At 42.9% G+C, this 72,089-nt stretch overlaps 2 protein-coding genes across 11 annotated transcripts; both read left to right on the forward strand.

Moving 5' to 3' along the window:
• The first annotated feature begins 3,861 nt into the window (after positions 1–3,861).
• Positions 3,862–28,539, forward strand: brdt (bromodomain, testis-specific). 10 transcript variants are annotated; one of them, XM_071345938.1, is made up of 21 exons: positions 3,862–4,550; positions 9,485–9,784; positions 10,929–11,066; positions 11,186–11,330; positions 11,514–11,644; positions 14,698–15,063; positions 15,204–15,332; positions 15,477–15,710; positions 15,805–15,992; positions 16,178–16,476; positions 16,613–16,732; positions 18,928–19,059; positions 20,239–20,294; positions 24,096–24,258; positions 24,644–25,027; positions 25,327–25,400; positions 25,707–25,827; positions 25,950–26,050; positions 26,188–26,378; positions 26,560–26,824; positions 26,942–28,539. In XM_071345938.1, exons 2-21 carry the CDS (start codon positions 9,584–9,586, stop codon positions 27,008–27,010), a joined length of 3,507 nt encoding a protein of 1,168 aa, XP_071202039.1. In that variant the 5' UTR covers positions 3,862–4,550; positions 9,485–9,583; the 3' UTR covers positions 27,011–28,539. The 10 variants fall into 10 exon arrangements, with proteins under 10 accessions (XP_071202039.1, XP_071202041.1, XP_071202044.1 ...); XM_071345940.1 differs by having other exon boundaries at positions 25,710–25,827; XM_071345943.1 differs by having other exon boundaries at positions 24,851–25,027.
• Positions 28,540–31,026: 2,487 nt separating this feature from the next.
• On the forward strand, positions 31,027–41,884 carry LOC139541366 (epoxide hydrolase 4-like). Its single transcript, XM_071345952.1, has 7 exons — positions 31,027–31,490; positions 32,639–32,724; positions 36,323–36,480; positions 37,352–37,480; positions 38,675–38,778; positions 39,395–39,543; positions 40,625–41,884. The coding sequence occupies exons 1-7, from the start codon at positions 31,248–31,250 to the stop codon at positions 40,863–40,865; spliced, it is 1,110 nt and encodes a 369-aa protein (XP_071202053.1). The 5' UTR covers positions 31,027–31,247; the 3' UTR covers positions 40,866–41,884.
• Positions 41,885–72,089: the final 30,205 nt, after the last annotated feature.

The following is a 72,089-nucleotide window of genomic DNA, read 5'->3' on the forward strand; positions in this document are numbered from 1 at the left end:
TATATGTAAAAATGACTTTGACTAACCTGTATCCCCGCACATTGACTTGGTACTGGTACACCTGGTATATAGCCTCGTTAATGTTATTTTATTGTGTTACTTTAAATTACATTTTTTCTTTTCATTTATTTAGTAAAAATGTTCTTAACTTATTCTTGAACTGCATTGTTGGTTAAGGGCTTGTAAGTATTTTAGGGTAAGGTCTACACCTTTTGTATTCGTTGCAAGTGACAAATAAAATGTTATTCGATTTTTGATGACTCCTTTGACGGGTGCTCTACTCCGAAGCTCAAAACACAAAACTTACGTTGTCCAGATTCTTTTCAGGCCGACTGCAATCTTCCTCTGCTCTTCAGAAATATAATTAATCAAAATAATACCACTCCTGGTCACTCTGACAGACTGCACTTTTCCAAACGCATACTTAACAATTTTTGACACCTCAAACGGGTTTCCCACATATGCATCCTTACTCAACAAACGCATACCAACGAGAAGTTATTCATTATCATTTACACGTATGCTCCACTCCAATTTTAGACAATTTATTTTTTGTTCCAGTTTTTGATATTACTGTTGTCCATTCAGAACATTAGTCTTCACAAAATGTACTTGACACGCTGCTTAATTCGAGCACAGCATCCACTTCCGCCATCTTCCCCCTCATCACTGTCTCCCGGCAGAATCAGAGGCTTCGCTCCTCGATTACCTCTGACCCTTTTCATAAAGATGTGAGGAGAGGACAGAGGAGAGGAGGCGAGCAAAACCAATTGAGATTCTCCCCATATGTTTGGCATATAATGAATTACAAGGAGCTGGAATGATAGCACAAACAGACTGGCACTCAGGCTTACCATATCCCTCCTACCATGACAGAACAGTATTAGAGAAGTTTGAAACCTAATCATCTACTCTTCGACCACACCTTACCAGTGTTGGGGAATAGTAAAATTACTAGTTGAACTACATTTAGTTAACTACATTTTGTAATATCTTGATGGTAGTTGAACTAAATTCAAATATTGGTAGTGTTACCAGTAGTTTATTATTTTTTGTCATGCAGGGGTGTAGCAAACTACTGGAACTACACAGTACTTTTTTTGCAAAAAGTAAAGAAAATATTCTCAATAAGCCGGATGTGGAGGTTCCTGGGCTGGTGTGATTACACATGGTCTGTGGTTGTGAGGCCAGTTGGACGTACTCCCAAATTCTCTAAAACAACGTTGGAGGCTGCTTATGGTAGAAAAATGAACATTAAATGTTCTGACAACAGCTCTAGTGAACATTCCTGTAGTCAGCATGCCAATTCCATGCTCCCTCAACTTGAGACATCTGTGGCATTGTGTTGTGACAAAACTGCACATTTAAGAGTGGCCTTTTATTGTCCCCAGCACAAGTGGCACCTGTGTAATGATCATGCTTTTTAATATCCCACAGCTGTCAGGTGGATCAATTATCTTGACAAAGGAGAAATGCTCACTAACAGGGATGTAAATACAGTGCCTTCGGATGGTATTCAGGCCCCTTGACTTTTTCCACATTTTGTTAGGTTACAGCCTTATTCTAAAATGTTTGTTTTTTAAAATAATTATTCTCATCAATCTACACACAACACATACCCCATTATGACAAAGCAAAAACAGATTTTTAGACATTTTTGTATATTTATTAAAAACCAAAAATTTGAAATATTACATTTATATAAGTATTCAGACAGTTTTCTCAGTATTTTGATGAAGAACCTTTGGCAATAATTACAGCTGCGTATCTTCTTGGGTATGACACTACAAGCTTGGCACACTTGTATTTGCGGAGTTTCTCCCATTCTTCTCTGCAGATTCTCTTAAGCCCTGTCAGGTTGGATGGGGAGTGTTGCTGCACAGCTATTTTCAGGTTCAAGTCCAGGCTCTGCCTGGGCCACTCAAGGACATTCAGAGTCTTGTCCCGAAGCCACTCCTGTGTTGTCTTGGCTGTGTGCTTAGGGTTGTTGTCCTGTTGGAAGGTGAACCGTCGCTGCAGTCTGAGATCCTGAGCGCTGTGGAGCAGGTTTTCATCAAGGAGCTCTTGATATACTTTGCCCTATTCATCTTTGCCTCGATCCTGACTACACTCCCAGTCCATGCCACTGAAAAACACCCCCATAGCATGATGCTGCCACCACCATGCTTCACCTTAGGGATGGTGCCAGGTTTCCTCCAGATTTGACGCTTGGCATTCAGGCCAAAGAGTTGAATCTTGGTTTCATCAGACCAGAGAATCTTGTTTCTCATGGTCTGAGATTCTTTAGGTGCCTTTTGACAAACTTCAAGTGGGCTGTCTTGTGCCTTTTACTGAGGAGTGGCTTCCATCTGGCCACGTTACCATAAAGGCCTGATTGGTAGAGTGCTGCAGAAATGGTTGTCCTTCTGGAAGGTTCTCCAATCTCCACAGAGGAACTCTGGAGCTCTGTCAGTGACCATCGGGTTCCTGGTCACCTCCCTGACCAAGGCCCTTCTCCCCGATTGCTCAGTTTGGCCGGGTGGCCAGCTCTAGGAAGAGTCTTGGTGGTTCAAAACTTCTTCCATTTAAGAATGATGGAGTCCACTGTGTTCTTAGGGACCTTCAGTGCTGCAGACATTTTTCGGTACCCTTACCCAGATTTGTGCCTTGACACAATCCTGTCTCGGAGCTCTTCGGACAATTCCTTTGACCTCATGGTTTTTGCGCTGCCATGCACTGTCAACTGTGGGACCTTTTATAGACATGTGTGTGCCTTTTCATGTCCAATCAATTGAATTTACCACAGGTGGACTCCAATCAAGTTGTAGAAACATCTAAAGGATGATCAGTGGAAACAGGATGCACCTGAGCTCAATTTCAAGTCTCATAGCAAAGGGTCTGAACACTTTTGTAAATAAGGTATTTCTAAAAACCTGTTTTTCGCTTTGTCATAATGGGGTATTTTGTGTAGATTACTGAGGATTTAAAAAAATGTAATCCATTTTAGAATAACACCTTGCCCAAACCGGCTGCTCGCGTGCGCTATCGTGCATAAATTTATTTTGCCCCCCCACACCAAACGCGATCACGACACGCAGGTTAAAATATCAAAACAAACTCTGAACCAATGACATTAATTTGGGGACAGGTCGAAAAGCATTAAACATGTATGGTATTTTAGCTAGTTAGCTTGCGCTTGCTAGCTAACGTTAATTTGCAGCCTCCCCTGATGGACAGTATATGAATAGAAAAGTTATGTACAGGAGTACTTATATAGGATGTGCCTTGACTAGAAAACAGTATATAGATATAAGGTGGGTAAAACAGTACGTAAACATTATTAAAGTCTCCAGTGTTCAATGTCTATATACATAGGGCAAAAGTCTCTAAGGTGAAGGGTAGAGTACCGTGTGGTAGCCGGCTAGTAACAGTGAATTCTTCTAGTGTAAAGTAATTGATAAACAATATTTTCAGAGTAGCCTCCCCAACACTGCACCTTACCACTGGTTGGGGTTGCACCCCTGAGCTCAAATTAATTCTGTATCAGCTGAGCCAACAAGGCTAGACATGACGTCAGGTGAAGCCAAATTGCCTCAAATCAAAGGCTCTCGTTCGATATAAAGTTGTTTTTGACGAAAATTAAAACGTGTCAGTTTGTCACTTTCACGAGGTTGGAGAAATAACATAACAACTATTTAAGACATTGGCACGAATATAGGTTGTGCCTTTAGATTTCGAGAAAATGTACAACTAAGGAAGAATTGTTCTTATTGACATATCAAACGGCAAACCCCGGATTGGTCTGTTTGGCAAGAATTCCCGGAAGTCTCGCGATGTTGGCTTCGAAACTGGGATAGTTCTCAGCTGAATTACCTACACCGCTTGGCTGTACGCTTTCTTTGGGACAGGCACCATATCGATGAAACAGCGACTAGAAACACATTTGTGTATAATATTCGCAAGAAATGTGTTGTTTAGCGGCAATTTTCATTCTTACACATCAATGGAAGGTTCTAGAATGGTCATGTGATGTGGTTTGACCAGTTATGTTGCATTTTGAAAAATACCCTGCTTTTCCGTGTTTGTATTTTTTTTTTACGAGTGCCTTCTATAACTTTCAAACTATCTAGGTTACTACATCGAAAAAGAGGACGCGGATGTCAGTGAGATCAAGGTGAACCGATGTTTGCTGTAACAATATCTAGGATATTTTTATTTAGTAAAACGAAATCCTCTCCCACGCTAGTGAGGAAATCAAGGACTGAATGTATCACGTGAACTGGTTTGACCAATCACCGCTTGAGTTCTGAACTGAAGTGTATAAATATGAGGCGGTTGCCCATAGAGACGTCCGCCATTGAAGGCTCGTTTTCAATGTACTTGATATTGGTAAAACCGTGTATTGTTTTTTTTAAATATTATTTGTTAGCAAACTAAAAACAGCAACATTTTTATCCACCGCATCATCGGCGACAGTTTCATTTGGCATCCTTCCAGCAGAACACGGTCGGCAAAGAACGTCTGTCTCAGTTCGGCAGTAAAAACAATCTTGTTGTGCCAGAGACGGAAAGGTAAATGTGAAAAGAGGTCAGGGATATATAACGTTAACACATTGCATTTAATCAGCTGGTTACTTTCTGTGTATCCCCTTATAACGTTGATATGGAAGGCTTGTGTGTGTGGTGGTGCTGTTTCAAGTTTGAGCGGTTGGCCTCCTTTTTGTGTGGGCCCTTGACACGGAAATCGTTTCCTGTCACCATTTTGTTACATAAAGCTAACTAGCATTGCTAACAAGCTATAACTAACGTTAGCCATCCAAGATTCGCTTGTCACATTCACTGCCAAATCTGAGCCATGTTCAGGATTCAATCTTTAGCGACAAGGTAGAATTTCATACTTGTTGGCTGGGCGAAGCTTTCGTTTTTTGTTACGAAAGTGAGGTTGTAAATTCTCACGTGCTAGCCACCACATTTCGGTCCAACCACGTTGATTGCGTCATGCAAGCATGGAGTTGACCAATAATTCGCAGAAACTATAGCTCACTGACGTTAACTTCAACAATGTAACATTATTTGACGAACGTTAGCTAGCTAGTCTGAAACTTGTTGTAGCTGACAAACGTTAGCTAGCTATGTACAGCAGGGGTAAAGTTCTCCGTCACTGCGACGGATTTCCGTCATGGATTCTGAAGAGGTCATTTTTTCAGTATAGACCTGCAATAACATTATCGGGGGGGCTGGTTTGCAGATGACTGCCTAATACCGAAAGGAGCATGTCTGTTACACTAAATATAATACAAAACGTATTCTCAAATGTTATTTAGTCTGTTACGCTGTGTGCACTAAACTGGCATGCATGATTTTTGCTGACATTCCTATATTCAGATGAAGGGAATTAAATAGTATTTTAACGCGCACCAACGCAGTGCTTAACTCGAACAGCGGTGTGTAAGAGCCAGTAAATGCTTGATCCGAAAATGTGGTCGGAGCACGCAGAGGCCTAACGTTAATTGAACTCCATACTGCTTCGCCGTGTGCCTCAAATTGTGTAATAATACGGAGGGCTCAGTATAGCTCCGCATTGACATGATTTGGTTGATGGTAGGTAAGGGCGAGAGGTCCTGTATAAACACCAACTTCCTTCACAACAGCACTGTGCTGCTCTGCGAAGGGCAAGAAGTATGCTGCACAGCCAGTGCAGACGACGGAATGAGCATGTAGCGCCTTGATCACACTGACAGTGTCATTGCATTCTAGGACGTCAGAAGTACATTCATTTCCAATGGTACTGTAATGACCCTGGGTTTATAAGCGCGGAAATCGACTCTGCCGCTGGAGCATGCTTTTGCGGCACAGTCGATAGCGCGCCGGACTTCGGGCTAGAAGGTCGAGGGTTCGAGACCTGCTCCCTGCCTGTTTCATTACATTGGTGTCGGAAGTGATCGGACCTCGCATCCACGACAGTGCGTGTGCTTGGCCGGTGAGCGCGTTCCTGTAAGACGTAGAGTCGCAAGCTAGCGCGAGGACGCGCTCTTTGAAAGGAGGGAGTAGTGTAATGACCCTGGGTTTATAAGCGCGGAAATCGACTCTGCCGCTGGAGCATGCTTTTGCGGCACAGTCGATAGCGCGCCGGACCTCGGGCTAGGAGGTCGAGGGTTCGAGACCTGCTCCCTGCTGTTTCATTACAGTACGTTGGATTTATCGAACGTATGCATCACTGTATGGGTCGATTGCTTGACAGAAATCGCCGCGAATGTTGAACTTTTGTAGCACACATCCAGATGATGCTGCGTACCACTTAGTGCAATGATGTTGTCGGTGTGATCGAGGTGTTAAACACACCTATAAAAATAAAAACACACAAACCTTTTATTTAACTAGGCAAGTCAGTTAAGAACAAATTCTTATTTTCAATGATGGCCTAGGAACAGTGGGTTAACTGCCTTGTTCAGGGGCAGAATGACAGATTTTGACCTCGTCAGCTCGGAGATTCAATCTTGCAACCTTCAAGTTACTAGTCCAACGCTCTAACCACTAGGCTATCTGCTGCCTAATCTCAATCGTTGTTGAGATCTGATATTCTGCGCAAGACGAGACGTGGGCCAGTATCATAGGCCTATCTTCAATCTCATTTCTTAAATCCTTTTGGGATGCATTTCAGCTGAACTTGGAGGACAATTGGGACTGACTACTTACAAAAAGTGTGCTTCTGACAGAGTTACAAAAGTAAATCGCCGTGTTAGACTGAAGGATATAAGGTCATTTTGTCAAATTCAAGGCTCTTCATGCTCATTAGTTGCTCATTCAGTGTATTTTCTGGTACTTCACTCTGTTTTTAAGTCTCCCTTCCTAACTGTTTTAAATTCCCTTCTGAGACCAACCAGCAATGTATCCTTGGCCAAATATTCCCACATTTTCATAACATGCGTGTTAACTTGTTTCTGCGTCACCAAATGTTGCAAGAGTAGGTTAGGTGCGTTTCAATTAGCTTGTTTGGTTACGCAGGAGTGTAGTACTGCTGTAGTGCACCTGCCTCTTCTCACAATGGTTCTCCTTTAGTAAAGTACGATCAAAGCTGAATCAATATCTTGGAAGATCACGTAATGCTTCATAACAGAACCAAATATAATAGCAGTGTTACTGTTTACACCACCTAATTTCTTATACGATTTTAGGGTGGTTAGCTGAATAGTCCCCCAAAAGTTAATGTAGGCTACACTGACCTGCAAAATCGTCCTGCATTTGGGTATTTTAAATGCGCAACAAAGTTCTTAAATTAGCAATGGCATCTTAAAAGTGCAATGACAAAAATAATACTTTTTTAGAGTGCATAATTAATGATAGTATAGACCATGCATGGTCCAAATCATTTTATTGGTCATATATTTAGCAGATGTTATTGCCGCTGTCTGAAATGCTTGTGTTCCTAGCTCCAACAGTAAAGTAGTGTCTAACAATAAACACATGTAAAATAATGTAATTAAGAAATATATATGAACACTTTTACCAATAAGTTATTGGGCCCGTTTCTGGAGGTGGAAATCATTATTCATTAAATTAGGAGTAAGGTCACCAGAACTGAGCTTTTTAGAGACATCCCAAGGATTCCGATAGCACGGACCCTGGCCTGTTGCCAACTAGTTACTTCCATGTCTACCAGTAGAGGGCAGTCAGAAATTACACAGTGATGCATTGTTTCTCGTGGCTGTGGTAACTAGTGACAACCCTGGTCAGAGTAAACAACCGCATGTTTAAATAATAAAATGCACCTATACATCCATCACTTCTCACATGTAATGCACACATTAATCTGTAACGTTACGTTCTCCTAGTAAATAAAAATGCATGATATTGTTTTTCTTTCTATTCAGGCCAATGCTTACGTTTTGCCCCCCCCCCCCAAAACAAAATGTTTTGTTCAGTATTAGCTGCATGTATTTTTTTTCATAACATACTACTTAATTATATAACATTAGGTAATGTTAATTGTAAACAAATTTAGTCTTGTTATGAATTGTATTTTCTAATGTTCATTTTTAATGTTCATTTTCTAATGTTTTGTATGTCCTTGGGAGTGAAAATTATAGTTTCTCTGTAAAAATACAATGTATTTATTGAAAGAAAATAAACTGCCTAGAAATATCAACATAACTTGTAATGTAAATTCTTTGATTGGGTATGGGCAAAAGTCAAATCTCATTGAATGTGTACCTTTTTTGGAAGATTGCAATATTCTTGATGGGGTAAGTGGGTAACAAAGGCATCCATCTGTGCCAGCACAAATGTTTTTTTTGTGAACTGTTAGGTACCTAGTTTGATTTTTAAGGCTGTGAATGACACTAAACGTTCCCTGCCTACAAGTCTATTGGAAGTGTTTTTCAAATTTGAGTGAAAAGTTGAAAACGTTTGACTGATTGGGAATTTCCCAGAGAAATTGGGCCTATAGTTGACTATAATAGACAGCGTAGTTTGTTCATATGCATGTTATGTAATTCATATCTTTGGTAATGTTGAATAATTTATGGCTGAAAGTTAGGTATTTTATGAATGTTTGGAATAACAACGGGTTAGGTTGAATAATCATAAAAATGTGATTTTCCTAGAATATTACATTGATACTGTGATGCAGAACCTTGAACTTCGTGACTATTTTATATTTTTTTGTGACGTGAATAGGGCTAATGCTTTTCATAAAGTGTTGATGCCTAGAATGTTGCTACTTATTTGAGTAACTAATTGTCAAAAATGTTTGACTGGAAACATGTAAGCATCGAAGTTCATCAGTTGGCATGGCGCTTTGTAGAGTCAATTGATACGCCCATACTTTTCATAAAACCATTTGGTTGGATGGTAGAGGAGAGCACTGCTTACTTTGCTGTGGTTTCCGATGGGAGAATTTGTAAAAAAAAAAAATATATATATATATATATATCTGCGGTTTTATTTGTCAAGTGATGTTTCTCTGACAGTTATGAGGTAAGCAAATTTGGAGCTTTAGATGCCACATTGGACATCAGAATTGTAATGTTGCCAGTAGCCCACAATGCACAGGTCCAGTAGATGGCAGTAGAAACCAGTTCTGAATATCATAGGATTAATTGGTAGTTTTTTTGTAGGTATGTTTTGCGCTCAATTTTATTTAGAAAAACCCTTGTCAGTAAAACCTTTTTTTCCCCCTGCACAAAGACGCCACATCAATCTGCCTGTGTGGCACCGTCTATGGACATAATGGTGTACGATATAGCAGTGACTGGTTTACGTATTGGGCTTTGAGTCATCTTTGATTTTTATGCAGATGGCATTTTCATGGTTGTGTTTTTTAAATTGTGGCCCAAGCCTTCCTATCTTAATAAAACAGTCAATCCAGCAACTTCATCTCCATGGCAGTGTGATTCTGCTCTGGATATTGTACCAGGGGATCAAAAGGGGTTTTGTCACTTATTATTATTGTACGGTTATCTATAGAGAAATGCCCAGCCATGCTGAAAACCACCCCTCTCTTTCAGTAGTCTTGGAGGAAGATGTGTGATGAGAGCTGAGCTACGGAAAATAAGTGTCGCTCTCAACTGCTACCCCGTGTTCACCACGCTTTGGACTGCATCACGATGACAGACATCAAATACCCTTCGGTGTCCAGGGTGGGAGGCGTGAACCCTCCTCCGCCGAAGTTCAACAACCCAAAGAAACCTGGTCGCCAAACCAACCAGCTGCAGTACCTGGAGAAGGTGGTGGTCAAGGCCCTGTGGAGACACAACTTCTCCTGGCCTTTCAGGATGCCTGTTGATGCTGTCGGACTGCACATTCCAGTGAGTCTCACTTTTTGTTACTTTCAATGACTTTTATATATGGTTGTTTTTCCCCCAACTAACTAAACTATATTAAACACAAATATAAACACAATAATTTCAATGAGTTATAGTTTATATAAGGAAATCGGTCAATTGCAATAAATTCATTAGGTCCTAATCTATGGATTTCACATGATTGGGCCTGGGCTGAAGCCAGAGGTGGGCCTGGGCTGAAGCCAGAGGTGGGCCTGGGCTGAAGCCAGAGGTGGGCCTGGGCTGAAGCCAGAGGTGGGCCTGGGCTGAAGCCAGAGGTGGGCCTGGGATGAGCCAGGCCCACCCACTGGGAGGCCAGGGCCAGGCAATCAGAATAAGTTTTTCCCTACAAAAGGGCTTTATTACAGACGGAAATACTCCTCAGTTTCATCAGCTTTCCTGGTGACTGGTCTCAGACTATCCCGTAGGTGATTAAGCCAGATGTGGACGTCCTGGGCTGGTGTTTTTACACGTGGTCTACAGTTGTGAGGCCAGTTGGACGTACTGACAAATTCTTTTAAAATGACGTTGGAGGCTACTTATGGTAGAGAAATTAACATTCAATTCTCTTTCAGCAGCTCTGGGGGACATTCCTGCAGTCAGTATGCCAATTGCACTCTCCCTCAAAAAGATCACCTCAACTCTGGTGTTGTGTGACAAAACTGCACATTTTAGTGGCCTTTTATTGTCCCCAGCACAAGGTGCACCTGTGGAATGATCGTGCTGTTTAATCATCTTCTTGATATGCCACACCTGTCAGGTGGATGGATTATCTTGGCAAAGGAGAAATGCTTACTAACAGGGATGTAAACAAATTTGTGCACAATTATTTTAAAAAATTAAACATTTAAAAATGTAAATAAGCTTTTTGTGCGTATGGAACATTTCTGGGATTTATTTCAGTTCATGAAACATGCGACCACTTTACATGTTACGTTTTATATTTTTGTTCAGTATAAGTTGAATGCACTGACTAAGTTGCTCTAGGTAAGTGTCTGCTAAATTACAAAAATTGTACTTGTTTATTTTTCATTTCCTCGATCTTCGTTTTCCATTTCCTCCATCCTTCCTCCACCTTAAAAATCTTATCTTTTGTATTTAACGGTTTCCCATTATTTTTCTATTTTAGGATTACTATACAATTATCAAGACGCCAATGGACTTGAGCACCATCAAGAAGCGTCTTCAGAATAATTATTACTGCAAGGCGTTGGAATGCATACAGGACTTCAACAAACTCTTCACCAACTGCTATGTATATAATCGGGTAAGGGAAAAAAGTTAACATTTCATATTGTATTAGTTTGCCACGCACCAATAGTGTAGGCCTACATGGTCTCCTATTGAATGACAGAATGCACAATAATCGGGATGACATTTTTCCAGCCTGGAGATGACATAGTTCTGATGGCCCAAGCCTTGGAGAAGATCTTCCTACAGAGAATGGCTGAGATGCCCCAGGAAGAGACTGAGATATCTGCCATCACAACCAAGACACCAGTGAAGGGTGGGAGGAAGTCCTCCTCTGCTAGTAGGCTACACAGCTGCTCCAGCTGCTTAATCTTGCACATAAATTGTATGCGTCCCAAATGGGTGGCACCCTATTCCCTTTATAGTGACTACTTTCAACCAGGGCCTTAGAGCTCCATACTATCTATTATATACTCCTAGGAGTACACGCTGCCATCTATATGTCCTATGTTCCTCTGTGTAGGTGTGGTGAAGCTGAGGCCCCAGTCCCCTGTGTCTGAGGTGGTGTTCCAGCAGACAGTGACAGTTATCCCTCCTGAGGCCCTCCACACCGTCCCCCCTGCTGCCCAGCTCTCCTCACACATAGCAGCCAAAGTCAGTACCTCTTCACAATTACCTCAGTGGGTACTGTGTATATATTTTGACAGCAACTTTAACCTCTATACCACTTATATTAGATATTGGTAACTTGTTTTAACAACTTCTCAACACTAGCTATACTTGACACAACATGCACCCATCCCCACTATACCCCCACACTTTGTACCCTTATAAATAACCACAGACCCACACACAACTCCCCTTCCCCATGACAACCACAGACACACACAACTTGAGGTTGGAGCACAAGACAAAGAACTGTGGGAAGAGCCAATGGAATGTCGACATCAGGCCCGGACAGGACAACCCACGACCCAGATCGACCAATCGGAAGGCCAGACTACAAGATCAACCTACTTTGCTAGTTGCCTATATAATCTGTATGTACTGTTTGTGTTGGAACCCTGGAGAAATGGAATACAGACTGAATCCTATTTTTAAATGAAAGACAAAGACCCTCTGTCACAGACTTCATGTCTGTGACAGAGATACCCATGTAGTGAATTGTGTATAGGCCTATCTGTGTATAGACTGTCTGAAGAGTCACAATGACTGCTCAAAGAGACACGTTCTTGGATAGTCTATACTGTAGGTGTTTCCTGTATTTTTGTTGCGTGTGCAGTCCGGCAGTGTCAATTATGTGTGCACTTTGAACTGAAAGCGCGAACCACTGCTTTTAACCAGGGCAAGGTGACCGGAAGCATGACCGAATACAAACAGTGTAGCTATTCTCTCCGCAAGGCAATCAAACAGGCCAAGTCTCAGTACAGAGACAAAATCGAGTCGAAATTCAACAGCTCAGACACAAGAGGTATGTGGCAGGGTCTACAGTCAATCACGGATTACAAAAAGAAAATCCGCCCCGTCGAGGACCAGGATGTCTTGCTCCCAGACAGGCTAAACAACTTTTTTGCCCGCTTTGAGGACAATACAGTGCCACTGACACGGCCCCCTACCAAAACCTGCGGGCTCTCCTTCACTGCAGCCGAGGTGAGTAAAACATTTAAACGTGTTAACCCTCGCAAGGCTGCAGGCCCAGACGGCATTCCCAGCCGCGTCCTCAGAGCATGCGCAGACCAGCTGGCTGGTGTGTTTACGGACATATTCAATCAATCCTTATCCCAGTCTGCTGTTCCCACATGCTTCAAGAGGGCCACCATTGTTCCTGTTCCCAAGAAAGCTAAGGTAACTGAGCTAAACGACTACCGCCCCGTAGCACTCACTTCCGTCATCATGAAGTGCTTTGAGAGACTAGTCAAGGACCATATCACCTCCACCCTACCGGACACCCTAGACCCACTCCAATTTGCTTACCGACCCAATAGGTCCACAGACGACGCAATCGCAACCACACTGCACACTGCCCTAACCCATCTGGACAAGAGGAATACCCATGTGAGAATGCTGTTCATCGATTACAGCTCAGCATTTAACACCATAGTACCCTCCAAACTCGTCATCAAGCTCGAGACCCTGGGTCTCGACCCCGCCCTGTGCAACTGGGTCCTGGACTTCCTGACGGGCCGCCCCCAGGTGGTGAGGGTAGGTAACAACATCTCCACCCCGCTGATCCTCAACACTGGGGCCCCACAAGGGTGCGTTCTGAGCCCTCTCCTGTACTCCCTGTTCACCCACGACTGCGTGGCCATGCACGCCTCCAACTCAATCATCAAGGTTGCGGATGACACTACAGTGGTAGGCTTGATCACCAACAACGACGAGACGGCCTACAGGGAGGAGGTGAGGGCCCTCGGAGTGTGGTGTCAGGAAAATAACCTCATACTCAACGTCAACAAAACAAAGGAGATGATTGTGGACTTCAGGAAACAGCAGAGGGAGCACCCCCCTATCCACATCGACGGGTCAGTAGTGGAGAAGGTGGAAAGTTTTAAGTTCCTCGGTGTACACATCACGGACAAACTGAACTGGTCCACCCACACAGACAGCGTTGTGAAGAAGGCACAGCAGCGCCTCTTCAACCTCAGGAGGCTGAAGAAATTCGGCTTGTCACCAAAAGCACTCACAAACTTCTACAGATGCACAATCGAGAGCATCCTGTCGGGCTGTATCACCGCCTGGTACGGCAACTGCTCCGCCCACAACCGTAAGGCTCTCCAGAGGATAGTGAGGTCTGCAGAACGCATCACCGGGGGCAAACTACCTGCCCTCCAGGACACCTACACCACCCGATGTCACAGGAAGGCCATAAAGATCATCAAGGACAACAACCACCCAAGCCACTGCCTGTTCACCCCGCTATCATCCAGAAGGCGAGGTCAGTACAGGTGCATCAAAGCAGGGACCGAGAGACTGAAAAACAGCTTCTATCTCAAGGCCATCAGACTGTTAAACAGCCACCACTAACATTTAGCGGCCGCTGCCAACATACTGACTCAACTCCAGCCACTTTAAAAATGGGAATTGATGGAAATTATGTAAAAATTTACCACTAGCCACTTTAAGCAATGCCACTTAATACAATGTTTACATACCCTACATTACCCATCTCATATGTATATATACTGTACTCTATATCATCTACTGCATCTTGCCATCTTTATGCAATACATGTACCACTAGCCACTTTAAACTATGCCACTTTATGTTTACATACCCTACAGTACTCATCTCATATGTATATACCGTACTCTATACCATCTACTGCATCTGCCATGCCGTTCTGTACCACCACTCATCCATATATCTTTATGTACATATTCTTTATCCCTTTACACTTGTGTGTGTGTGTGTAAGGTAGTAGTGTGGAATTGTTAGGTTAGATTACTGTTGGTTATTACTGCATTGTCGGAACTAGAAGCACAAGCATTTCGCTACACTCGCATTAACATCTGCTAACCATGTGTATGTGACTAATAAAATTTGATTTGATTTGATTTGACTTATACATTCCACATAAACATCACTTTTGTAGTTTCCAGAATACTTTGTAACATGTATATTGTGCAACCTCTGTTTAGTCTGTAGTTTGATTGCATTTCCACCCTTCTTGGATAACACCCAGCCCTGTTGTATTCATATCGTTTCAGATCAAGAAGGGTGTGAAGAGAAAAGCAGACACCACCACGCCGACAGCCTCTGCTCCGATCACCAGCTGCGAGTCGTCCCCCATCGTTGACGGCTCGGCGGCCTGTAAGCTGTTCTCCAGGCGGGGCAGCGGTCGGCCCATCAAACCCCCCAGGAAAGACCTGCCGGACTCTCCCCAGCACCACCAGAGCAAGAAGAGGAAGCTGTCTGATCAGCTCCGCTTCTGTAACTGCATCCTGAAGGAGATGTTCACCAAGAGGCACGCGGCCTACGCCTGGCCCTTCTATAAGCCGGTGGATACGGAGGCCCTGGGTCTACGCGACTACCACGACATCATCAAGCAGCCCATGGACCTGGGCACCATACGGGTTAGATAGCCGTGTTACACTAAACTTGTTGAACAAGAGGCTAGTTAGCATCTGCCAAGGTTACTTTGGTCTAGCTGTATCTTGTTCCTTGATCTCTCTCACTATTATGAAGATGACAGTATTTGCGTGTTTTCTCACAGAAAAAAATGGACGAACGTGAGTACATGGATGCCCAGGAGTTTGCTGCTGATTTCAGACTCATGTTTTCCAACTGTTACAAATACAACCCACCCACCCACGAAGTTGTTATTATGGCAAGAAAACTCCAGGTATGATTGCCCTTGGTTTCAGCCAGTCCAGTCCCTAGAAGTTGTTTAAATAAATTGCGATGGAATAACGAAAGTGCAATATGAATGAATATAGATTGTTGGTGAGAAGTTTTGACGAGATGACTTGTGGCCCCTACCCACCAGGATGTGTTTGAGGCACGCTGGCTGAAGCTTCCAGACGAGCCAGTGAGGAGTGCGGGTGATCCAGGACACCACGGTCACCACAGGGACAAGAAAGCGAGAGGAGATGGGCCTGAGCGCTCTTCCAGCACAGGCAGCAGTGACAGCGAGAGCTCCTCTGAATCGGAGTCCTCCTCTGGTACGGAGGAAGAGGAAGAGGAGGCCAGAGTTCTACGGCTGGCTAAACTAGAGGAACAGGTATGTTGTGTCATCTTCCCTGGCCATGCTGACATTACTGTTCTGTTACCTACTGCCATGTATCTAACTGATCTAACTCTCCTCTTCTTTTTAGTTGAAAGCGGTGCACGATCAGCTGCAGAAACTCACCCAGGAGCCCCTGCTCAAACCAAAGAAGAAAGAGAAATCAAAGGAGAGAAGAAAAAAGAAGGAAACGAGTAGTAGACCGAAGCAAGAAGAAGACCTGAGGAAGACCAAACCTAAAGTACAGCAGAGGGGCATCAATAAGGGCGCGTCTGCAGTGTAAGTGGCCAATCCTTGTTCATAAATTGCTCTAATTGTTTTCTAATCCCGATCCCCAGTGTAACTCCTTTTCTTCAGCCAATACACAGGATTACTGACTATTGTTGCCAGTTGCCAATTTTACTTTGAAATTAACTTCCATTGTCCTACCAAGAGTTTCTTAATGTCTTCTCACCCCTCTGTAGGCACGGCAAGAGGAGGAAGATGGCACTCCCAATGGTGCCCTACAAGTCTGATGAGGAAGAGGTGCCAGCGGTGCCCATGTCGTACGGTGAGAAGAGGCAGCTGAGCCTGGACATCAACAAGCTTCCGGGGGACAAACTGGGCAAGGTGGTGAACATCATCCAGGCCAGGGAGGCCTCGCTCAGAAATGCCAACCCTGAGGAGATCGAGATCGACTTTGAGACCCTCAAGCCCTCCACCCTCAGGGCCCTGGAGAGCTTCGCCATGACCTGCCTCAGGAAACGGCCCAAGAAACACAACCGTGAGTAGTTGTAGTACACACCTTTCTTTCTGAGCTTCCTTGCGGGTTGATCATTGCACTGTAGATCTCAGTACTGCTGACCAAGGACATTACCAGGCTCAAATGTCATTGTTATTTTTCATCTTATTTCTACCAGTGAATAAGCTGGTGAAAACCAAAGGACCAATACAGACTGTGAAGAAGCAGGATGCAGAGAAACATCTCCAGAGTATTACTGAAGAAATGAGCTCACTGGCAAAGAAGAAAAAGACAACAAGTAAGTAATCTGTGGTAGCAAGAACCAGAGCCATACAGTGTGTATATATAGAGAGTTGGGCCAATGCGGTTGAGCGTTCCGAATGCGCTGCTTTCTCCTCAATAGCCATTGCTAAGTGTTAACGCTTTTGCGTTGTGTTTATTTCTGATAGTTTTCAAAACCTATGAAGATGTCCAGTGAAAGCAGATATGCAATTTGTTGACACTACAACACAGTAAAGACTTGGATACACATTACCCTGAATGCTAATCAATAAAAACGTCAAATTCCCTGCTCTGTTTTGCTTGTTTACAGCGGGTCATTTCATAGAGAACTGTCGTAGGCGCTCTCGTTTTGTTACATCACCAGCATTTAAAGAATAAAGTTCTATATGGGCGCTAACATGGCGGCCATTCTGAAAACCGGGCCTCGTATTTATACAGTGGGGAGAACAAGTATTTGATACACTGCCGATTTTGCAGGTTTTCCTACTTACAAAGCATGTAGAGGTCTGTCATTTTTATCATAGGTACACTTCAACTGTGAGAGACGGAATCTAAAACAAAATTCCAGAAAATCACATTGTATGATTTTTAAGTAATTAATTTGCATTTTATTGCATGACATAAGTATTTGAACACCTACCAACCAGTAAGAATTCCGGCTCTCACAGACCTGTTTAGTTTTTCTTTAAGAAGCCCTCCTGTTCTCCACTCATTACCTGTATTAACTGCACCTGTTTGAACTCGTTACCTGTATAAAAGACACCTGTCCACACACTCAATCAAACAGACTCCAACCTCTCCACAATGGCCAAGACCAGAGAGCTGTGTAAGGACATCAGGGATAAAATTGTAGACCGGCACAAGGCTGGGATGGGCTACAGGACAATAGGCAAGCAGCTTGGTGAGAAGGCAACAACTGTTGGCGCAATTATTAGAAAATGGAAGACGTTCAAGATGACGGTCAATCACCCTCGGTCTGGGGCTCTATGCAAGATCTCACCTCGTGGGGCATCAATGATCATGAGGAAGGTGAGGGATCATCCCAGAACTACACAGCAGGACCTGGTCAATGACCTGAAGAGAGCTGGGACCACAGTCTCAAAGGAAACCATTAGAAACACTACGCCGTCATGGATTAAAATCCTGCAGCGCACGCAAGGTCCCCCTGCTCAAGCCAGCGCATGTCCAGGCCCGTCTGAAGTTTGCCAATGACCATCTGGATGATCCAGAGGAGGAATGGGAGAAGGTCGTGTGGTCTGATGAGACAAAAATAGAGCTTTTTGGTCTAAACTCCACTCGCCGTGTTTGGAGGAAGAAGAAGGATGAGTACAACCCCAAGAACACCATCCCAACCGTGAAGCATGGAGGTGGAAACATCATTCTTTGGGGATGCTTTTCTGCAAAGGGGACAGGACGACTGCGCCGTATTGAGGGGAGGATGGATGGGGCCATGTATCGCGAGAACTTGGCCAACAACCTCCTTCCCTCAGTAAGAGCATTGAAGATTGACAACGACCCGAAACACACAGCCAGGGAAACTAAGGAGTGGCTCCATAAGAAGCATCTCAAGGTCCTGGAGTGGCATAGCCAGTCTCCAGACCTGAACCCAATAGAAAATCTTTGGAGGGAGCTGAAAGTCCGTATTGCCCAGCGACAGCCCCGAAACCTGAAGGATCTGGAGAAGGTCTGTATGGAGGAGTGGGCCAAAATCCCTGCTGCATTGTGTGCAAACCTGGTCAAGAACTACAGGAAACGTATGTTCTCTGTAATTGCAAACAAAGGTTTCTGTACCAAATATTAAGTTCTGCTTTTCTGATGTATCAAATACTTATGTCATGCAATAAAATGCAAATTAATTACTTAAAAATCATACAATGTGATTTTCTGGATTTTTGTTTTAGATTCCATCTCTCACAGTTGACGTGTACCTATGATAAAAAAATTACAGACCTCTACATGCTTTGTAAGTAGGAAAACCCGCAAAATCGGCAGTGTATCAAATACTTGTTCTCCCCACTGTATATGGATCTGTCAAGGATCTGTGTCTGTGATCTAGGGGCCTTGTTGTCCTTAGAAGAGTCAGGGAATATGGGTTCTTCTATGTTTTCTCTCTGATGTCCAATAGTGAATAACTCAACTGTGCAGTGCTTGCCTCAGTCTTTCTCTCTGTTGTCCTATACATAACAGTTGTCCCTCTTTGTTTTTCTCCAGATGAGTTCCCCAGGGCTCCTGCTGTCCCAGACCTAACCCTGCCATCCCGTCTCCGTGAGGGCATCGGCTCTGACAGCTCCAGCAGCAGTAGTAGTGATTCTAGCAATTCTGATAGCAGTGACTCTGATTCAGGTTAGCTGTTCTCCTCCGCACTAAGCACTTTCCTCCCTCCCTCCCTACCCACTCCCTTTCCCCACTCTCTACACATGGATTGAGTGAAAAAGATATGGCTTTAAAACCCACTGGGACTCTAGCCTCTGTAGCACAGTAGAACTCAGTCACCTTTTCACCTGCTGGTGAAACCAAAATACATGAAGAAATATTGTTTTTAAAAATGGTATTATTACTTACATTTAGTCTGTCTATATAGCCAACTCTGTCACACAAACCTCTTTCATCAGACTATTAGGGTGTTATATTTATGTTTGTTATTGTTTTGTTGTAGTTTCACTGAATTTATTTGACCTTTTGAAAACAAGCTGTAGGTTAGGTTTGAAATGAGAACAGTCAGTCTTCTGTACAAAATGTCAATTATCCAACGGGCCCCAGACTGCTGCTGCATGGGGACAAGTTCTTAAACTGCCCATACAGACTAGCCACTAATTATAAGCCAGAGATCTTATTTTCACTCCTACCGGTAGCTATACATCTTTCGATAAACATAGCAAAAATCAGATGGGTAGGGCTAGAGAAGTACCAGGACAGTGTTACCATACTCTTCGCCCCCCTCATCTCACCCTCCATACTCTGAACCATTGCAGAGTCAAAGCTGGTCCTCATCACTATTATACTTGTTTTGATTGTACTTTGATTTTTGTACTTTTTGTGTTGGGTTTTTGCATGATTTAGTATAGAGCAATATTAGCTTAAAACGCATACAATCTGTAATGTATTTAAAGTAATCAACAGATTGTAACGTTAATGCAGACCTTGATGGAGTAGGATTTCTGCTGCACTTATACATTTTGTAGTCAGTGCTAATGTTTTCTTGTTCCAGTTTAACCTAACATAGTTAGTCTTGGTGGTCAACACCTAAAGGTTCAAATAAATACATTTTCATAGACAATTTGACATTTTACTGTTAAGTTGTGTTATTCTTAAATTTATCACAAATCGTTAGTCTACTAGACACATTTTCTTGCGATCACAACTTAAGCTTCAGCTGAGAATTGGTATGAGAGTAGTGATTCCAGAGTAGGTCAGTGGAATTGTTTTGATATTACTTGAAGGTAAGTGAAGCAGATCGTTGTTTTTATTTTCCAGTTATCCTACAATGGGTAAATTTAAATTACTATTGTACCTGTCTTTCAGTGAAGAAAACCAAGAAGAAGAAAAGCCAAGGTGCTCCACACAAGGTCAAGACCAAGGTAAGTCTGTAACATAGGCCCTGCTTCCTTTAACCTGTCTAGCCCCGGGGGAACCCCCCCCCCACATTCCACTGAAAAGGCAGCGTGCGAAATTCAAAAAATATTTTTTAGAAATATTTAACTTTCACACATTAACAAGTCCAATACAGCAAATGAAAGATAAATATCTTGTGAATCCAGCCAACATGTCCGATTTTTAAAAAAATGTTTTACAGCGAAAACACCACGTATATTTATGTTAGCTCACCACCAAATACAAAAAAGCACATACATTTCTTTCACAGCACAGGTAGCTTGCACAAAACCCCCAAATAGAGATAGAATTAGTCACTAACCAAGAAACAACTTCATCAGATGACAGTCTTATAACATGTTATACAATAAATCTATGTTTTGTTTGAAAAATGTGCATATTTCAGGTATAAATCATAGTTTTACATTGCAGCTACAATCACAAATAGCACCGAAGCAGCAAGAATAACTACAGAGAGCAATGTGAAATACCTAAATACTCATCATAAAACATTTATGAAAAATACATGGTGTACAGCAAATGAAAGAAACATCTTGTGAATCCAGCCAATATTTCAGATTTTAAGTGTTTTACAGCGAAAACACAATATAGCATTATATTAGCGTACCACAATAGCCAACCACACAACCGCATTCATTCACCGCAAAGGTAGCGATCGCAAAAAAACAGCAAAAGATATACAATTATTCACTAACCTTGACAAACTTCATCAGATGACAGTCCTATAACATCATGTTACACAATACATATACGTTTTGTTCGAAAATGTGCATATTTAGCGGTACAAATCGTGGTTTTACAATGTGAATACGTAGCCAAACTGCACAAAATTATCCGGATATATTTCTGACACTCACCTAATCTAATCAAAGAACTCATCATAAACTTTACTAAAAAATACATGTTGTACAGCAAATGAAAGATACACTAGTTCTTAATGCAATCGCCGTGTTAGAATTCTAAAAATAACTTTAGTACGACATACAGCTTACGTCATAGCGAGACAGCGCCTGCAATGAGGGCGGAAAATAGTACTAAACATTTTCCACAGAAATACGAAATAACATCATAAATGGTTCCTACTTTTGCTGAGCTTCCATCAGAATCTTGTACAAGGAGTCCTTTGTCCAGAATAAATCGTTGTTTGGTTTTAGAATGTCCTCTTCTCCTGTCGAATTAGCAACCAAAGCTAGCCAAGTGGCGCGAAGTTGTCCATCTTCACCAAACGCAGAGAACGGAAAACGCCAAAACTCCCGATAAACGTTCAATGATCTGATAAAACTATATTGAAAAAACATACTTTACGATGATATTATCACATGTATCAAATAAAATCAAAGCCGGAGATATTAGCCGTCTATACCGAAAGCTTTTCAGAAGGCAATCCAGGGTTCCTTCCCGCGCCTTGCTGAACAAAGGAAATTTGGGGTCACGTCATTCCAAGAGCTTGTCTTGTCACGTCATTCTTGTTCGACCTCAGATCAAGCTAGACACCCCATTCCACCTCCCACTGCCTGTTGACATTTAGTGGAAGGCGTATGAAGTGCATGTATATCCATAGATTTCAAGCAAATGAATAGGAAGGCCCTGGAACAGAGCCTCGATTTCAGATTTTTCACTTCCTAATAGGAAGTTTGCTGCAAAATGAGTTCTGTTTTACTCACAGATATAATTCAAACGGTTTTAGAAAACACTGAAGTTTCTATCCAATAGTAATAAAAATATGTATATTGTACGATCTAGAATAGAGTACGAGGCCGTTTAACTTTTACTGCCTCAGAAACCCGGATCCGGGAGCACCCCCCACCCCCCACACACTGATTAGCATAGATAGCATAGCTTCAGAAGTAGATAGTAGCATCTAAATATCATTAAATCACAAGTCCAAGACACCAGATGAAAGATACAGATCTTGTGAATAAAGCCACCATTTCAGATTTTTAAAATGTTTTACAGGGAAGACAAAATATGTAAATCTATTAGCTAAACACGTTAGCAAAATACACCACTATTCTAACTCCATCAGTTTCTTACTCCTTCAGGTGCTATCACCAATTCGGCTCAACTAAGATATTGATAGCCAATAACCTATAAAAAAAACCATCAGATGACAGTCTGATAACATATTCATGGTATAGGATAGTTTTTGTTAGAAAAAAGTGCATATTTCAGGTAGAAATCACAGTTTACAATTGCACCGACCATCACAAATCCACTAGAATTACTAGATAGAGCAACGTGTATGACCAATTTACTCATCATAAAACATTTCATAAAAATAGACAAAGCATAGCAATGGAAAGACCCAGTTCTTGTGATTTCAGACCATATTTCAGATTTTCTAAGCGTTTTTCAGCGAAAACACAATAAATCGATAAGTTAGCATACTACATGTTCCAACGTTACCAGAGCATCGATTCCAGCCAAAGAGCGCTATAACGTAACCACCGCCAAAAGATATTAATTTTTTCACTAACCTTCTCAGAATTCTTCCGATGACACTCCTGTAACATCATTTTACAACATACATATACAGTTTGTTCGAAAAGGTGCATATTTAGCCATACAAAACCGTGGTTACACAATGAAAATACTAGGAAATCAAGCCTCAATATGTCTGACGTCATCTATCAGAGTGATCTAGTTTAATTAAAAGCTAATCATATACTTGACTAAAAAATACAGGGTTGACAGGAATCGAAAGACAAATTAGTTCTTAATGCAACCGCTGATTTACATTTTTAAAATTATCCTTACTTTTCAATACAGGGTTGGCCAAGTGAAGCTATACCAAACAAAATGGCGATATATACGTTTAAAATATTTCGACAGAAACACGGTTTATCATATTAAATATTGCTTACTTTGAGCTGATCTTCCATCATATTCTTGGGCAATGTATCCTTTCTATGTTATAAACGTATTTTGGTCGATAGATGTCCTCTGTCCTTCGAAATGTCCACTAACAACGACCGAGACCGCGAAACGTTCCCAAAGCTAGAAAGTGCACGACAAATAAATTCCTCAGAATCGCACTAAACGGATATAAATTGCTATAAAACGGTTAAAATTCACTACCTTATGATGTTTTTAACAACTATAACGACTGAAAACATGACCGGAGAAATACTGCTGGTTAGAAAACGATTTGGAACGAGGCAGGTCCGATGGCCTTCACGCTTGAGGCGCACGTTGAGAAAGGGGGGTCTCTGTACATTTTGGGCTTTTATAATGGCTGGGAATATCCCATCGACTTCATTGAAAACGTGATGACGTACAGACACCCAGAGGAAGACGTAGGCAGTGTCGGTTTCTTCATAGCATTCACTGTCGCCTTAAAAACAGACCCCAGATCAGAGGTAAAAATTTCTGAAATCTGAACCCTGTCATGAAAAGTGCTGTAGAAATTGTTCTGTACCACTCAGAGACAAAATTTCAACTCCTATAGAAACTATAGACTGTTTTCTATCCAATAATAACAATAATATGCATATTGTACGATCAAGAATTGAGTACGAGGCAGTTTAATTTGGAAATGTAAAAAAAAAAATAATGCTAACAGCTCCCCCTATTGACAAAAGGTTAAATTGGGCACGATTTTTTCCCAAAGTGAAAATAGCGCCCCCTATCCCAAAGAAGTTATTAAACTAGTGGTCTAATTCACATGGTTATACGTTCACTTTTGTGAAATTTGGATGAATATACTTGAAGGTTGGAATTACAGTGCGTTTATTATAAATTGTAAGTCCTTTCCTTCTCATCTGAAGTCTAAAAATAAGAAATCTGAGAAGAAAGACTCATTGTCGGAGTCTTCTCTCCAGACCAGCCTGCCCCTGCATGCCTCTCCATCCCCAGCAGCAGTCACTAAAGGCCAGTCTACACAGCAGTACCCAGCCCAGCCTCCTCTAGATCTGCTCATCTCACCCCCAGGTAATAAACGCTTGTTGTCTTCATGTTTGTGTGTTGGCTATAAAGGAACTCAATGGACAACCATGTCAAGTTCTGTAACACTGTCCTTTAATGATTTAAAGGTGGTTGACACTGCTCTTCCAAAGTCCTTAGTGTCAGCCCTAGCTATGGAAATGCAATTTATCCTGTAAACCAGCAGGTTTTAAGTCCATTGAAAGTCTCAGGCTGGACTGAGGATTGCATTGTTTGGGTTAGAGATTAAATAGCTGGAGTGCCAGGTGTCTCTGGTCAGTGTTTCTGTCTCTCGTGGGATGAAGTTTATTTGATTTTAGCTAGGAAGTCAGATTGGGATGGAAGCCTTATCTTACTGTTACTCTTGAATCTCCCCCTCCCCACTTGTCTTCAGCCTTACACAGCCGCCTGCCTCCGCAGCCTTCAAGACCTAGTTCCAAAGCAGCACCACTACCTCGCAAAAACATGGTGGCACCCCAGCAGCTCACTGACAGTCAGCCCCAACAACAAGACCCCCTATCTGAGAGCCCTACTACCCCCTCCCTCACTCCCCCTTCTGCTTCCTCCTGTGACCCCTCCCTGACTCTAACTCTGCCCACAGACCCTCTCAGCACAACATCCACCCCCACACAAGAACCTCCCTCCAGCCTACGCTGTTTGCCCCAGCCCTCTCCCCTAGCACTCCTCACCTCTCCTCATTGTCAATCACCAGGCCAGACACAGGAGGTGAAAACTGGGCCAGTTTATCTCAATCTACCTGATAGGGCACAACAGGAAGGTAAGATCTCTTCAGTCAGCTAAGCATCCCCCCTAGCTTGTAGCTGTTAGCATGTCCACTCCCCTGTGTGTTGCCTGCTTCTCAGCCCATAGCTGATCATGTCTGTGTGGCGTCTGTAGATGGTGTGTTTTGTCTCTTTGTTTGCAGTGTGTTATAGATGCCATGTCACCATCGCTGTAGCCTAGGCTGCATGTCTCATCCCGCTCTGCTCCCCATCAACTGCTGCCTGCTTACATCCACAGTGTTGGTGTCTGTCTGTGGAGAATAATGCACTGCTTTGTTTTTCTCCTGTCCATCAGGTCTGTCTGCGCTGCTGTCCCCTCTGACCTCTCCTCCTGTAGGTTTATTACAGGCTGCTGGCAGCAGATATGAGGTATGCCCTCCTCTTCCTGTTGTTGATGGAAGAATTGTGACGCTGGATTAAATCACTGTTTAAATGAATGTCTCTGTCCTTGGCATTTATTAGTATCGAAAGAGTTGGCTGGTATATTTTGGGGGGAAGGAAATTGGGTTAATATCGATATAAGTCTACTGTGTTCTTTTCCTTTTTGTTGCGATTTAACTGTGTTTTTACTGGCCAAATCCTTAATGAGTGGATACAGATTGTGTGAAATAGCATTGGCCTTAGCCCTGGGAGTGGTAATGGAGGTTTAACACTGTACATCTCACTTTGTGGTAGCAGCTGTACCCAGTGCTGTTGTCCCCTCTACAAGACAGCCCATTACAGCCTGTGAAGGATGACAGGAGGCTCTCGGAAGCACTGGAGGAGACTCCCTACAGGAAGCTGCAGAAACAGACTAGTAAGCACAACTCTTGTGTATGTGTGTGTGCACGTACGCTCAGTGTACGCTGTGTAAATGTTTTCCTTCAGAATTTCTTCCAGAAATCTTTTAAATGGATTCTATTTACTCTGCCTCCCCAGATACCAGACACTCTGACAGTGTGTTTGATGGTAGCAACACCAGCCTATCTCATCCAGCTAATAAAACCACTGCTGACGGAAAAAACACACCTGCCAAAAAGGTACGCAAATGTGAATGGAACTTAACACTACCATTGTCATTAATTACTTGAAATACATTGTATGCATGCCCATAGATGCATTCATATTATTTGTCTGAAAAAAAGTGAAACTCCATTTGTGAAACTGTCCTTGGTAGGATATTGTCCTGAAGAACGCAGACTCCTGGGCTAGTCTGAGGAAGATGTCTCTTTCCACTCCCTCTACGGTGAGGTCATCGAAGGAGAGCTTTGATAAGTTTCGCAGGGCAGCCATAGAGAAGGAGGAGAGAGAGAAAGCTCTGATTCTAAGGAGGATGCAGATGAAGGAGATGGCTTCTGGGAAGAGCAGGTATTATTCATCCATCCAGTCATAAACATATTTTCTTAATTTATTCTTTAGTCTTATCAGTTTCATGTCTTGTAGGAAATGATGCCTCACCCAAAATCCTCAAATAATGAAGTAGATCTCTATCAATATGTGAGTGATACTTGATGTTCTAGCTGACATTGTTGTGACGTTTTCTTTTCAGCCTGACTATGCCAGTATCAGTGCCACCTAGAGCAGCAGAACCGGAGCCCCTGCCCTGTAGAACTCCAACCCCAGAGCCAGCAGAGATCCCCCTGCAGACAGAGGACATTGTGGAGCCTCCGCCTCCTAAAGCTCCAGTGGCCCTGAGAGAGGAACCTCCAGTGGCTGCCCCAACCCCACCTCCGCCCCTCACTACTCAGACCTCTGTGGACAGGGAGAGGGAGATGGCCCGCAGGAGAGAACAGGAGCGACGCAGACGGGAGGCTGTACGTTCCTTTTATTCCTCTTCCATGTATTGTATTATGCCAGTCATTCTTCTGTTCTTTTATACAGTTGAATCCCAGACTGTGTAATCTCATAACTTACCGCCTCTCCTTCCTTAGATGTCTGGTATCATTGACATGACCATGCAGAGTGACATCATGGCAACGTTTGAGAAGAACCTGGACTAACAAAATGGCAGCAGGCAGTGCAGCTTGTGACCGACTGATGTCTTCTGTTGTTGGACAATAAATAAATGAGCATGGTGTTCCAGTAGACAGCACCCTAGGCTTCTTCTCTCCCTCCAGACACTGGCTGTCTGAACAGAGCGAGCTGCATCTAAATTAAGGAAACGGGTCATTGTTGCTTCCCAAATGACAATCCTACCCCCTATATAGTGCACTACTTTGGTGTCTGGTCAAAATGATTACATTATATAGGAAATAGGGTTCCATTTGGGACAGCCTATTGCTATCCTTACCAGGGGAAGCTTGTACTGTACTATAGCAGCATCACATAACCCCAGTACATTTTAGTATTGTTGTCAACTGTAAGAAGATACTGTAAGATGTAAAATATTGATATTGCAACAAAAAAACACTCTATGGACCATATATAGATGGCATTTGACTTTCCTTTTTCTACTCATGGTGATGGTGGTTTTGTAAATATCTGCTGCACTGAAGTAATGCTTACCTCTTTAGAGAAAAATACTAAGTCAAAAGTTAGCAAAATGAAGAGCTGTTGAAAAAAATAAATGTTGAAAATAACTGTTGTTTTTCCTCCAACACGTAGAGTCCTCTGTTCCTTTTCACCTAGGTTACTTCCCAAATGGCACCCTATTGCCTTTGTAGTGTATTACTTTTGACCAGGGCCCATAGGATCTTGTAAAAAGTAGTGCACTATATAAAGAATAGGGTGCCATTTGGGATACTACTTGGTTAGTCGTACTCCTATGACTGCAGTACACCTCAACCGGTTCACACACTTCTTAACATTCCAACTCTGACTTGGCTGAAATGCATAACCTGACCTTTGTGTTTGCTACACTCCCAAATAGTAATACTATGTATATCCATGTACTGCACTGTATAGTTTCTCCAGTTATATAGTTCTTATCTTGATACTTCATTCATAGTTACAATTCTGCACCTTGTTGTGGAAAAATCTTCAATATGATGCGCTGAATTTTACAATGCATGTCCTATTTGATTGACTTAAGTAAAAAATGCCTTTCTGTTCCAAACATATTTTTGTTTATCTGTATGAAATCATACTTAGTATTTTGTTACATGGAGGCTGAAGATGTGTCGATCTTTGCCAAAATGTCTATTTCAAATGTGGGACTTATTTAAAACTATACACTTGTTTTGAGTGTCTGCTTGAAAAAGTTTAAGTGCCATGTATAGTGGTGTGCCTAAGGCAAACTTTAGGCATTGTTGATGCCTACATTGTTGGCTTTTTCTAATCAAGATCCAATCCTGACTAAATGTTTTGGGAGACATGTAAGACTTTGTTAATGTTTTTTTGATCCTATGGTTCTAGCTATTCTGCAGTTTTTTTTCTCTCTTTGACATGATGAACAGTAGCACTTTATTCTGTATCTTGTGGTATGCGTGAATGTCATACCATTTATAGAGAAAGAACTAATATACTTTTGAGAAGATCACACTCTAAAAGCTAAATCATAAAAAGATTTATTAAAGCAGTGTTTTCTGTATTTGTTTATTGTTGTTTTCTACATCGCCTCTGACGCTCGTTGGCTGTGGCAGGGCTTAAACTATTATGGACTACAAAGTGAAACCCAGCCACGAGCTAAATGCCTTTTATGCTCGCTTCGAGGCAAGCAACACTGAAGCATGCATGGGAGAAACAGCTGTTCTGGATGACTGTGCTTACGATTTCGGTAGCCGATGTGAGCAAGACCTTTAAACAGGTCAACATTCATAAAGCTGCGGGGCCAGACGGATTGCCAGGATGTGTACTCAAACCATGCGCAGACCAACTGGCAAGTGTCTTCACTGACATTTTCAACCTCTCTCTGACGGAGTCTGTAATACCTACATGTTTCAAACAGACCACCATAGTCCCTGTGCCCAAGGAAACTAAGGTAACCTGCATAAATGATTACTGCCCGTGGTACTCACGTCAGTAGCCAAGAATTGCTGGTCATGGCTCACATCAACAGCATCCTCCCGGACACCCTAGACCCACCCCCAATTTGCATACCGCCCCAATAGATCAACAGATGTCTCAATCGCATTCCACACTGCTCTTTCCCACCTGGACAAATGGAACACCTATGTGTGAATGCTGTTCATTGACTACAGCTCAGCGTTCAACACCATAGTGCCCACAAAGCTCATCAATAAGCTAAGGACCCTTGGACTAAACACCTCCCTCTGCAACTGAACTTCCTGACGGGCCACCCCCAGGTGGTAAGGGTAGGCAACAACATGTCTGCTACGCTGATCCTCAACGCTGGGTGCGCCTCAGGCGTGTGTGCTTAGTCCCCTCCTGTACTCCCTGTTCACCCATGACTGCGTGGCCAAACACGACTCCAACAGCATTAAGTTTGCTGACAACACGACAGGGCTGTAGTGGAGCAGGTCGAGAGTTAAGTTCCTTGGTGTCCACATCACCAACGAACTGTCATGGTCCAAACACACCAAGACAGTCATGAAGAGGGTACGACAACACCTTTACCCCCTCAGGAGACTGAAAATATTTGTCATGGGTCCCCAGATCCTCAAAATGTTCTACAGCTGCACCACCACCTGGTATAGTAGCTGCTCGGCATCTGACCGTAAGGCCCTACAGAGGGAAGTGCATAGGGCCCAGTACATCACTGGGGCCAAGCTTCCTGCCGTCCAGGACCTATATACTAGGTGGTGTCAGAGGAAAGCCCAAACAATTGTCAAAGACTCCAGTCACCCAAGTCATTGACTTTTCTCTGCTACCGCACAGTAAGCGGTACGGTCTAGGTCCAAAAGGCTCCTTAACAGCTTCTACCCCCAAGCCATAAGACTGCTGAACAATTAATCAAATGGCCACCGGATTATTTACATTGACACACCCCACCCCTGCATTTGTTTTTTTACTCTGCTGCTACTCAATGTTTATTATCTATGCATATTCACACCACCCCTACCTACATGTACAAATTACCTCGACTAACCGGTACCCCCTGTATATAGCCTAGTTATTGTTATTCTAGTGTTACTTTTTAAATAATTTTTACTTTAGTTTATTTGGTAAATATTTTCCTAACTCTTTCTTGAACTGCACTGTTGGTTAAGGGCTTGTAAGTAAGCAATTCACGGTAAGGTCTACACATGTCAGTGCATGTGACAGTTTGATTTGATTAATGGATGATGACGATGATTTATAGAAGTGCTTGACTTGGACTGAAATAGGTTCCGGTACTAATTTTGGGTGTCGGTACTGTTTATATTTAAGTGCAGGAACTTCACAATACTTTTAAGCTAATATTTTATAAGATGTGTAGGAACTCAAGCAATATAACATTTTAGGTGCCGGTACTTGTATTTGTATATATTAGAGATCCCCATTAGCTGCTGTTCCGGTGAGCTCCTGCCCAAGTCAAGCACTAATGATCAGCCAGTCCAAGGAGGATATCCAGAAAGTCTTCATTACAATAAAAAGATGACACAATACTTGAAAACAGAGTGCACATTCAGATCTACACACTTGCATTTGTTCAGTGACTGAGATTTGACAAGACAAGCTGGATGCACAATGCCTCAATTTAGTATTATTCTTAGCAATTTTCAAACTGCATGCCAGTATACTGCAATAATAGCTATACACTCACTGAGAGTCAGTCCTGAACATTAACTTTTTTACATTCATACTTCCCATATCAGCATCCATCACCCTTGGATTGAGCAGTGGATTACAGCCCTAGGAGTCAGATCACCATTTTCTTCCCTTGAGGCATTAACTGTCATTCACCTTTAATCCCAGAGAGCTCTAGGTCTCTCAATCATGGCCCTAGATCAGTCTGGGTCAGGCACTTGCTCATTCACCTCTCTTATTTTACAGTCTAAACACGTGGAAAGGGTTTCAGAAACGAATCTGTTTTGGAGGTGACGTGGCGTCTCATATTTTTCTCTGATTCATTTCTAGGCTTTTAGATTAAAAGAATAGAACCGTTAAACACCCACCTCAAACTAAACATCCTATCTGCTGTCATCACACGCACGCGTGAGGTCTGACGTACTGCTCCCCTCTTGAACATTTAATTCAGGGATCCTCCCTAGTACAGCGGCAGACCGACAGGACAAGCAGATGCGCTGTTAGCGGAGCTACCGGATAACGATGAGTGATATTTCAAGATAATTAACAAAATAATATATCAATAGGTAGGTGACGTGATCTGCGTTGTTTTACCTGAGTAATGTAAAGATGGCGAGAGTGCTCAACAACTTGCTTCTGTTTACAATCAGACTCACGCTGAAGATCCGAGTTTTAGGGTATTGGTCGTTGATATACGGTTATTGTGCCCTCTGCACTGCCGTAGCGCTGCTGAAACTTTGGTGGAGCATCATTTTAAGGCCGTCAGCCACCTTTCAGTGGGGAATTCGCGAAACTCCCCCTGCTTGCTTGAATGACACGTCCTTGGGAACCCACTGTTACGTTAGAATAAAGGTATGGTACACTTTACATTGCACGTGAGAGGGAGCCTATTTGAGATTGGGAAATAGCCTTTTGTGTGCGTGAGACGTCTGTTTAGGTAATTCCGTATGTGCCTAGTTTGCTTGTAGAATTGAAATTAATTCGAAAAGGCCTGCGGGGTACGTGCAAATCGTGGGGCATCTGTTTTATTTTTGGGGAATTTCAGCGAAACGCCATATGCAGATATATTTGCAGTGTAGGCTTCTGTTATTATTCCAAGCTACTGTCTCTGTATATGCGCTCACCCCTCAGAGGTAGGTAGTGCTGAACGGACAGTCCCCTATAGCAGCAGCAATAGCAATTCGTGACCAATGTCACGATTTCATTCGAGTACCAAGATTAAAGGTACTATAAACTGTAGATTCACATTTCATTTGTATTTTTCGTTTAAATGTTTATTTATCAACACATTATTCCTTATAGGATTCACATAGCATGAACGCATGCTCGCAATAACAATGTGGCAGTTCAGTTGTAAGAATAATCCCCTATATTATTTGACATCCTAAGTAACCTGTGCGATTTAACTTTGTGCCAGTAAGTAGCTACATTTGGCCAGAAAATGCTTGAGCTAGACAATGTTATTACATCAGAAATTAGATAAAGTAGGTAGTCCATGCATATTATCCACACTTTACTCAACAGGTAGACCATAAGAACAACCTATTCTACATACCATTGCAACATGAATTCACAATAATTTGAATAGAATTGGCTACAAATGTTAGTGACAGATTGATTTCATAATATAAAGAATGCATCATACTGGAATGACCAGACAGAAGGCAGGCCAGGGCTGAGTTTATGGGATGGCCCTGCTCTATCCCTGTTCTATCCCTGCTTTACAGCGCCATAAAGCACACAGCAATGTTGGAGGATGAGAGTTGCATGTCACAGAGAGCACTACGTCCCAAATGGCATCCTATTCCCTATGTAGTGCACTACTTTCGACCAGAGCCCATATTAGTGCACTATATAGGGAATAGAGTGTCATTTGGGACACAGCCAGAGACCAGCAGACAGTAAGAGCCCACGTGATAGTGATCAGGGAAGTGTTGACATATAACAGTGTGTCCCTGGTGACTGACTGATCTGTCTTCCGTCTCCGTCTTTATTCTCAGGAGTCTGGTCTGAGGTTTCACTATGTCGCTGCTGGAGAGAGAGGGAAACCGCTCATGCTGTTTTTGCATGGATTCCCAGAGTTCTGGTAAGACATCTAGACTACACAGTGCGTCTGCACATTATACACACACAAAGGGCTGGTGTTTCAACCCGGACACAGATTAAGCCTAGTTCTGGACTGAAAGGCACTTTCAATTGAAATTCTCAATTTATCTTGCTTTTTAGTCAAGGACTAGGCTTAATCTGTGTCCAGGAAACAGGCCCATAGAGACTCAACTAATGTATTGGTATTGCCTGGCCAGGTCATTTTTTGTTTGTTCTTGTGTTTTTATGCTGAGAAAGCATTTTGGAAAGGAGCTCCTTTGCAAACTAACTAACCAGGACCCCCATGAAACACTGACCCCGGGGCCTCCCGAGTGGCGCAGCAGTTTAAGGCACTGCATCGCTACAGATCCGCTACAGATCCGGGTTCAATCCTGGGCTGTGTCGCAGATGACTGCGACTGGGAGACCCATGTCCCAGCGGGTGCACAATTGGCACAGCGTTGTCCAGGTTAGGGGAGGGTTTGGCCGGCTGGGATGTCCTTGTCCCATTGGGGTCTAGCGCATCCTTGTGGCAGCCAGGCGCATGCATGCTGACTTCGGTCGCCAGCTCTACTGTGTTTCTTGTACTGTGTCAAGAATCAGTGCGACTTGGCGGGGTCGTGTTTCGTAGGACGCACGGCTCTCGACCTTCGCCTCTCCTGAGTCCTTACTGGAGTTGCAGCGATGGGACAAGACTGTAACTACCAATTGGATATCACGAAAAAGGGGTAATAATAATACCAACAACAAGAAAAACCACCAATCCCATAACTACTGTATCGATCCCACACAACAGTACTGTGTCAAGTAACCAACGCTCTGCTGTACATTACTTCTGCATCAAAAGACCATATCTCAGTTGGGGTCTTCATACTATGTGATTCTTCAATTACAGCATTCCTATTAGACTTTATTGCTTATTAGGATAGCTAAGGCTCTAATGTTCCTTGTTCCTCTTTCCACCATGTTTCATAAAAAATTATATGGAGTCTAGTAGTGAGGTCGACCTCTGGAATGGGGCTAAATTAAGAGGTTGTCAAGTGCTGTAAGCTAGTCCATATCTCAGGGAACTCACAGAGCAGCAGAAAGGACAGGACCGGGCTTAATTAATGGGTCTTCTTGGGTCTATTCCGCCTCACTGCCCATCTACTGCACAGGAATCCATGATGAACTCTGAATGTGTCCCAAATGGCACCCTATTCTGTATATAGTGCACTACTTTTGACCAGAGCCATATGGGTCCTGGTCAAAAGCAGTGCATTTATAGGATTAGTGTGCCATTTGGGACGTAGCGTCTCTCTCTGCCGTGCTAGCTGGACAGACAGATTCTTCTCCCACTTAATTCAGTGTTTAAAAAGTGCTAAACCCAAGTTTCCCTTATCACTCAGAATAGAGAGAGGCTTGGTGTGTGGGTGATTGGGGGGCTGTGAAGGAACTGGAAGTGCCTGTGTTATTTTAAACCTCATCTATATTCTAAGATGTTGGGTTTCTCTGCTCCAGACCTGTTTCCCAAATGGCACCGTTTTCCCTGTAGTGCACTACTTTTGACCAGGGCCCATCTCTTATTCTGACTCAACAGAACCCCAGTCAGACCTTGTGCTCCTCCTCTGTGGGGCTTTGAGCTCTGAGGAGCCTCAGCCTCCAGTCCACAGAAGATAGATCCACAGCAGACATGATCTTCAATTAGAGAGCTTTTGCTCTCCACTATGATGATTGCGCGGATTAGAATTGGGGAAAAGAACATCTCATATATTAAAAACTCAGCAAGAAAAGAAACGTCCCTTTTTCAGGACCCTGTCTTTCAAAGATAATTCGTAAAAATCAATATAACTTCACAGATCTTCATTTATAAAGGGTTTAAACACTGTTCCCCATGCTTGTTCAATGAACCATAAACAATTAATGAACATGCACCTGTGGAACGGTCATTAAGACACTAACAGCTTACAGATGGTAGGCAATTAAGGTCACAGTTCTGAAAACTTAGGATGCTGAAGAGGCCTATCTACTGACTCTGAAAAACACCAAAAGAAAGATGCCCAGGGTCCCTGCTCGTCTGTGTGAACGTGCCTTAGGTATGCTGCAAGGATTCATAAGGACTGCAGATGTGGCCAGGGCAATAAATTGCATTGTCCTTACTGCGAGATGCCTAAGACAGCGCTACAGGGAGAAAGGATGGACAGTAGATTGTCCTTGCAGTGGCAGACCACATGTAACAACACCTGCACAGGATTGGTACATCTGAACATCACACCTGCGGGACAGGTATAGGATAGCAACAACAACTGCCCGAGTTACACCAGGAACGCGCAATCCCTCCATCAGTGCTCAGACTGTCCGCAATAGGCTGAGAGAGGCTGGACTGAGGGCTTTTAGGCCTGTTGTAAGGCAGGTTCTCACCAGACATCACCGGCACCTATGGACACAAACCCACCGTCGCTGGACCAGACAGGATTTGCAAAAGTGCTCTTCACTGACGAGTAGCAGTTTTGTCTCACCAGGGGTGATAGTCGGATTCGCGTTTATCGTCGGAGGAATGAGCGTTACACCGAGGTCTGTACTCTGGAGCGGGATCGATTTGGAGGTGGAGGGTCCGTCATGGTCTGGGGCGGTGTGTCACAGCATCATCGGACTGAGCTTGTTGTCATTGCAGGTAATCTCAACGCTGTGCGTTACAGGGAAGACATCCTCCTCCCTCATGTGGTACCCTTCCTGCAGGCTCATCCTGACATGACCCTCCAGCATGACAATGGCACCAGCCATACTACTCGTTCTGTGTGTGATTTCCTGCAAGATGGGAATATCAGTGTTCTGCCATGGCCAGCGAAGAGCCCGGATCCCATTGAGCACGTCTGGGACCTGTTGGATTGGAGGGTGAGGGCTAGGGCCATTCCCCCAAGAAATGTCCAGAAACTTGCAGGTGCCTTGGTGGAAGAGTGGGGTAACATCTCACAGCAAGAACTGGCAAATCTGGTGCAGTCCATGAGGAGGAGATGCACTGCAGTACTTAATGCAGCTGGTGGCCACACCAGATACTGACTGTTACTTTTGATTTTGACCCCCCCCCCTTGTTCAGGGACACATTATTCAATTTCTACTAGTCAAATGTCGGTGGAACTTGTTCAGTTTATGTCTCAGTTGTTTAATCTTGTCGTGTTCATACAAATTTTTATGCAGTTGACAGTGAGAGGATGTTTATTGAGAGGAGGAGTAGGAGGAGTTTACAAAGGTGACCTTCACTCCGTTTGGAAGGGAAGAAGGGAAGCCGAGTGCCAGTAGAAATAATGCAGTTTAAGATACAGCAACTTTGTAGGTACATTCAAGAGAGAAACACACAGCGTTTTTATAGAAGAATATATGCCTAGGTAGAAGTTTGTGGTTTTTCAGCAGTGTGCACTATGCTGAATGTCCTCTACTGATTGCCGTAGTGGAGATGGGGTTTAATAATGAAGTACTGTCTTGTGTGATTTTCTCCTCTCACCAAGACTAAGATGGTTCTTGTGTCTCTCTCTCTGTCTCGGTCCGTCTCTCGCCCTCCCTCTCTCTTTCAATGTCTCCCCCTCACTCTCTCTCTTTCTCTCTCTGTCCACCTGCCCCCAGGTTTTCCTGGCGCCACCAGCTGCGTGAGTTTAAGAGTGAGTTCCGTGTGGTGGCCATTGACATGCGAGGCTACGGGGAGTCCGACTTGCCGTCATCCACAGAGAGCTACCGCTTTGATTACCTGGTCACAGACGTCAAGGACATTGTGGAATACCTAGGTAAGAGTGTACAACCATGTCTTTTTTCTGTGTTTTACATCCATGTTTATGCAGAAATACACACGGAGACAGATGTATATATGATGGAAGATGAAACAAAACATGCCCACTCTGATTCAGGGATAGACACTTTAGGGACCATGACTACCCATATTATGAAACATCACTCCATGGGAACAAAGAGAAAGGGTGACACAGCCTGGTGTCCTGAGCTGAGTCAAAGTTAAACTTGTTTCTCGTTGTAATACTGTGTGGACTGGACAGCCTGTGAACACCCTGTGGGCCTACAACACAGCAGGACATGACAGGCTTACTCTGACTCACGGTGACTGACCATGGGTTGTCGTGCTGATACACACTAACTACAGAGCCCCCAGCCTGGCAGCAGGCTGGCAGCAGGCAGCACGGAGCATGCTCTCTATCACTCAGTGAAACAGGAAGCATCCACTCAGACCTGGGGTCCTCTGTGTCTGTGTAACACCAGTATCCCTCACCTTGTGTCAGACTGATATTTCAAATAGCAGTACAACTGACAATTATTTTCTTTGCAGGCAAAATATTGACCTTTTTTAAACAAACAAGATGAACTGTGGTCATATTATATTCATCATGCCAGACTCCTGCCCAAAACATCCTCTGTCGCACTTGTACACCAGACTGGCTCAGTTGTTCCCTATAAGCTGACTAAGAAGATGACTAATAAGCTGAATAATCAGGCATCACATTGTTCACATTGCACACTGTAAGAAGATTGTTCTACTTCACGAGGTAGTGTATCTTGGCAAGGAGACTCAACTCCAAGAAGGTGAATGAATGGTGCTGGACAAATACACACACACACACACTCATACTTTACTCCATATCTCCTCAGGTTACAACAGATGTCACCTGGTCGGCCATGATTGGGGAGGAACCATCGCCTGGCTGTTCGCCATCCACTACCCCGAGATGGTCACCAAACTCATCGTCCTAAACTGCCCCCATCCATCTGTCTTCAGTGGTATGTCCTAAATGGCCCCCATCCATCTGTCTTCAGTGGTATGTCCTAATGTACTAAACTGCCCCCATCCATCTGTCTTCAGTGGTATGTCCTAAACTGCCCCCATCCATCTGTCTTCAGTGGTATGTCCTAAACTGTCCCCATCCATCTGTCTTCAGTGGTATGTCCTAAACTGTCTCCATCCATCTGTCTTCAGTGGTATGTCCTAAACTGCCACCACTCCTCTGTCTTCACTGGCACATCCTAACTTCCCTCTGCTTTCAAGTTTCAGTTTTGCAAAGTAAATTAGTTTAGCATAAAATGACAGGGACTACATTGGTGAATACACTGTGGACTGAATACACCAATCGACTAGTCCCTGGAACATCATTGTCCTGAACTGCCCCCATCCCTCTGTGTTAACTGGTACGTCATCACCATCACCATCCTTAGATGAACAACAGATGAAACAGCCTACTGTATGTCACAAATATACAATTATTAAATCAATCGGATGTGAGAGAAACCTCCTCTTCCTCCTTGTGCTAATTAGAGATTACCATCTTTAATTGTGAGGTATGTATTATTACCCCCATGCAGTGTTTTCTGCATCCATCTGGTAGTTCCTCAGTCTCCTTCATTGAGGGGAAGATGGAGGAGGTAATTATACAGTAGTGCTTTAATATGGAGCTGGAGCAGCTGGCTAGACTGGGCTGGAGGAGCGGAAATGAGAGGAGAGGATAGAGGGGAGGTCACTGGCAGACATCCACAGCCTCTCTCTCCCTAGCAACTGCACTACGCTGGATTCGTCTCTTGCTTAACATCCATACTTGCATGCCACTTAGAATACATGCCCAAAACATTGCTTCATTCTAAGTGGTATGCAAGTGTTTATTTTGGAACTTTTTCTCATCCTCTCTTTTTTGTCTTATTTTCCTCTTTTCCCTCACACCCGCTCCTCTTTTCTCTCATATCCTCTTCTCCTCTCCTGTCCCTCCCTCCCTCCTCTCTCCCTCTCCTCTTTTCTTTCCTCTGTTCTCTCCTCTCTCCTATCCTCTCCTCTCCTGTCCTCTTTTCTCTCCTCTCCTCTTTTCTCTACTCTCCTCTCCCTACCTCCCTCTCCTCTTTTCTCTCCTGTTCTCCCCTGTCCTTTTCTTCCCTCTCCTGCCCTCCTCTCTCCCTCTGTCTTCTCTCCTCTTTCCTCCATGTTTCTAGATTATGCCCTGCGTCATCCCAGTCAGCTGCTCAAGTCCAGCTACTTCTTCTTCTTCCAGCTGTCTCGCTTCCCAGAGCTCATGCTCTCCATCAATGATTTCAAGGTGAAGCATGTCGCATGTGTTTGAATGACCTCAAGGTGAAAAATACAGAACTGTTCCAGGCAACAGGAAGTTGCCTTTGTGTGTATGTCGAAGGGGAGGGGATTCTTGTTGTGATGGTTGTGCCTCAAAGAGTCTGTGTATGGTGACAATTTATAGAGTGTAGTAGTTGCAGGCAATCTATCATTGAATGGTAAATGGAGCAAAAATATGTTGGCTTTTTTGTTATTGACAGGAAGGCATGTTATTTATTTTTTAGCTATCATGAATATCAATGAATAATGAGTAACTATGTTACAAGAAGGCAATCAAATTGATCATGTCTCAAAAAAGCAATGCATTCCCATATGCATTTTGTTCCAATATATACTGTAGTGGAGAGAGACGGCTGTCATCCATGATGTTATGCCTAAGTCCTTTTCAGTTGAGTGTAGGTCATCTCACAGTAGTCAACACAACCGCCATGGCATTTATAGAGCCTCATACAACCTGTATTACTGTGACAGTGACATAAGCGACCTTGTCTGTGTGTGCAATCCAGTTCAAATCACACCTTGAGCACATCCGGAAACACACACACACTCACCCAGTGTGTCCTTCTGTCCCCTCTGTACTGTAGGCACTGAAGGGTCTGTTCACCAGCCGTAGTACAGGGATTGGGAGGAAGGGTCGATGGCTCACTGCAGAGGACATGGAGGCCTATCTCTACGCCTTCTCCCAGCCAGGGGCCCTCACCGGGGCCCTCAACTACTACAGGAATGTCTTCAGGTTAAGATTATGAACCAATGAAATTCTTAATTAGTGAGCTCTGTATTTGGTCTCCTGTGGGCATCCCTACTTATGTATGACATGCCCATTGAACATGTCGTAGCTGACCACCATTGTGTACCCTCATTTGAGATACGGTATTACTTCAAGCGCCTTATGATAATGTGAATCATTAGCTCCCTCTTGTGTTGTAAATGCTGTTTGATGAAAGTGCACTACTACAGTACATTAAAAATAAGTTCCTCTTATGAAAACTCAGTGGTTGTGTAATAAGTACAGAGGTCTTGGAATCAGACTACATGATGAGAAATAATTGGGCTTTAGAATAATGTATTCTGTTAGTTTTTTTGTATTGTTTGTCTTTGACAAGTTGACTCCTATAATGAATAAGAGAAAGCCTGGATGATTCCGTGTTGATACAATGTAATCTCTGGCACTCTGTGTCTCTCTGTGTCTCTCTGTGTCTCTCTCTCTCACTCACTCACTCACTCACTCACAGCATCAGAGAGTACATGTGTTTTTGACATGTGAACTGTACATGCATGACTGACTTCACCATCTGCTCTTCTTCCTTAAGCAGCCAGCCAGTGTCTGTCAGAACAGAACAGCATATTTTATTCTGCTCGGAATTATATAATATGAATGTCACTGACACATTATCAATTAGCGTGAGAAACATGTTCTATAAATCTATTATTCAATTAGCCTCTCCACAAGTTTACAACACAGGTAACATACATGGATACCACGTGAATACTGGACATCAAGTCTGCATTAAACCAGTTTTCTGGTTCTCAGATGTGTTGCTTTTTAATGTGGAAAATTTGAATTTTCAGTTTACTTCCATAATTGACTGAGTAGAAATGGAATTGACCCCAAACCATTTCAGATCTGATCATGCTTTCTCCACAGGTAACATGGATAGCACATAAAAATATTAAACTCGTCTACATCATGATGGAACGCGAGTGTTTACTGTAACCAGTTTCATATAAGCAACCCATCTCAGATCTGTATAGCACATCATATGATTGGTTTTAAGCAACTCATCTCAGGTCTGTTATTAATATTCTCTCCACAGTTCCCTCCCACTCAGCCAGAATGATGTCATGTCCCCGGTGTTGTTGTTGTGGAGTGAGAGAGATGCCTTCCTGGAGCAGGAGATGGCTGAGGCGTGCCGTGTCTACATCAGGAATCACTTCCGACTCAACATCATCTCTGGGGCCAGCCACTGGCTACAGCAGGACCAGCCTGACATCGTCAACACACTCATATGGACCTTCCTCAAAGAGGGAGAGGGCCGCAAAACCTACAGGAACTGAATCTAGCTAGGTCTACATCCCAAATGGCACAATTTCTTCCTATACAGTGACTTACTTCTGACCAGAGCCCTACGGGTTCTGTTCAAAAGCAGTGCACTATATAGAGAATAGGGTGCCATTTGGACACCCTAAAACAGGGCCTCCTCCCTCCCCACCAGCCACCCCTACCATAGAACGGGGCCTCTTCCCTCCTTCACTCCCTCCCTCTGTCCCCACCAGCCACCTCTACCACTAGAAGCCTGGAATATTCCTGTGAAAAACCAACCAATATAATGACAATGCAATCATTCTTTAAATCTTTGCACATTTCAGATATTTTTTTTAATGTCAAAAGAAAGTGAAAGAGAAAAAAAGCACATTTTATTGAGAGGACACTGAGTAGTACAGTAGTATGTTTGACACATATTCAGTACTCTTTTGCACATGACATCTGCCTTAAAGTTTGTAGGTTACAACATTACAAATGTGTGGCAAAATCTCCTTGTGAGTTTGTATTGTGTGGTGCCTTTAAATGTAATGTTGTATAATGTTTTGCGGCGTTGTAAAATTGTGCCATGTCTTCTGAGGTTGAGCTGTGGCTTTTGTCTGCTATATGTGTCACTGGATTGCTCCTCACTATTTTGGACACAATTCTTTGAGATCCCTCTTGTCCCACACCCTTGGCTTTGTCCCAAATGGCACCTTGTTCCCTATTTAGTGCACTGCTTTTGACCAGGGCCCATAGGGCTCTCTTCAAAAGTAGTGCACTTTACAGGGAATAGGGGGTCATTTGGGACGTAAACGCAGACCCTCTATCAGGTAGCGTTGTCTTACAGAAAATATTGTTATTTTTGTATTTTTTTGATTATTTACTCAGATATTTGAGAATGTTGTTATTATGAGATTCCTGTATATAACAACAGTGATGGTTCAATATTGTACACTTTTTTGAATCTCTTCCTACTACACACTGCATTTTGAAATCCACTGAGCCAGGTCTGCACCATTTAGATTTTTAAGCAAATAAACTATAATGTGAAGCCTGGGGAGTCATTGTCAATCTTTTTAACTGACCTACTGAATAGACTATTGAATGTATGGATGACAGACACAACCTGACAATTTGCATGCCTGCTGTGTCACAGAACCAGCCATGTCATTATATCAGAACTATCAGAACAGAATTATATTATATCAGAACACTAATTAAAATTAGATTGGGCTGGTTTAGAGATGGCAATCCCTCTAGTTCAAAATAGTTTACTGTGTTTTATTTATCTGTTTGGAGAAATAGAATGCAATATGAGTATTTACTACACAGTACGACATTTAATACCCATTTATATTCACGCCTATTCATGCATTTATGGTAAAAGTACATTTTCCCTATGTCACCTGGCACAGCAATCGTGTTACTTGCAAAGAAATTCAATTGAAATGGTATTAAAATGTTTCTTGTTCAACATTGCAGCCGACAGTGTAGGCAACTGCTGATTGATCTATTTATCCATGATGCATTACGGATTTGAATCTCTAGAAAACAGCCATTTGACACGTTAGAGCGGATCCATTTTTTCAGATTCCAAAGTGTGTTGCGTTATGGGAATGCAATTGTCCGACTTGCGACTGCATGAACTTAACAAATGTCATGAAGTTTTGACTGCACTTGACTGCAAGTTTATGCAGTTGCTCTTTAACAATTTCATCCTGCAGCCATCGCCTGCATTGTGGGAGGCTCAATTGTCACCCAATCATAAGGGTGTTTTTATTTGACCCACGTGAACGTGACCAAAGACATGACTGAAACGAACTAACTTTGCACAATTCATGTATACAGTAGACAAATTAATGGGCACGTTTGAGTGGCAATGCGAAAGTAGTCGACTGTAGACGGAAGTCCACAAGTAAATTCGGGGGAGTACATATGCATGGATAGCAAGTCAGACAACTTCTGCTGTTTCAAGGAAACGCGGCAAAGGCAGAAATGGCATTTGCCTTTGTTATTGCCGATTAAGTGGACGCTATCGAAATTCCACTTCTCATACACGAAGCTCAACATGATCAACATGGTCCAAGGAATGAATATCCTGATGATAGGGACATTAGATACCAGCCCAAGTTCTTTCTAACATTCAAGACTTGTTTTGTATTTTTGTTTGGTTATCTCAAAACATAACCAGGTAGTGAGTGAATAGAATGAGACATAGAATGAGAAATATAGGTGTTTTTGCAGCATATTGAAAAGCTATGTTTTCCACTACTTCATGCCCTTGTACTTTCCTCATTATTATGTTATTGTGCAACATGGAATTGTAACAGATGTGATTAAATGGAGTCCACAAAGATTCTTACTGTGTGGTAATTGATTGCATGTCAGCATCATTACAGCCTGTAGTGTAGGTTTATCTCTTTAATTCTCAACCTTTATGTTGCTTTTGTCAGTAAGCATGTGAAGAACATAACTTAATTAATCACACGAAGGACAAAACACTCACTGTACAGAAAAGAATTAAGCTATACAGTGGCAAGAAAAAGTATGTGAACCCTTTGGAATGATTTGGATTACTGCATGAATTGGTCATAAAATTTGATCTGATCATCGTCTAAGATACAACAATAGACATACAGTGTGCTTAAATGAATTTTTCTTGTCTATATTGAATACATCATTTAAACATTCACAGTGTAGTTTGGAAAAAGTATGTGAACCCCTAGGCTAATGACTTCTCCAAAAGCTAATTGGAGTCAGGAGTCAGCTAACCTGGATGGAGTCCAATCAATGAAACGAGATTGGAGATCAAATCAAATGTATTTATAAAGCCCTTCTTACATCAGCTGATATCTCAAAGTGCTGTACAGAAACTGTACTGTGGTGTACAGATGTTGGTTAGAGCTGGCCTGCCCTATAAAAAACACTCACAAAATTTGAGTTTGCTATTCACAAGATACATTGCCTGACGTGAACCATGCCTCGAACAAAATAGATCTCAGAAGACCTAAGATTAAGAATTGTTGACTTGCAAAAAGCTGGAAAGGGTTACAGAAGTATCTCTAAAAGCCTTGATGTCAATCAATCCACGGTAAGACAAATAGTCTAAAAATTGAGAAAGTTCAGCACTGTTGCTACTCTCCCTAGGTGTGGCCGTTCTGCAAAGATGACTGCAAGAGCACAGCGCAGAATGCTCAATGAGGTTAAGAAGAATCCTACAATGTCAGCTAAAGACTTACAGAAATATGGAATATGCTAACATCTCTGTTGACGAGTCTACGATACGTAAAACACTAAATAGGAATAGTGTTCATGGGAGGACACCACGGAAGAAGCCACTGCTGTCCAAAAAAAAAAAAAAACACAACATTACAGTAACATCTAAATTAATACATTAGCTATGCTGTCACAAGTAGAATATTTTATTTATCTATGTTATACATTTGGATCAAATGTAGGCCTATGTAATTACATTGTAAGGATACAGTATTTAAGCTCTAAATAATCATCTACCCAGAAAAGTCAACATGCATTGATAATAACCAATGATAGGTGGTGACATCAACAATTTGTGAGTGCCTTTTGCTTCCAAAAAAACAGAAGGTAGTCTCCCACAATGCTTTGGTTCCAACTTCAAGTTGCAATTGGTGAGGAGCAACTGCAGACATTTGTATACCCATAATGCAACACACTTTGAAGGGCGATGACCGACGTTTATCAACATCTTGACAAAAGTAATCTGCTCGAATGCACCCAATGTGATATTTGAAGCTTCCTCTAACTAATTGATAGTGCAATGTACAATCGTGAAATATACAGTACCAGTAAAACGTTTGGAGACACCTACTCATTCAAGGGTTTTTCTTTATTTTTACTATTTTCTACGTTGTAGAATAATAGTGAAGACATCAAAACTATGAAATAACACATGGAATCATGTAGTAACCAAAAAAGTCTTAAACAAATCTAAATATATTTTTTATTTGAGATTCTTCAAAGTAGCCACCCTTTGCCTTGATGCAGCTTTGCACACTCTTGGCATTCTCTCAACCAGCTTCACCCGGAATACTTTTCCAACAATCTTGAAGGAGTTCACACATATGCTGAGCACTTGTTGGCTGCTTTTCCTTCACTCTGCGGTCCAACTCATCCAAAACCATCTCAATTGGAATGTCAGTGGAAATGCTTTTATGCGCAAAAGTGGAAAATGTTGCCGACGGATAGGGCTTCCGTGCTTTTAGTTCTTAGGAAACTTTGCAGTATTTTGTTATTTTATGTGTTATTTCTTACATTATTAGCCCAGGAATTATTTGGTGTAATTACATACAGCCGGGAAGAACTTTTGGATGTCAGAGAGGCAGTAACTTACCAGCATTACCAGCATTATGACCAGCAATATGACTTTCCCGAATCGGATCCTTAGCTCGTACCCCCCAGGGCAATTGAACTGATTCCAGAGGCTGTTCCAAAACACCGCCGACGGAAAAGAGGTACTCAGAGTGGACTTTTAGTCCGACTCAGGAGGCGCGCACACCACCCACTGCTTCTGAGTATATTACTCGCTAATGTTCAGTCTCTGTATAATAAAGTTGACGAGCTCAGGGCGAGGATTTCCTTCCAGAGAGACATCATGGGTTGTAACATGCTCTGTTTCACAGAAACATGGCTCTCTCAGGATATACTGTCTGAGTCCTTACAGCCAGTTGGGTTCTCAGTTCATCGCGCAGACAGGAATAAATATCCCTCCGGGAAGTAGAAGGGAGGGTGTGTATGTTTCATGATTAACTACTCATGGTACACAGTAATTGTGATAACATACAGGAAGTCTTTTTTTCAACCGACCTAGAATACCTCACAATCAAATGCCGACCGTATTATCTCCCAAAATAATTCTCTAAGATTATAGTCACAGCCGTATACAGTGCCTTGCAAAAGTATTCACTCCCCTTGGCATTTTTCCTATTTTGTTGCATGACAACCTGTCATTTAAATTTATTTTTATTTGGATTTCATGTAATGGACATACACAAAATAGTCCAAATTGGTGAAGTGAAATATAAAAAATTACTAGTTTTCAAGAAATTTTACAAAAAAATTTTAACTGAAAAGTGGTGCGTGCATATGTATTCACCCCCTTTTCTATGAAGCCCCTAAATAAGATCTGGTGCAACCAATTACCTTCAGAAGTCACATAAATAAAGTCCACCTGTGTGCAATCTAAGTGTCACATGATCTGCCACATGATCTCAGTATATATACACATATTCTGAAAGGCCCCAGAGTCTGCAACACCACTAAGTAAGGGCCACCACCAAGCAAGCGGCACCATGAAGACCAAGGAGCTCTCAAAACAGGTCAGGGACAAAGTTGTGGAGAAGTACAGATCAGGGTTGGGTTCTAAAACAATATCAGAAACTTTGAACATCTCACGGAGCACCATTAAATCCCTTATAATTTTTTTTTTAAGAATATGGCACCACAACAAACCTGCCAAGAGAGGGCCACCCACCAAAACTCACAGACCAGGCAAGGAGGGCATTAATCAGAGAGGCAATAAAGAGACCAAAAATAACCCTGAAGGAGCTGCAAAGATCCACAGCGGAGATTGGAGTATCTGTCCATAGGGCCACTTTAAGCCATACACTCCACAGAGCTGGGCTATACGGAAGTAGGGACAGAAAAAAAAGCCATTGCTTAAAGAAAAAAATAAGCAAACACGTTTGGCGTTCGCCAAAAGGCATGTGGGAGACTCCCCAAATATATGGAAGAAGGTACTCTGATCAGATGAGACTAAAATTGAGCTCTTGGCCATCAAGGAAAACATTATCTTTGGTGCAGACCCAACACCTTCCATCACCCCGAGAACACCATCCCCACAGTGAAGCATGGTGGTGGCAACATCATGCTGTGGGGATGTTTGTCAGCGGCAGGGACTGGGAAACTGGTCAGAATTGAAGGAATGATGGATGGTGCTAAATACAGGGAATTCTTGAGGGAAACCTGTTTCAGTCTTCAAGAGATTTGAGACTGGGACGGAGGTTCACCTTCCAGCAGGACAATGACCCTAAGCATACTGCTAAAGCAACACTCAAGTGGTTTAAGGGGAAACATGTAAATGTCTTGGAATGGCCTAGTCAAAGCCCAGACCTCAATCCAATTGAGAATCTGTAGTATGACTTAAAGATTGCTGTAAACCAGCGGAACACATCCAACTTGAAGGAGCTGAAGCAGGTTTTCCTTGAAGAATGGCTAGATGTGCCAAGCTTATAGAGACATACCCCAAGAGACATGCAGCTGTAATTGCTGCAAAATGTGGCTCTACAAAGTATTGACTGGGGGGGGTGAATAGTTATGCACACTCAAGTTTTCTGTTTTTTTGTCTTATTTATTGTTTCACATTAAAAAAATATTTTGCATCTTCTAAGTGGTAGGCATGTTGTGTAAATCAAATGATACAAACCCCCCCAAAATCTATTTTAATTCAAGGTTGTAAGGCAACAAAATAGGAAAAATGCCAAGAGGGGTGAATACTTTCGCAAGCCACTGTTTTTTCCCCCTCAAGCCGATACCACGACAGCCCTCAAAGAACTTCACTGGACTTTATGCAAACTATAAACCACATAGCATGAGGCCATATTTAATGTAGCTGAGGATTTTAAAGTTAACAAAGTAAATTTGAGAAAAATGTTACTGAAGTTCTATCAACCAATTGACTGTAGCACTCGTGCTGCTAAAACACTCGACCACTACTACTCTTCCGGGATGCTTACAAGGCCCTCCCCCGCCCTCCCTTCTGCAAATCTGATCACAATTTTTCCATTTTGCTCCTCCCTTCCTATAGGCAGAAACTCAAACAGGAGGTACCTGTGCTAAGGACTGGTCTGACCAATCGTAATACACACTTCAAGATTGTTTTGATCACGCGTACTGGGATATGTTCCGGGCAGTGTCCGAGAACAACATAGACCAATACACTGATATGGTGGCTGAGTTCATCAGGAAGTGTATAGGAGATTTTGTTCCCTCTGTGACTATTAAAACCTACCCTAACCAGAACCCGTGGATAGATGACAGCATTCGTGCTAAACTGAAAGTGCGAACCACTGCATTTAACCATGGCAAGGTGACTGGAAATATGGCCGAATACAAATAATGTAGTTAATCCCTCCATAAGGCAATCAAATAGGCAAAACGTCAGTAAAGAGACAAAGTGGAGTCACAATTCAACGGCTCAGACATGAGATGTATGTGGCAAAGTCTAAAGACAATCACGGACTACAAAGGAAAAACCAGCCACGCCGCGGACACCTGACGTCTTGCTTCCAGGTAAACATCTTCTTCGCCTGCTTTGAGGATAATACAGATGTGGCCCGCTATTTTGTGGTCTCTCCTTCTCCATGGCTGACGTGAGTAAGGCATTTAAGCGTGTTAACCCTCGCAAAGCTGCCGGCCCAGACGGCATACCTAGCTGCGTCCTCAGAGCATGCGCTGACCAGCTGGCTGGAGTGTTTATGGACATATTCAATATCTCCCTATCCAAGTCTGTTGTCCCCACATACTTCAAGATGTTCACCATTGTTCCTGTACCCAAGGAAGCAAAGGTAACTAAACTAAATCGGCCCGCAGGACTCACTTCTGGCATCAGGAAGTGCTTTGAGAGACTAGTCAAGGATCATATCACCTCCACCTTACCTGACACCCTAGACAATGACAATTGTCCACAGACAATGCAAACGCCATCGCAATGCACACTGCCCTATCCCATCTGGACAAGAGGAATACCCATGTAAGAATGCTGTTAATTGACTATAGCTCAGCATTCAACCCCATAGTACCCTCCAAGCTCATCATTAAGTTTGAGGCCCTGGGTCTCAAGCCCACCCTGTGCAACTGGGTCCTGGGCTTCCTGACGGGCCACCCCCAGGTGGTGAAGATAGAAAGCAACATCTCCACCGCTGATCCTCAACACTGGGGCCCCACAAGGATGCGTGCTCAGCCCCATCCTGTATTCCCTGTTCACCAATGACTGTGTGGCCACGCACGCCTCCAACTCCATCATCAAGTTTGCAGATGACACAACAGTAGTAGGCATGATTACCAACAATGATGAGACAACCTACAGGGAGGAGGTCAGTGCCCTGGGAGTGTGGTGCCAGGAAAATAATCTCTCACCCAACATCAACAAAACAAAGGAAACAGCAGAGGGAGCACCCCCTATCCACATCGACGGGACCGCAGTGGAGAAGGTGGAAAGCTTCAAGTTACTCGGTGTACACATCACTGACAAACTGAAATGGTCCACCCACACAGACAGTGTGGTGAAGAAGGCGCAACAGCGCCTTTTCAACCTCAGGAGGCTGAAGAATTTTGTCCTGGCACCTAGAACCCTCAGAAACCTTTACAGATGCACAATTGAGAGCATCCTGCCGGGCTGTATCACCGCCTGATATGGTAACTGCACTGCCCGCAACCGCAGGGCTCTCCAGAAGGTGGTGCGGTCTGCCCAACACATCACCGGGGGCAAACTACCTGCCCTCCAGGACACCAACAGCACCCGATGTCACTGGAAGGCCAAAAATATAATCAAGGACAACAACCACCTGAGCCACTGCCTGTTCACCCTGCTATCATCCAGAAGGCGATGTCAGTACAGGTGCATCAAAGCTGGGACCGAGAGATTGAAAAACAGCTTCTATCTCAAGGCCATCAGACTGCTAAACAGCCATCACTAACTCAGAGTGATGCCTACATGGAGACCCAATCACTGGTCACTTTAACAAATGGATCACTAGCCACTTTAAATAATGCCACTTTAATAATTAATGTTTACATATCTTACATTACTCATATCATATGTATATACTGTATTTTATACCATCTATTGCACCTTGCCTATGCCACTCGGCCATCGCTCATCCATATATTTTTTGTACATATTCTCAATTACCCCTTTTAGATTTGTGTGTATTAGGTAGTTGATGGGAATTGTTAGATTACTTGTTAGATATTACTGCACTGTCGGAACCAGAAGCACAAGCATTTCGCAACACTCGCATTAACATCTGCTAACCATGTGTATGTGACAAATACAATTTTATTTTATTTTAATTTTATTTGATACTGTCCAATCTTCCTTATGTGTGCTTTTTGTGGCAAGCTGTATATCACTCAAACATGTATACATAAAAAAAAAAATATATATATATTTTTTAATTTTTTAAAGGCTAAATAAATAAATGGCACTACAGACACATCAAATGTTGCTTAACCCAAGTCATTTATGTTTCACTGTGGATTATCTGACTCTCTATAGATCCATCATCATGACTGTTAAACCGGTGCTTGGATTGTAGTTGGAGTACTGTTAAATCTCTGACAGGTGGAGCCAAACTCATGTTCTTTCTGGATATTACAGTATTTTGTCATGCAGGTTTTCAATAGAACAGCGTAATCTGGTTATGAACAACAAAGGAATTATGAGATTATGTGATCATGTTAGTGCTTATTCAATCCATGTATAATATCAACATCAGGGTGGTATGACTCAGAACCAGTGGTACTCTCCATCAGGAATACTGTAGACGAGAGGTAGATCTGACACCACCACCACCAGCAGCAGTATCAAACCAAATCAAATGTTATTTGTCACATGCGCCAAATACAACCTTACCGTGAAATGCTTACTTACAAGCCCTTGACCAACAATGCAGTTTTAAGAAAATAGAGTTTACTAAATAAACTAAAGTAAAATCAATGCAAATAGTCCGGGGGGCCATTTGGTTACTATGGTCTATTGAGAGAGTACTAGAATGCTATTTGGCCCTGAACAGAGAGTACACAGTGGCAGAATACCTGACCACTGTGACTGACCCAAACTTAAAGAAAGCTTTGACTATGTACAGTGAGCATAGCCTTGCTATTGAGAATGGCCGCTGTAGGCAGACCTGGCTCTCAAGAGAAGACAGGCTATGTGCACACTGCCCACAAAATGAGGTGGAAACTGAGCTGCACTTCTTAACCTCCTGCCCAATGTATGACCATATTAGAGACACATATTTCCCCCCAGATTACACAGATCCACAAAGAACTTGAAAACAAACCCGATTTGGATAAACTCCCATATCTACTGGGTGAAATACCACAGTGTGCCATCACAGCAGCAATATTTGTGACCTGTTGCCACAAGAAAAGGTCAACCAGTGAAGAACAAACACCATTGTAAATACAACCCATATTTTTGCTTATTTATTTTCCATTTTGTACTTTAACCATTTCATCGTTACAACACTGTATATCAAATCAAATCAAATCAAATTTTATTTGTCACGTACACATGGTTAGCAGATGTTAATGTGAGTGTAGCGAAATGCTTGTGCTTCTAGTTCCGACCATGCAGTAATATCTAACAAGTAATCTAACCTAACAATTTCACAACAACTACATTAATAAGAATATGTACATACAAATATATGAATGAGCTATGGCTGAACGTCATAGGCAAGATGCATTAGATGTTATAGAGTACAGTATATACATATGAGATGAGTAATATAGGGTATGTAAACATTATATAGTGGCATTGTTTAAAGTGGCTAGTGATACATTTATTACATACATTTTGTCATTATTAAAGTGGCTTGAGATGAGTCAGTATGTTGGCAGCAGCCAGTCAATGTTAGTGATGGCTGTTTAACAGTTCGATGGCAGAGTTTCCTAGGAACGAGAAGCGAGGCGGCCATCTCTGTCGGCGCCGGAAGTCGGAAGACATATACATAATATGACATTTGTAATGTCTTTATTATTTCGGAACACTTGTGAGTGTAATGTTCACAGTTCATTTTTATTGTTTATTTCACTTAACATATGTTTCCCATGCCAATAAAGCCCCTTGAATTGAATCAATAAGTGCATGTATGATGTTGTCCCCACAGTGACCGTACGTACAAACCCCAACCAGAAGCCATGGATTACAGGCAACATCCGCACTGAGGTAAAGGCTAGAGCTGCCACTTTCAAGGAGCGGGACTCTAACCCGGAAGCTTATAACAAATCCCGCTATGCCCTCCGACGAACCATCAAACAGGCAACGCTTCAATACAGGACTAAGATCGAATCGTACTACACCGGCTTTGATGCTTGTCGGATGTGACAGGGCTTGCAAAACATTACAGACTACAAAGGGAAGCACAGCCGAGAGCTGCCCAGTGACACGAGCCTACCAGACGAGCTAAACTACGTCTATGCTCGCTTCGATGCAAATAACCCTGAAACATGCATGAGAGCACCAGCTGTTCTGGAAGACTGTGTGATCACGGTCTCTGCAGCCGATGAGAGTAAGACCTTTAAACAGGTCAACATTCACAAGGCCGCAGGGCCAAATGGATTACCAGCATGTGTACTGTGAGTATGCGCTGACCAGCTAGCAAGTGTCTTTACTGACAGTTTTAACCTTTCCATGTCCAAGTCTGTAATACCAACATGTTTTAAGCAGACCACCATAGTGCATGTGCCCAAGAACACTAAGGTAACCTGCCTAAATGACTACCGACCCGTAGCACTCATGTCTTTAGCCATGAAGTGCTTCGAAAGGCTGATCATGACTCACATCAACACCATTATCCCAGAAACCCTAGACCCACTCCAATTTGCATACCACCCAACAGATCCACAAATGATGCAATCTCTATTGCACTCCACACTGCCCTTTCCCACCTGGACAAAAGGAACACCTATGTGAGAATGCTGTTCATTGACTCAGTGTTCAACACCATAGTGCCCTCAAAACTCATCGATAAGCTAAGGACCCTGGGACTAAACACCTCCCTCTGCAACTGGATCCTGGACTTCCTGACGGGCCGCCCCCAGGTGGTATGGGTAGATAACAACACATCCGCCACGCTGATCTTCAACACAGGGGCCCCTCAAGGGTGTGTGCTCAGTCCCCTCCTGTTCTCCCTGTTCAATCATGACTGCACGATCAGGCACGACTCCAACACCATCATTAAGTTTGCCGATGACACAACAGTGGTAGGCCTGACCACCGACAATGACGAGACAGCCTATACGGAGGAAGTCAGAGACCTGGCCCTGTGGTGCCAGGACAACAACCTCTCCCTCAATGTGATCAAGAGAAAGGAGATGATTGTGGACTACAGGAAAAGGAGGACCGAGCACGCCCCCATTCTCATCAACGGGCCTGCAGTGGAGCAGGTTGAGAGCTTCAAATTCCTTGGTGTCCACATCACCAACAAAATAACATGGTCCAAGCACACCAAGACAGTTGTGAAGAGGGCACGACACAACCTATTTTCCCCCTCAGGAGACTGAAACGATTTGGCATGGGTCCTCAGATCCTCAAAAGGTTCTACAGCTGCACCATCGAGAGCATCCTGACTGGTTGCATCACTGCCTGGTATGGCATCTGCTCGGCCTCCGACCGTAAGGCACTACAGAGGGTAGTGCGAACGGCCCAGTACATCACTGGGCAAAGCTTCCTGCCATCCAGGACCTCTATACCAGGCGGTGTCAGAGGAAGGCCCTAAAAGTTGTCAAAGACTCCAGCCAGCCTAGTCATAGACCGTTCTCTCTGCTAGCGCACGGCAAGCGGTACCAGAGTGCCAAGTCTAGGTCCAGAGGCTTCTAAAAAGCTTCTACCCCCAAGCCATAAGACTCCTGAACACCTAGTCAAATGGCTACCCAGAATATTTGCATTGCCCCCCCCCCACCTTATTTTACACTGCTGCTACTCTCTGTTGTTATCATCTGTGCATAGTCACTTTAATAACTCTACCTACATGTACATATTACCTCAACTACCCGGTGTCCCCACACATTGACTCTGTACCGGTACCCCCCTGTATGTAGTCTCACTATTGTTATTTTACTGCTGCTCTTTAATTAATTGTTACTTTTATTTCTTATTCTTATCTGTATTTTTTTAACTGGATAGGGGCTCGTAAGTAAGCATTTCACTGTAAGGTCTACACCTGCTGTATTCGGCACATGCGACTAATAAAATTTGATTTCATTTGATTTGAGAAACAAGATTCTCTGGTCTGATTAAACTAAGATTAAACTCTTTGGCCTGAATGCTAAGCGTCACGTCTGGAGGAAACCTGGCACCATCCTTACGGTGAAGCATGGTGTTGGCAGCATCATGCTGTGGGGATGTTTTTCAGCGGCAGGGACTGGGAGTCAGGATCGAGGGAATGATGAACGGAGCAAAGTACAGAGAGACTCTTGAATGAATGATGGAAACCTACTCCAGAGAGCTCAGGGCCTCAGACTGGGGCGAAGGTTCACCTTCCAACAGGACAAAAATCCCAAGCACACAACCAAGACAATGCAGGAGTGGCTTCGGGACAAGTCTCCGAATGTCCTTGAGTGGCCAACTCAGAGCCCGGACTTGAACCCGATCAAACATCTCTGGAGAGACCTGAAAATAGCTGTGCAGTGATGCTCCCCATCCAACCTCACAGAGCTTAAGAGAATCTGCAGAGAAGAATGGGAGAAACTCCCCAAATACAGGTGTGCCAAGTTTGTAGCGTCATACCCAAGAATACTGAAGGTTGTATTAACTGCAGAAGGTGCTTCAACAAAGTACTGAGAAAAGGGTCTGAATACTTATGTAATTTGATATTTCATTTTTGTCTTTTTTATCAATTTGCAAAAATCCTTAACCTGTTTTTGCTCTATCATTATGGGGTATTGTGTGTAGATTGATGAGGAAAAAAACTATGTAATCAATTTTAGAATAAGGCTGTAACGTAACAAAATTTTGAAAAAGTAAAGTGGTGTGAATACTTTCCCGAAAGCACTGTAGGGCTAAAGGCCGAGACAATAAGAAGACACATTGGCAGAATACATTCAACCACACGTTTGTTTGATCACATATCCGGAGAGCAGCCTCTGTCCGGTGAAGTCCACAAAGCATATTGCATGTAATAAACAATTACAGGACCTACAGCATGTTCAAGCAAGTTAATGTTTCTGACATTTTCAGGGGCAGTAAACAGCTATTCATTTAGAACCACATAGAGTTACCGCAAGTCGCAAAGAAAACAGGAGCTGCCTCCACTATTCCAGCACCATTTCAACTTCAACATTTCAACAAGCATCAAATCACCTCTGCTTAGTCTAATACAGTGACAACTAAAAGATACCAAAAACAATTTAGTCCAATCAACGTAAGCTAAACATGATGTTCCTGTCCATAGTTCTGTGTGTGTGTGTGTGTGTGCGTGTGTGTGTGTGTGTGTGTGTGTGTGTGTGTGTGTGTGTGTGTGTGTGTGTGTGTGTGTGTGTGTGTGTGTGTGTGTGTGTGTGTGTGTGTGTGTGTGTGTGTGTGTGTGTGTGCGTGCGTGCGTGCGTGCGTGCGTGCGTGCGTGTACGTTCGTGCAAGTAGAAAAAACATGTTGACTCACCCTACTTGCATAGAAATGCCAATGTAATCCTCCTCTTGTGTATGTTGACGAAACGGTCTATCACTCTGTCATACACTACACACTTTTATTTTTTGTTGTCCTAGGCTACCTGGCTAAAATGCTTGCTCGCTATTTTAACTTCCTTTCATGGGCAACGTTAGCTAGTTAACATTAGCCTTCTACATGTAGCTACATATTGCACTTCCATCCTCTCAGGCCAGGGGCACAATGTATGAATTAATGGTTGGATCAGAATCACCATTATAATCATTGGCCTGTACCAAGAATTAAGTAAAGCCACAAGTCCAAATCCCTATCTCCTCCATGGCTAATTTAGGAAAGGGACCATTTTAGCTTGCTAGCTAGCCACCGGAGGACAAGAACACAATGAGATGCAACAACTCAAGTTGTTTCTGTCAATGATGTATGCTCTCAGTGTGTTATGATAGTAGTGAGGCCAAATCCAAACTGACACTTTTTTTTGGTGTGCCAGGACCATTCACAGTTGAGCTCACTCAGTTTAGCTCAACTCTGATTGGCTATTATTGTATACTTTTTTTATCAATGGAGGCCAAATGCTCGCTGGCTGCCCTTGCATTCAATGCTACAGGCGGCACCAATGTCATACTCTTTTGGACCAGACAGCATCAGATAGATAACCTACACATACAGAAACAGAGGGGCGCTGTTTTGCTCGCTCGAATTCTTTCTCCAGTGAGATGCATTCAGCCTCTTGTGAATTGAAGGAAAATGATGAAACACAGAGAGACGAAAGATGAATTATTTTATGATTTTAATTTTTTTATTTGTCAATTGTTTGGGGTAAGGCTTGCTTCCCTTGGCATCCATGATTACACGCCACTGCTGTGGTGCAGTGGGCTTGCTGACAGGCACTGGGTTGGGGTGCAGTGGGCTTGCTAACCGGCACTGGGCTGGGGTGCAGAATTGTGCTTTCAAACAGGAACTGGGACTCGGGCTGTATTCAGAATCACTGCACAGCTGCACTGTGCTCCTGTCACGCACCTCTGTGTTCTGTGTTCTGGAACATTACACCTTGTGCCTCAGTGCCTCCGTGGATACACCAACTCAGAGCAACGATAATACACTGACTTAGTATTCCTCATAGAAGGTATACAAATGCTCTAACCTGGGCATTTGCTACAATTCTAATATTGGGATAAAGCAGAACATACCAATCCAATGGGCTTTCGTTAACATTGGATAATAAAGTAATCTTTACACTAATCTTAGGTGAGTGTACACATCAGACCAACGCGTGGTCTTAGCTGGAGAAGGAATCCCTGAGAGGTTAGAGCCTCCCACTATTGTCCTCAAAGGTCCCCATGCTAACTCAGCAGATCTCCACACTGACTCAGGTATACAGATCAACTGGGTGTGTCCAAAATGGCACCCTATTCAAAATGGCACCCTATTCCCTGTATAGTGCACTACTTTTGACCAAAGCCATATGGGCCCTGGTCAATAGTAGTGCACTATATAGGGAATATGCTGCCATTTGTTAGGGATGTTTGTCTGAGGTAACTTAAAGCCCCCCCAGATCTAGGTCCATGAGACTCTTAAGCCACTTAGTAGCTTGTTGTTGCTACTGGTAAAAACAGCCCAGTGCAGATAAGCAGTGCTTGACTTGGGATGGAAGAAGTGGAGGAGCTGTCTTTTTACAAATCGGTCCATTAGACTGTGTTCACCAAAATTCACAAATTACATTATGCTATAGAAACCTCTGATTATTTATTGTTAACGGTTTATACACATTTTCCATGACTCCTCCATTACTTTTAACCAAATTATCATGACTATTATTATTATTCCAAATAAAAAATATTGTCATTTAGAGCATTTATTTGCAGAAAATGACAACTGGTCAAATAGCAAAAAAGATGGGGTGTTGTCAGACCTCGAATAATGCAAAGAAAATAAGTTCATATTCATTTTTAAACAACACAATACTCATGTTGTCACGCCCTGACCTGAGATATCTCTGTTTTCTTTATATTTTGGTTAGGTCAGGGTGTGACTAGGGTGGGTACGTTAGTTTTTGTATTGTTTAGGGTTTTTGTAGGTTTAGGTGATTTGTATGTCTATGGTAGCCTGATATGGTTCCCAATCAGAGGCAGCTGTTTATCGTTGTCTCTGATTGGGGATCATATTTAGGTAGCCATTTTCCTTTTGGTGTTTGTGGGTTCTTGTTCTATGTTTAGTTGCCTGTCTGCACTATTCATATTAGCTTCATGGTTTGTTGTTTTGTTAGTTTGTTCAGTGTTCATTCTTTAATAAATATAGAATGTACGCATACAACACTGCGCCTTGGTCCGATTCATATAACGAACGTGACACATGTTTTAACTTAGGAAGAGTTCAGAAATCAATATTTGGTGGAATAACCCTGATTTTCAATCACAGCTTTCATGCGTCTTGGCATGCTCTCCACCGTTCTTTCACATTGATTTTGGGTAACTTTATGCCACTCCTGCCACTCCTTGTGACCATCCATCTTCCTCTTGATCACATTCCAGAGGTTTTCAATGGGGTTCAGGTCTGGAGATTGGGCTGGCCATGATAGAGTCTTGATCTGGTGGTCCTCCATCCACACCTTGATTGACCTGGCTGTGTGGCATGGAGCATTGTCCTGCTGGAGAAAACAATCCTCAGAGTTGGGGAACATTGTCAGAGCAGAAGGAAGCAAGTTTTCTTCCAGGACAACCTTGTACGTGGCTTGATTCACACGTCCTTCACAAAGACAAATCTGCCCGATTCCATCCTTACTGAAGCACCCCCAGATCATCACCGATTCTCCACCAAATTTCACAGTGGGTGCGAGACATTGTGGCTGTAGGCCTCTCCAGGTCTCGCAACCACTGTGAAATTTAGTGGAGGATTGGTGATGATCAACCTTTTTGCCAGGGTGTGTGAATCTTGGCCAGCGATGGGCTACTTTGTTTTTATAGAGGAAGCAATTCCCCAAAACTGAAAAAGTGCTGGTATGGTGTTCTGGACAGCTCCAGTCCAAGTCAAGCACTGCAGATAAGGCAACGCTGAGCTTCATTGACCTTTTGAGGTAAACACTATTGGCTGCTACTCTTTCTGCATGTTTATTCAGTTTATACACACACACACACCAAAACTTTGCATCTGGTCCAACGCATAGCATGCACAGCCCTTCCAGTCGGATCTGCCCTGGCCAAAGGACCAGGTTTTTTGTAGATACACACACTCTTTCTCTTATCTCTCTTCCTACCTCCTCTCCCCCTCAGACAATGCTGTGGTTGTGGAACCAGCCTCTGGTCTTGGAGCAGACCTGTTGGATCTCTACCAGAGAGGAAAAAGATCTTACATCAGCATCCGTGGGGGAGCAGGTCTTCTCCTGTCACAGGTAATCAATCATCAATAAGTCAATCAATCCAATGTATTACTGTAAGCCCTTGTTTGCATCGGCAGTGGTCATAAAGGAACAGTAACTTTGCCTAGACCCCACAGAGTCAGCAGAAGAACAGTGTCCAGGAAGAACTTCCTAGAAGGAAGAAACCTAGTAACATAAGAAAGTCTAAAGGTTTCATTCATCAATATTTATGTAGGAGAATGCCTATGATTGTTTTGTTTTTATCTCCTACACAAAAGCTCTCCTGGGATGTATCAAACCTCTGTACATCTCAATTGCTCTTCTATCTGTGCGTAGTTGGATACAACTCAATAGGTCGTAGGTGTATTATGTTCAGAAAGCAGTTATAGTTCATAACATCACAGCAACATAGAACAATTATTTTGTATTAAATAGACTTTTACTGATGCTCCTACTTGCCTTGACTGGTGGGCAGTTCCTCGTGATAGTGATAAACGTGCAAGGCCCTTTGGAAGTGGAATGAGTAGAGATACTGCTATTGATCTGCTTACACTGCTGATACATACCAATGTGCTTCCTGTACATTCACAGTATGATATTAGCTACCGATGTTTTTTTTATGTGAACTCAGCAAAAAAAGAAACGTCCTCTCACTGTCAACTGCGTTTATTTTCAGCAAACGTAACGTGTAAATATTTGTATGAACATAAGATTCAAGAACTGAGACAAACTGAACAAGTTCCACAGACATGTGACTAACATGCATGGAATAATGTGTCCCTGAACAAAGGGGGGATCAAAATCAAAAGTAACAGTCAGTATCTGGTGTGGCCACCAGTTGCATTAAGTACTGCAGTGCATCTCCTCCTCTTGGACTGCACCAGATTTGCCAGTTCTTGCTGTGAGATGTTACCCCACTCTTCCACCAAGGCACCTGCAAGTTCCTGGACATTTCTGGGGGGAATAGCCCTAGCTTTCACCCTCCGATCCAACAGGTCCCAGACGTGGTCCCAGACGATTGAGATCCGGGCTCTTCGCTGGCCATGGCAGAACACTGACATTCTTGTCTTGCAGGAAATCACACACAGAACGAGCAGTATGGCTGGTGGCATTGTCATGCTGGAGGGTCATGTCTGGATAAGCCGGCAGGAAGGGTACCACATGAGGGAGGAGGACGTCTTCCCTGTAACGCACAGCGTTGAGATTGCCTGCAATGACAGCAAGCTGAGTCCAATGATGCTGTGACACACCGCCCCAGACCATGACAGACCCTCCACCTCCAAATCGATCCCGCTCCAGAGTACAGGCCTCGGTGTAACGCTCATTCCTTAGACGATAAACGTGAATCCGACCATTACCCTGGTGAGACAAAACCGTGACTCGTCAGTGAAGAGCCATTTTTGCCAGTCCTGTCTGGTCCAGCGACGGTGGGTTTGTGCCCATAGGCGACGTTGTTGCCGGTGATGTCTGGTGAGAACCTGCCTTACAACAGGCCTACAAGCCCTCTGTCCAGCCTCTCTCAGCCTATTGCCGACAGTCTGAGCACTGATGGCGGGATTGCGCGTTCCTGGTGTAACTCGGGCAGTTGTTGTTGCCATCCTATACCTGTCCCACAGGTGTGATGTTCAGATGTACTAATCCTGTGCAGGTGTTGTTACACGTGGTCTGCCACTGCAAGGACGATCAGCTGTCCGTCCTGTCTTCCTGTAGCGCTGTCTTAGGCGTCTCATCTGCAGCCACATCTGCAGTCCTCATGCCTCCTTGCAGCATGCCTAAGGCACGTTCACGCATATGAGCAGGGACCCTGGGCATCTTCATTTTGGTGTTTTTCAGAGTCAGTAGACAGGCCTCTTTAGAGTCCTAAGTTTTCTTAAATAACTGTGACCTTAATTGCCTACCGTCTGTAAGCTGTTAATGTCTTAATGACCGTTCCACAGGTGCAAGTTCGTTAATTGTTTATGGTTCATTGAACAAGCATGGGAAACAGTGTTTAAACCCTTTACAATGAAGATCTATGAAGTTACTTGGATTTTTACGAATTATCTTTGAAAGACAGTGTCCTGAAAAAGGGATGTTTCTTTTTGTCACACATGAAATCATGAGTGTTATGCATTTGCGTACAGACGTCACTTTTAAGGGAGATTTGCATAGATTGCATTCCAAAATGTTAACCTATCTAAATAGTTGGATTTCAGTGTAATCACAAATAAATGGTCATGGTTACTCATTCATTCTCCTTTGACCTTTGAATCAAAGATCAACCTGAAATAGCTCCCCAGACCAGAATTTAATTAAAGCAATAAAGTGTAACACTACCTTCTGTCTCTGTGTGACAAGATCTCATACAGTATCTCCCATGTTTATGTTATCATCATTCATTGATAAAAGCTAAGCTGTACCACTCAATCCCAGTCCTCAAGGCCAGAGTGTTTCACCCAGCCATTACGCTGTGGTGAGGTCACTCAGTGGTGCAGAGGTAGGCTACATAGTAGTAGCTGGCCTATAACCATGGAAACAGGTTTCTCCCTACCTGCCTCCTTGCCTGTGTTCAGGGGATATCCTCAGCCAGTCAGCCAGCCAGCCAACCAGCCAGCGAAATGCAGCACCTCTCCTTTCCTCCGTCAGATGAAAGTGGGGCAAGCCTTTTTTTGTTACTGTAGCATAGCACCATGCTGTGAGAGCCTTGACTGCAGCACAGTACTGTTGAATCTGATCAGTATGGTAGCCCAGTGGTGCCTGTCTCTTCTCTCTCACTCTCCACTTCTATCCACACCACTCTACTGGGACTGAGCTGTGTGATCTCTCACCACTCCATCATCCATCCCTCTATCCCCACCTCCCTCTGTGGGAAGAGGAGATATTCCCCTTCTCAAGGAGACTGACTGACATTCCCAATCTAGAGCCTTTAACTTTCAGCAGCATTTTAAGCAGCAGAGACTCCTACAGCTCATTGTATGGAGCAGGCTGAGTCACTCTTCTATTAGACACACAGAAGGACATGTGAAATGTCTTTATTGTCTCCCAATAAGTGTGGCCAATGTTCATAATATTATTGTCTGCCATTTAGCAGACGCTTTTATCCAAAGCGACTTAGTCATGTGTGCATACATTTTCATATGGGTGGCCCCAGCGAGATAGCAGCCAGTGTTTAAGTAATAGTGACAGTAATCACTGAGGATCACCACACTCACACACACACACACACACACACACACAGCTGAGGGGGTGAAATGTTAATGACGTGTCTGTGAGGAAATGACGTGTCTGTGTGTGAGTATATGTTTCCAGGGCGATCTTGTGTGCACGGTCTCAGTATTTCCGAGTCGTGCTGTGTGGGAGTTGGATGGAGATCTCCAGACAATGCATCTCTCTACAGGGGTAGGTTCTGGCCAAGGTTAGACCCCAGCCCTCAGTCCTCCTTCTGTCATTTCTGCGGTAATATCTGTAATGTATACTATGTGTCCCAAATAGCACCCTATTTGTCATATAGTGCACTACTTTTGACCAGAGCCCTATGGGTACTGGTGCAAAGTAGTGCCCTATAAAGGGAAAAGTATGCCATTTCAGACTCAGTTGACAATTCCGCTATGGTGTAACGATAAGAAGGCTCATTGTCTCCCAACAACAGTCTACTGCCTGATGCCTGTACTATACTCATTAATAATTCATACTGTGGGTGCTGAAAATACATCAGGACACAGAGCTGACTCTGTATGGGGTTTCACACACACACACACACACACACACAGACACACACAAACTCACATACTGCCAAATACAGTCAGGGAGTGTAATTTCCTGATTCCATTCTCTCAGATATCCACACGGTAAGCATGGTCATTGTCATGAGAATTTTTAATCCCAATGACAATAACAATCAATAGCTTTGACCAATCCCCGAGGTTTGTAAGACCATGGGTTTAATAATAATTAGTCAAAGACTCAGCTTATGCTCAGCTTAAAAAGGTTAGTACAGTTTATTCACAAGAACGTTCACCCGTCCACAATACAAAGACATCCATTTTATAGCGGCGCACATACTTCCACACAAACAGCAGATATCATACGCACATACATACACACGAACAGTAGGTATCCTACGCACATACTGTATAAATACCCAGCCGACAAAGATTAGGGACCGTGAAAAGCACTCCCTGTCCTCTCCCAAATCTCTGTGGCCCCTAGCCAAGGTCGGCACCGAATATTGCTCAGACAGTCTGTGTTTAAGATACTATAGAGACATATTGTACAGATATATTGTTTTACCCTAATTCTGACTAAAACTACACATTTATTATAATTTTACTGACTAAAACTACACACATCATCAATAATAATTTTATGATTCTAATCAATTTCATACAATTATATGGTTTCAGGGTGGAATATTCTAATCATTCATTTAAACATATAAATTCCATCAACAATCCACCCTTAATGACTAAATAATACACCCTGATACCTCAAACACTATATGAAAACATGAATGGTATACAAGAATAATCCAAACCAATACATGTACGTACATTCGATATTCATCAATGACTGTTATAGACCTATATCCAATTATAACGCTTCCTGTTAGGATTTTTATTACAATCTTCATAACAGTCTAAACAAAAAATATTCTTATCCAACATTGGCTCCTCGTAGTTAAAAGAAACGGAGCAATCTCCTAGCCCTGGAGACCTGTATTCGTCATCCCACTGGCCGGAGCTCGGAATCGGTCCGTACCTCACCATCTGTTGCGTCATTGACCTCTCCAGAGTCCTGGTGATCAAACCTCTCATACACGGAATCAAACAACATCCACACAGAACCAAAACATTCATACAGGTGAAAGTTGCCCACAACACAGTGATGATGACATTTTTCCATTTCCCAAACATACTGTCAAACCAATTTGTAAGAGAATTATCCACCCCAGAGTTCTCTGCTAATTCGTGAGCTACTGTGGTTAAACCAGCCAGGGCCTTGGTCCCTGATCCGTATGGAGCTGTGTTATTAAAAAATAAATGTACAGCAATGAACCCCAATCATTCTACATACCCCGCCCTTTTCTGCCAATGAACATATCGAGAGTCAGTCTATTTTACCAGGTCATGAGGGAGGTGGCGGATAATTGGTCAGAGAACCCCTTTACTGCATCCCCAGTAACATTCACGAATCTCTGTTGATTATAATAGATGTCATTAATCCAATCCACATTTTTATTTATTGTCAACCACCAAAAGAACGTAGTGGTAAAGTCTTCACCTATTTGATTCATAGCTTTGTATTAATCTAACTTCCCTGAGGATGCCAATAGCATCCATCTAGACAAAGTTACTCCCCTCCTGGTCAAAACTCCTCCTGTGCCTACTTTAGCCTCCTATAACTGGCCTCTGATGACTAACTCGAACTGGTTGGACCAATAACACCGGGGCACAATTTCCTAACCACCCTTTTTGGTAGTTTCTATCGTATGCTTCCCTTGCTGGCACGAGCCCACCCTACATCAGTTATAGGTGCTGTCAGGTTAAGAATTTTCTTATTATTTAAAGACATAGATCCTAGTAGACCAACTCTAGGGATAATATCTTGACCTAATATTTTAGCTACCATAATCGTGTCCTCCAAGTACGTTGGGAACGCTTCTACCCATTTGCTATATTTATCTATTATTAAAAAAACAAAAACAAATGTTTATTATCCAATAGGCCACAGTGTCCTAAACTATCCCCCCTATTGATACATGGCTCTGCCCGTGTATTAATATTGCCGCATCTCTAAACAATGACAGGTAAGATTAGTAAATTATCCTTATGTCGGACATTATCTTGTAGGATCGCCCCTTTCATTTTCCAAATGTACAATTCTCCCTGGGGCGTTCGTTCATGGCTATCCTGTAACAATTATCTGTCAAGTGTCTTATCTTCTTTGGTTTTAAATGCCTATGTGCTTGTCTGTGTAAATAGTAACCTTTCTCTCCTTTCTTATTTCTCAGGGACTAGTCAATGCTACTATTTCGGCCTGTTCTGCAGAATAATTTCTAGGCAATGGTTCAGTGTCTAACACCTTAGTCCCTGAAACCAACTAAGCTTTCATTCCCCTTTTGTCTCCACCCAGTAACTGTTATCTACCCATTCTGTGTCACTTCTATCTTCTCTCCTCATGCTACTCCCCAACCATCAATGTCTCAGCAGTGCGGAGAGGGCTTCTCCGTCTGCCCTTCCTTCTATCTGTCTGTCGCTCTTTCTTATAACAGTCAGTATCAAATATGGGTTGTTTCCAAATATTGACTAAATGTCTCACTGTCTCCCTGTCTGAACTCATGGATTTTTATAAAAATCACCTGTCTATGGTGGCAATCTCTAAGGTTATTACATAGTTTGATTAAGGTTATCTCGATGCTCTCAATGATCCTGAATCGCCACAAATGTCATATCCCTGTCCTGTTGGCTTGGATTAGGGTCTAAATCCTTAACATAAGTCTACCATTAATCCAAGGCTATGCCATTTATTTCTTCTCATTGGTGCAAATTACAAATATGTCAAAGAACTATAAACTTGACATTTACGGGGAGCACGTGATGCCGCGGAGCTGAGCAGACGTTGACAAACCGAGCTCTTCAAAGTTATTCTATTATTACCTAAATAACAACGTTGAAACAATATTCTAACATCGGCTGATAAATTGTCAAGTACTTACCTTCCCAAAGAGCCATGGACCGCCGACCGAGAGGCAAGAAGAACGACCAAAACGTCGTTGATTCCCAAGATAACGATAACGCTAGCAAGATTAGCATTAGCCCTCATAACTCAAACGACAGTTCCAGACTGTTGCTCTCGGCCTCTTGCGAGCCTGCCGACATGCTGGCTACTCTCCTCCGGGAAATTCAGGATGGTAACAAAGGTCTTTCTATGAAAATCGATAAGAGAACGGCTGAACTCCATTCTTCCATTGACGACCTGAAATCCTCCATGAATGATCTCCTTTTGAGAACGACTGAGGCAGAGTTGCGCATTAGTACAGTTGAAGACACCATCGCTCGACATGACCAGGACTTGATACAACTGCAAAAGGACAATGCCTACCTCAAAAACAAGGTAGATCAGATGGAGAACCAGAGCAGACGTAGTAATATCTGTGTGGTGGGATTGAAAGAGGACAGCGAGGGCCGTGACCCGGTCCGTTTCTTCACTCAATGGATCCCGGATGTCCTAGGCACAATCAACTTCACCAAGCCACTGGAAATCGAACGCGCCCACAGAACATCAGCGCCGAAACCCCGGCCAGATGAGCCCCCACGGGCCGTCCTGATCAGGTTCCTCCGTTTCCAAGACAGAGAGAAGGTACTGCAACTCGCAAGAGCCAAAGGGGACATAACCATTGATGGCAAGAGGGTCAGCCTTTTCTCGGATATGAGCGCGGATCTCGCAAGACGTCGCAAGCAGTTCAGACCTGCCGCCAAAGCACTGAAGGAGAAGAACATCATCGGCTACCTCATCCACCCTGCGCGGATGAAAGTTCAGTACAAAGGCCGAAGCCATCTCTTCAACACACCGGGAGAAGTGTACACTTTTCTCAAAGAACTGAGCAACGTCTGAGCCAGGACGGTCTCTTTGGGGGATAAGATGCAGTTTGTTTGTTTTCTCTTATCCGGACTGAACCGCTGATATCCTCCGGTCGCTATAATTGATTTGTACATTTTCAACTAACCGTATCTTTCCGGGGTGAGTTCTATTACATTTACAGGAGAGTATATTTTGGTTTAGTCCATATCACTGGGCGAAGCAAATAAGTGGGTTTAGGCCCACTGCTTTCCCCCTCATTTATGTTAATCTTTCGAAAAGAGGCTCAAGCAGCCCTTACCGTGGGCAGTAAATATCCAGCCTTAAATGTCTATTCACAACGTTTGTTTTCAGTTTAGAGAGCTCGCAGGTTTTAGTTTACGCCAAGGTTTAGCTAGTAAGAGCAAGATGGAAAGCGAGCAGCAACGTATATCTACAAGTGTATTCATGTTTGATTGTTGGGATTGTGGTTTTAGTCTAACAATCGGGGTGGGTGGGATTCTTTATTTGTTTCCCCTTTTTTCTATGTTTATTGTTTCCTTCCTAAAGAGACACATAGGTCACTTCTGTGTTCAAACCAAAGTTGAAACATTTCCTAACTATCTACATATGATAGATTTCCATTCAGTTACATATTTGAAACCCAACTATGCTTAATCCACTAAAATATGTCACGTTCAACGTAAAAGGTCTTAACAGCCCGATTAAAAGGAAGAGAGTCTATACATACCTTAAGAAATTAAAGGCTGACATTGTGTTTTTACAAGAAACACATCTTACAGCCAGTGAACACAAGAAATTGAAGAGGGAATGGGTAGGACAAGTTTTTGCGTCCTCTTTTAACTCCAAAGCAAGAGGAACTGCAATTTTGATAAGTAGACACATCCCCTTCTGCGTCAACAACACCATCTCTGATCCCTCTGGCAGGTTTGTTTTGGTGCAGGGGCATATGTTTTCAGAGTCTTGGACCCTATTGAATATCTATGCTCCTAACTTCGATGACCATATGTTTATTCAGAATGTCTTCCTTCAGGTTGCTCAAGCACCACCAGGATGGCTACTGGTTGGAGGAGATTTTAATTTTTGTTTAGATACAGTTCTTGATAGGTCCTCTGATAAACCCTCACTTCTTACCAAAGCCGGCAAGCTCACCATGTCATTCATGAAAGATCTCAATTTACTAGACATCTGGAGACAGCTGCACCCACAGGATAGGGACTACTCTTTTTATTCACACCCACACAAGACACACACACGCATAGATATCTTTTTAATATCGACATAACTGTTTCATAGAGTGTTAGATGTCGAGTATCTCCCCAGATTGCTTAGTGACCATTCTCCCCTGGTATTATCAATCTCCATTCCTACCAAGGTAAATGGAGCATATAGATGGAGACTAAATTCTACACTCCTAAAGCAACCTGAATTTTGTGCATTCATCAAAGAGCAGATCAATATTTTCACTTTGACAAACAAACCCTCCGCTCCTGACAGTTTCATTCTTTGGGACACATTGAAGGCCTATCTGAGGGGACAGATCATTTCCTATACTAAAGGGCTGAAGAGAAAACACGGTGCGGAACTGAGTGCCCTTGAATCTGAAATCTCAGAGCTAGAGAAAACCTACCAAAGAGGCCCGACTAAAGATCTATACAGGCTTTTGGTAAATAAAAAACTGAAATATAATATTCTGAACACATATCAAGCTGAGAGGGCCATCACTAAATCAAAACAGCGTTATTACGAGCTTGGAGAGAAAGCTCACAAAGTATTGGCATGGCAACTGAAAGCAGAGGAAAGTAAGAGGACAATTAATGCTATAGAAACTCTTACTAATGAGATATCTTTCGACCCTACTGAAATTAATAATACCTTTAAGAAATACTATGAAGACCTCTACACTTCCCAATCAAGCGATGATCTATCAGAGATCGACTCCTTTCTCTCCTCTCTCAACCTCCCATGCCTGTCAGGGGAAGACAGCGAGCGCCTGAGTGAACACTTCTCAGTTCCTGAATTGTTGGAGGCCATTAAATCCTTACCTTCTAATAAATCTCCTGGAGAGGATGGCTTCCCTCCAGAGTTCTATAAAGAATTTAGGGAGCTGTTGGTCCCCTACCTTATGGAGGTACTTAAAAAAGCCAGGGAAGACAACTGCTTTCCAGAGTCTTTCTCTCAAGCAGTGATTACTGTAATCCACAAGAAAGGGAAAAATCCACTAAAGTGCGCCTCATATAGACCAATCTCTCTCCTTAACACAGATTGTAAACTGGTCACCAAGATGCTATCTAAGAGATTGGAGTCATGTCTTCCCCTGTTGGTCAACCCAGATCAGACTGGCTTCATAATTAATAGATTGTCCTCCAATATTCTCAGAAGGTTCTTTGATATAATTCACCTTGCTAACAAAAACAAAATACCTAGTGTCGCAGTCTCCCTCGATGCTGAAAAGGCCTTTGATAGGGTTGAATGGCCATACCTCTTTCGCGTCTTGGAAAAGTTTGGTTTAGGTACCGTGTTTGTAAATTTGATAAAATCACTCTACAAATCTCCTAAAGCTAGGATTGCTACCAACGGGATTACTTCCTCCTCTTTCCCTCTCTATAGGGGGAACAGACAAGGTTGCCCAATTAGCCCCCACCTCTTTGCCCTCGCCATCGAACCGTTGGCTGAGGCTATTAGAACGTGCCCTGACATACATGGCTTTGAGGTGGGCCCCCATACCCATAAATTATCACTCTTTGCGGACGACCTTATCTTATTTCTAACAAACCCAGAACACTCCCTCTCTCACTTGCAGATCCTACTACAGGGTTATAGTTCTTTCTCTGGATATAAGGTCAATTTAGATAAAAGCGAAATCTTTGACCATCATACCATCAAGCACAAGTTTCCTTTTAGATGGTCGCCTATGGGCTTCACATATTTGGGCATAATGGTGGATGGTAACCTGAACAACCTCTATAAACTCAATCTGGCCAGTTTGTTGCAAAAGGTGGAGGGTGACCTTTGTAAATGGATGGACTTACCTCTCACTCTACTGGGTAGAATCAATGTAATTAAAATGAATGTCCTGCCCAGATTTCTATATCTGTTTCAATCTCTCCCTATCCCTGTTCCCGCAGCATTCTTTTCCTCTCTCGACAAGATGACCAGACGGTTTATCTGGCACGGCAAAACCCCTAGGGTTGGCCTGGATAAACTGACCCTGGATTACAGTCAAGGGGGCTTAAACCTCCCCAATTTTAGAATGTACTACTGGGCAGCACAGTCTAGGTTTCTGGCTCAGAGGTTTGATAAGGGTCCCTCTCCCTCATGGTTGAACATTGAAAAGCTTGAGGTAAATGATGACACTGGGGCGGAATTGTTTTACAAATGGGACAGAAAATCTATAAAAACCATCACAGACAACCCTTTAATCATACATTCTGTCCTGGCATGGTGCAAACTGCATGAGCTGTTCGGGCGAGGGGGATTCCTTTCCCCTAAAACCCCTTTATGGAACAATAGATTGATTCCTATGTTTTTCCAGAATAGTAACTTTAGACCATGGTCTGATAAGGGGATCACTCTTCTGGAACATTGTTACGAGGAGGGAGTTCTTATGTCTTTTGATCAGCTGAAACAGAAATACCACTTGCCTAACAGGGACTTCTTTAGCTACCTACAACTACGAAACTTTATTAGGGTGTCTCTCAAGGGACAATGGAACCTACCTAAGATGTCACCTATTGAACAACTCTGCCACGCAGACCAACCACTGTTCAAGACCATTTCCCGTGTTTACGATGCTCTTATGTCAGGACTAACACTGCCTGGGCTAGATAAACCCCGACTTAGATGGGAAAAAGATCTGGGTATTGATCTTGATGAGGGTCTATGGAGTGACCTATGCAGGGATGGTGTTACATCCACATTGAACTCCAGATACAGACCGATCCAGTTTAATTTCCTCCATCAGCTCTATATCACCCCATCTAGACTGCACAAGTTCAACCCTGATATCTCCTCCCTATGTTTTAGATGTGGCTCAGATGAAGGAACATTCCTCCATTCTACTTGGCAGTGTTCAAAACTACACGGTTTCTGGCAGGGGGTATGCGATACCATATCCTCAATTCATGGGGTTGCATTCCCTTTAGACCCGGAGGTCTGTCTACTGGGCAACTTTACTAACACCAACCTTAGGCAAAGCCATACTATAAAGCTAACAGAAATATTGCTAGCGATTGCCAAGAAATGTATCGCCTTGAAATGGAAATTAGATTCCCCCCTGCCAGTTGCAATGTGGCTATCAGAAGTTAATAGTTGTATCCCACTGGAGAAAATTACTTACCGCTTGAGGAATAAGATAAATACATTTTACAGAATTTGGCAACCTTTTATTGACTATATGGAGAATCTCCCCCCACATCACATTGAATGAATCTCTATATTATCCTTATATAATGTTTCACACGTAATGTATAATATGAAGCCTACGGCAGGTGACCATATGATCCAATGTCTCATTATATATATTTTTTTTATTGTATGTTTGTATATATAATTATAATTTGTTTTATTTTTTCTTTCTTTGTTACGCTCATCTGTTACTGTCACTTTGTCCTATTGTTGTCTAATATCTTTTCACGTTTGTCTTGAATGTTGTTAATTGGAAAATGCAAAAAAAATATATATATAAAAAAAAAAAAAGAACTATAAACTTGTTCATAATTATCAATTACACAAATTACCTTAAAATCAGTATCACAAATTACCTTAAATTCATTATCCAAATGGCCCTCCCATGAGGCTGATCAGACCACAAAGGAAAGCCATGATAGAGGTCAAGTCATACCACCCTTTCACAGTAGTGTTTCTTACTATATTAGACAAATTAAAGAAAACCCATCAAACAATTTCTACATGTTTTATCCCAGGTTCCCAGAACATTCCCTTTATCTAAAGAATTCACGTGTTTTATTAAAACTCAGAAAATGAAACTTCTAATATTCCATATGGGTGTGTACCCCTTTAAGATATCTTGTCTCTAGGAAACATGGAAATCTCCTCAAACCCAAAGGCAACCGCCAGGTTCTAAACAAACAAAACATTTCCAGGCCTTTTCAATTTGGTAGAAACATGCCTCTATCACTCGCTCCCTTCAAGATTACAGCCCCCAGAAAACCTTTCCAAAGAGACAATGAAGCACTCCTTTTCCCAGAAAAAAACACTTGGTCAGCATTCATTATACTACCCCGATTCAGAAACCCAAACGTTGACCACAAACAAAACCTATTAATAATGATTATTCCATTGTACTCCCTCCAATCATTAGTTTTAAATTTCCTCAATGGTTATATATACTTAATTGAACATGCGCTGCTCTCTCTATCTGCAACTCAGAATTTAGGAATAATTTACTATTATGACTTTTGATAAGTTATTAGGTCTCACACGCACAATTCTTTCCCCTGCTGATATCCTTCTTGTAACTTTCTCAATAATGTTGCCAAATCCTGTCCTCCTTTCTGTGTCCTCTGAATCCTCACTGTCATTCCCCTCTAGTCATGCCTGTTCTTCCTCATCCTCGGACTCTTCTCGCTCTCTCATTCGCCTACGTTCCCTCTTCTGTCTCTCCCTAAACTGTCTCTGTCTACTGTTCCTTGGTGGGGCCTTACAATCCTCTGCCATGTGGCCTGTTTTATTGCAGTGGTAGCACTTTCTGTCCTCGGGTTCTATCCACTTTCTACTCTCCCTGTTTCCCCCTTTTTAAAATCTTTCCTGCAATTTCCCCAAGAGTGGCGATCAAATGTTCTGCTCCTGTCTGTTCTTTCTTAGTTTTCTGTTCCTTGCCATTATGCTCATGGTGTATAGCATACCTCTTTACTTTGGCTAATGTGGCTGTTCCCCACCCTATCAGAGTCTCTTTT

Source organism: Salvelinus alpinus, chromosome 16, assembly GCF_045679555.1.
Source record: "Salvelinus alpinus chromosome 16, SLU_Salpinus.1, whole genome shotgun sequence".
Taxonomy (NCBI): domain Eukaryota; kingdom Metazoa; phylum Chordata; class Actinopteri; order Salmoniformes; family Salmonidae; genus Salvelinus; species Salvelinus alpinus.

What these genes read in the sequence shown, in the direction of transcription:
- LOC139541366 (XM_071345952.1), top strand. Translation starts at nt 31,248, where the DNA reads ATGGCGAGAGTGCTCAACAACTTGCTTCTGTTTACAATCAGACTCACG. An exon ending in CCATCCATCTGTCTTCAGTG is followed by an intron (nt 37,481 to 38,674) that starts GTATGTCCTAAA and finishes CCATGTTTCTAG; the next exon opens with ATTATGCCCTGCGTCATCCC. An exon ending in TCTCCATCAATGATTTCAAG is followed by an intron (nt 38,779 to 39,394) that starts GTGAAGCATGTC and finishes TCTGTACTGTAG; the next exon opens with GCACTGAAGGGTCTGTTCAC.
- brdt (XM_071345938.1), top strand. Translation starts at nt 9,584, where the DNA reads ATGACAGACATCAAATACCCTTCGGTGTCCAGGGTGGGAGGCGTGAAC. An exon ending in TTATGGCAAGAAAACTCCAG is followed by an intron (nt 15,333 to 15,476) that starts GTATGATTGCCC and finishes CCTACCCACCAG; the next exon opens with GATGTGTTTGAGGCACGCTG. An exon ending in CACACAAGGTCAAGACCAAG is followed by an intron (nt 20,295 to 24,095) that starts GTAAGTCTGTAA and finishes TCTCATCTGAAG; the next exon opens with TCTAAAAATAAGAAATCTGA.